This window comes from Solanum dulcamara, chromosome 6, assembly GCF_947179165.1.
Source record: "Solanum dulcamara chromosome 6, daSolDulc1.2, whole genome shotgun sequence".
NCBI lineage: Eukaryota > Viridiplantae > Streptophyta > Magnoliopsida > Solanales > Solanaceae > Solanum > Solanum dulcamara.
This window is the reverse complement of record NC_077242.1, coordinates 31,611,573-31,683,661: the sequence shown is the minus strand read 5'-3', so window position 1 is coordinate 31,683,661 and position 72,089 is coordinate 31,611,573. Positions and strand designations below refer to the sequence as shown.

Below are 72,089 nucleotides of genomic sequence, written 5' to 3'. Positions count from 1 at the left end.
ACCCTTTTGGAAAGATCTCCAAAATAGAGATGTGAACTGAGTACCTCGATCAGAAATAATAGACAATGGAACACCATGAAGCTTCACCAATTCTAGAATATACAATCTAGCATAGTCCTCAGCTGGGTATGAAGTCTTAACATGGAGAAAATGATTCGACTTAGTCATTCGGTCAAAAATCACCCAAATAGAATTGTGTTGCCTATGAGTACGAGGAAAACCAGTAACAAAGTCCATATTCAAGGCTTCCCACTTCCAAGTAGGAATATCAATGTTCTGAGCCAAATCTCCCAATTTTTGATGCTCAACTTTCACTTGTTGATAATTGGGACACTTAGCCACAAATTCTACTATGTCCCTTTTCATGCCATTCCACAAATATATTTTTCTCAAATTTCGATACATCTTTGTAGAAACAGGATGGATAGAATACTATAAACTATGAACTTTGGACAATATCCTATCTTTCAAACCATTTATATTCGGCACACACAATCGGTCTTGATATCTTAAAACACCATACCCTTAGGAAAAAGCCTCAAAGGTTTTTTTGGCAACTGCCTTCTTCAATTCTACCACAGCAGGATCATTGTTTTATTTTCCTTTACATCTACTACAAGGGAAAATTAAGAACCATTTTGCATAATAACTCCACCAGTTTCCAAATCAACCAATCGACACCCAAAAGGGCTAAACTGTGCAGATCCCGAACTAAATCTTTTTTTTATCACCCACATAGAAAATATTATTCATAGACAACCTACAAAGAGTGTCGGCGACCACATTCATCTTATATGGATGGTATAGAACACTCATGTCATAGTCCTTCAACAGTTCAAGTCATCTTCTTTGTCAAAGGTTCAACTCCTTCTGAGTAAATACATATTGCAAACTCTTTTGATCTGTGAAAACATATATATGGACACCATAGAGATAGTGTCTTCATAATTTCAAAGAAAATACCCTAGCAGCCAATTCCAAATCATGAGTTGGGTAGTTCTTCTCATGCACCTTGCGTTGCCTTGAGGCATAAGCTATCACTTTGCCATTTTGAATTAAGAAACAACCAAGACCAACTCGTAAAGCATCACAATATATAACAAAACCATTGGAACCTTTCGATAAAGTCAACACTGCAGCAGATACAAGTCTATACTTCAACTCTTGGAAGCTTTTCTCACATGCCTCGGACTATTGGAATTTTACCTTCTTTTTAGTCAAAGTAGTCAAAGACGATGCAATGGAAGAAAAACATTCCACAAACCGTCTATTATAACCGGCTAAGCCTAAAAAACTCCGAATATCAAAAGGACTTAATGGTCTAGGCCAATTTTTGACAGCTTCAATCTTTTTTGAATCAACCATAATTTCTTCACCAAAAATAATATGACCAAGGAAAGCAATCGATCTTAGCCAAAAATCACATTTGCTAAACTTTGCATTTAACTGATGGTCCTTGAGAATTTACAACATAATCCTCAAATTATTGGCATGTTGTTCCTCACTCCACGACTAAATCAAAATATCATCAATAAAGACGATCACAAACATATCCAAATATTGCCCAGATACCCTGTTTATCAAATTCATAAAAGATGCAGGGGCATTCGTTAGTTCAAAAGAAATAACCAAAAATTCAAAATGATCATACTGAGTTCTAAAAGCTATTTTTGGAATGTCACAATCCCTTACTCGGAGTTGATAATAACCCGATCAAAGGTCAACCTTTGAAAAGTAGCTTGCTCCTTAAAGTTGATTGAACAAGTCATTGATCCTTGGGATAGAACACTTATTTTTTCTTGTGACCTTGTTCAATTATTGATAATCCACACACATTCAGAGTGACCCATATTTCTTCCTTCGAACAACACGGGGAGCACCCAAAGGTGAAATGCTTGGCCTTATAAAACCCATATCCAACAAATCCTTCAACTATTTTTTCAAATCCTTAAGTTCCATCGGAGCCATACAATTAGAAGGAATAGATATAGGTTGTGTATCATCTAGGATATCAATACCGAAGTCTATTTCCCTTTCGAGAGGAATACCCAGCAGATCTTCAAGAAAAACTTCTGAAAATTCATTTACAATAGAAACTGACTAAAGAGTAGAAGTTTCGAAATCAACATCCTTAACTCGCACTAAGTGATAGATGCACCCCTTGGAAATCATTTTTCGGCACTTAAGACATGAAATGAATTGACCCTTAGCCACTGAATCATTGCCCTTCTACTCAAGAGTAGGCTCATTAGGAAACTGAAATTTGACCACCTAGGTTCTTCAACATATAGATGCATAGAAGCATGTAACTAATACATAGAAAGAACAATATCAAAATCAGCCATGTCAAGTTAAATACAATCACAAGGGATAACTTTATGCAAAACTGACACGGAAAACTTCCTATAGACTATTTTGGCCATAATTGACTTAATTACGAGAGTATAAATGGAAAAAGGCTCCATCAATACTTTAGGGCTAACATCAAACCTCATATCCACATAAGGAGTAACAAAGGGCAAATTTGCACTTGGATCAAGCAAGTCATAAACATCAAAGTAAAAGACCCGTAACATATCGATAACAACATTGGAAGTCTCCTCCACTTCTTGCCTACCATGAAGAGTATAGAACCGGTTGTTGCGTTGTCCACCCTTAGATTGGGCTTGGGAACCTTATGGATCTTGGCTATCTTAGGAAACTTGGACCTAAGGAAGACCTTTCTTACCCTTATTGGTAGCATGAGGGAACTCAAACTACCTATGTCCCATTTTTCCACATCAAAAGCAAGCATTCATTCCTATCAAACATCGCCTTCCATCATTCTTTCCATACCTTGCATATTTAGGAAATGAAGGGCAAGTAGCATTTGCACTTTCTACTTGAGCCTTAGGGTATGGCACCCTATTATTCACAAATTTCTTTCTCAAACCTTGGCATTGTTGATACCGTCCACTACCACCACCGGACTTAGCATGTGAGAACGTACCTTGATACCGGGCTCTCTTAGACTCCTCATTCTTATCTCCTTGAATTTCTCTCTCTTAATTTGTTCGGCAAAATTCAAGCCAAGATATATCTATTTCCTTGATAATCATGGTGGTACAACACTCCTTAGCAACCAAATCGGATACTCCTGATATGAATTGACTCATTCGGGCATGTGGGTCGGCAACCAATGAAGGAGCATACTTGGAGAGCTTGGTGAACTTGAGGACATAATCCCTCGTCCCTATATTTCCTTGTTGAAGATTAATGAACTCCAACACCTTAGCTTCCCTTAGCTCAAGAGAGAAAAATCAATCAACAAAAGCAAGTTTGAAGGCTTCCTATTCAATAGGTCCATCATCCACCCTCTCCATCTTCCATTTAGCATATTATACATGAGCCACACCTTTGAGTTGGTAATCCGCAAACTCTGCCTTCTCCTCTAATGACACCCTATTATGCTCACTATTTTGTAGACCTTGTCAATAAATTCTTAAAGATCCTCATCAACATTTGAGCCATGAAACTCTGGAGGGTTTATTCTTGACAAATCCCTTACCCTCGAAGCCAGAGTGGGAACATTAAGAGGAATCGTAACCCTTTGATTAGCCACAACTTGAGCTAGCATATTAATAGCGATCCAGAACTCCACATTGGTCACTTAGTCGCATAAGGGACCATTGTCTTGAAGAGCTGGGGGAGCTAGGGCCTCATTAGAATTGTTCCACCTTGGCAACAGTGGTCTTCTTGGAGGCATTCTTCTGAAAATCACAAAGGGAGATCGTTAGGGAAAGGAAATACAAGGGTAAACTCTATAGTACCACATAGATCATGAAAGAAATAAGAATTTCCTAAAATGCCTTATAGCCTCTTATCCATAGTTGTGGCATTCTTCACAATCATGAATAAGACTCTACTTGATGCGGCATGTTTGACACCTAGTACATCTTAAACCTTGTGCTCCGATATCAATCTTATCATGACCCGACCTAGGGCGTAATCATAATACGGCGATCAAAACCCCGAGAGAACCCCAACTAATCCTCTTGAAATATCATAAAACATTTAGAAGGTATAGTAAGTACAGAAAATAACATAATAAGAGTCTAAGAATGATCATAGAAATAAGAGTGACTTGACTACATAGACTCCATGACATAGGTCCAATAATGTCTCTATGACATGAGCATGGGTGAGGGCTAAGACACGTCCCTAGCTAACCCTCAAACATAGAAGAATTAAATTTCTTTGGAATAAGGAAAACAAAAACTCATAACTAGTCCCCGATGGATAAGGACTCACCAAACCTTTCCGAAATGAGCTCTACTAGCCATGCGTGGGAAAGTGATCCTCAACTTCAACCCCTATATTATGAGAAAAATTTAGGCAACAATATGCATTAGTACTTTGAATGTACTAAGTATAAGGGCATGACATGCAACCTAAATAATGAGATGCAATGATCAAGTAAAGTACATGATAAATTGAGATAAGTAAAGCCATGAAGAAATCATAATGATCAAAGCATTTGAAAACCATAGTTGAAATTAGAAAAGTACATAAGAGATCATGCATATGTGGTATAGGAACTATAACCGATATTAAGACCATGCAAGCTATAACATAGAATCTCGATGTTACCCCTACATCAAAAAAAAGGAATCTACTTGCCAAGGTAAACTCTACCATGCTCAACAGGTCATAACGTATGTTATATATGGATCCACTCGCTGGGCCATAAGGCAACCTATGGTGGCATGTAGTTATAGGACATGGGTAATCGCCACTAGTCAACTCGGTGCTAAGTCAAATTCCATGGAGTACATAACATAGTAACGTATTTAGCTTATATCATAATTTTTTCATAAACTTCATAATTCATAGAATAACTCATTACATAACATACTTGTAATGTGAGAATTGTCCTTTCATCATTACAATCATACTTGCATAATTCATATAATTAGGCCATAGGCCACCACATAGGGACCTAAATCATCTTATTTCATAACTTGCATGAAATTCATACTTTGAACATACTTTTGATTCATGATAAAAATTCATACTTAAATTTAGGACAAAATAAATAAACATAGTCAATTTGAATGAAAATCATGATAATACCTTGAAATCATTGGATTCATAATCGTACTTCATAATATCATCATAGAAAATAGGTTGCATGTATGGGCAATCATAATTCGACTTAAAATTATGTTATTTATGAAAAAACATACTTATAATGATCAAATATAATGATTAAAAACATAATTTGAACAGCCCAATGCAATTTATAAAAACTAGGGTTATAAACCCTATTGGCATTCATGAGTTTTTGAGTAGAAACCTTGGGGATCCATGGGTGAAAAGGTTCCATGGATCAATTCCTACATACCTTAAAGTTGAAAAAGAAGACTTGTTCTTGAAGAAACCCTAGCCAAAATCTTGATGAAGAAGATGAACTTTGAAAGAGCCTTGAGAGAGAAGTCTCAAAGTTGATTAGGAATTCATGAGGGAAACGAATAGATTAAAAGGTATTTAGGATATTTTTGTAATGAATCTAGTCCTAAAAGGGTCCACATACATTGACAAAAGAATAGGGAATCACTAAAATACCCTTTATTTAACTGGGACTGGGACTCACCACGAAGGACTTATCATGACCCGTGATGCTCATCAAGGTCGTGGTGATGTTCGTGATGTTTGACTTAAACTTGTATTTTTGAGGGTTGTAGGAAAAGTTTTAGAAATTTCTTCATGGGACCCTTTACAGTCCATAAAGTGGACCACATTCCATGAACCATGGGCATGGTGAAGGCCCTGCAAGTGGGTCTGCAGGAGTGATCACCATGGAACTCGACATGGTTCGTGAAGAGCTACACGGCCCATAGTGGCCAATTGTGGTCCTTGCCTTGGGTTCATACTTTTGAGGCTTCAGGGAGGGGTCACCATGAAAGGTTTCACTACCCGTGGTGCTCACCACAACCCGTGATGGCCTCTATGGTCATCAGCTGGTGCTAAAATTCCAGCTTTTCTAAATTTTCATGTTTTGATCCTCCTTTTCAGACTTTCCAAATTTTGGAGTCTTACAGATATTGACTAAGTACCGAGAGGACTCTTACGTATTTAGTCCCTCCAATGTCATTCATTTGTGCATGTTCATGAAAGTTGATTTTCAAGTCATGATTTATATTAAGTTTAAATTATTCATGTTCTATGCATCAAAACTATCATTATATTCATGTTGGATTTCTAGTCCTCTTTCTGTGTCTTTCCCATGATAAGTTAATCTAATTCGAGGAAGAATGTTCTCGGGGGGAGATATTATAAGATCCCAAAAGTCAGAAAGTTAGAACCAAGGAGAAAATTCACAAAATTTCTCAACAGAATCATATTTATGAGTCACTTTACAACTCGTAGAGCATTTTACGACTTGTAAGAGTGAGTCATAGAGTGACCCCTTGAGCATTATACAATGTTTCCCTCAAGAGAAGTTCTATGACTCAATAGGATGAGTCGACATCCTATTGACGAGTTGTAAGAACCACTCGTTCCCAAATGTTAGAGCCCATGTTTCAGATTCCTCAGTATTGAGTCCAAGACTTAACAGGATGATTTGCAAGAGTTTTTACAATTCATAGGCACCACTCATAACCAAAGTTCAGAGATCCTTAAATTTGCAGGTTCTAGAACCTACAAGATGAGCCCAAACGATGATTCATCGTCCTGAAGATGAGCTGTAGAATTAAATCATTTGCAAACTTCAAAGGCTCGATTTTTAGATCTTTTCTTAGACTTGCACGATGAGTCATCTTGAGAAATCATTAACTCTTCTACGACTCGTAGAGTCATCCCGTAGGTCAAAATTCCAGTTTTTAGTGAAGGGTATTTAGGTCATTTCTCAAGTTTGATTCAATAAAACTAGACACAATTATGGATAAGTTCAACCCTATATCTACTCAATCCTTTAAAATTTCCCTCATTCAAAATCACTCTCTCAAATTCTCTAAGGCATGACCTACATTCTCCTAAGCATTTCTCTTCAAACTTCAAGCTAGGATTTCAGATTTCTTCAAGGTTTCTTCTTCAATTTTGAGTAATTTAAACATAGGTATCTAGAGATTTATCCATGGGTTCTTTTCAACCATGGAGTCCTAGAATTTTCTCAAGTTCCTTTTAAATTTTCAATCGATTTATGAACCCTAGTTTTGATTAATTTCATTGGGTTGTTTCAATTCAGTTTTGATTTGTTATCAATGATTATTCTAAGTATGTTTCTACATGAATTTCATGATTTTAAGTTGAATTATGAATTCCCATGCATAAATCTATTTCCAAGTTATGATTATGAAGTTAAAGATGATTTTCATGAGTTGACTATGAGTTCAATGATTTTCAAGAAAAGTTTCATGATTTAAAGTTGAGATTATGATTTTAATGATGAAGTTATGATGATAATTAGGCTACAATCAAATATAGTTATTATGGTGTGATAAATACAATTCTCACACAATCATGTTTAAACATAGTGATAAGGACAATTCTCACGAAGTTATGGATTCCTACGAATCACAAAGTTAATGAGCTACTCATAATATATTTTATAGAGATGGATTCATTGGTAGTAACTATCTTTCCCTATTATGTTATGATCATATTTTTATGATTTTCTATTGGGATATTGACTAAGCATCAAGACTTTTAGGTGAGGTTTGGTCCGATAACGCAATTAGTTATCCAAGAAAACCCTAGTACTTACCTAAAGTCCCAAACTACGTTGCCTATGTAGATTGCCTTAATGGCCTAGCTAGTGGATCCACATATAGCACAGTTGAGTTGAGTTGAGTTGAGTACCATGACAGAGTATACCCTGGCAAGGTAGCCTCTCCCTTTCTCGATGAGGGAGGGTTCCATCAGATTTTATTTTATAGCTCGCATGGTCTTAAGATGTTAGTTAAAGGTCCTATCCGACACAATTTAAATGTTAAGCTATGAGTTTATGATGAAGTTTTATGATATGCATTGACCAAGAGTTTTCATATGTTTTCAAATTCTTTATGCCTTACTCATGTTCATTATGATTAGTCATGCATCTTATGGCATATTATTCACGTACCTTTACTTATTCATGCATATCTCATATACTTATTACCTTCTATGTACTAACGCATAGTTTACCTACATTGTCTCATAATGTAGGGACGGACAATACTCACGACCATCCTTTTCTTGGCTAGAGTTGCTTTAGATATTTGAAATTGGTGAGTCCTTATTCTATCGAGGACATGACTTTCATTCTCATTGTTTACTTGAATTTTCTTTCTTTGATTCAGGTGAGCTAGGAGTTTGTCCTAAGACTCCATTAAATATTAAAATAGCGGTATGTTTAGATGCTATATGATGTAGTACGGTTGGACATTGATTGAGTTTTCTATCTCTTAGACCCATTCCCTTGAGTTGTTACTTTCGCTTATTTTACTATGTTTCTTAACCTTATGTATGCGATGTATGCTAAGATGGCTTGGTTGGGGTCTCTTGCATCTTGATCGCAGTATCGTGGCTTGTCCCTACTTTAGATCGTGACAAAAGTATAGGATTTTCAAGAAACGAATACAAGAATTTCAAGAAAAGATTTCTTAATCGTTCTTCATCAAGTTAGGGTTCTTCTTCAAGATTTGTGGAGAGTTTAATATGTATAAGACTATCATAGTGAGGAATTTAGTTCTTCCTCACGCTCTACCCTAAAATTTTAGTTAGTAAGATCAAAGTTAGGATTTTTAGCCCCAAAGCTTATGCTTTCAAATTCTCTCTATTTTCCTATTGTTGATTCTTGATTTCATTATCAAAGTTATGGTACTTAACATCATTAATTATCTTTAATTTATGGTTCTTGATTATTATACCATATGGTCCCTTTTTAGCTAAATATTTTTTGAAAACCTTGTTATAATAATTCATATGCATTGTTTTCATAATTAAAGTAAGTTTCAACATTTTAAAGAACTCTTTCAAGAAATAGTTCAAGAAAGTATATTTAATTTCAAGTGCTTTATTTAATAAGAGTTTTAAGAAAGTATATTTTGCTTTAAGTGCGTTATTTTAGAACAGTTTCAAGAAAGTATATTTTGCATTAAGTGCATTATTTTAGAAGAGTTTTGAGAAAATAAATTTTTGCCTCAAGATGCGTATTTTTAGAAAGAAAGTATAAACGGATTCTAAAGAAATTTTTTCAACTTTAAAGAAAGCATATCTCAAATTTAAAAAAACACAATAAAAGTTTCAGAAAAAGCATAGTCAGATTTTTAAAATTCAGTTCAATTTTAAAGAATTATTATTGAGGATAGACTCAAAGTCCCCTAAAGTGGGACATCTTTACAATTATTGAGCATAGTGCATTTCTTGGGATTACTATTGACCATCGATTTGGGTGAGGGTTAAAATAATCCAAGCCCCAGAATCATGCCACCAGCGTAGGATAGGATTGTGTTGTTGATTCAGGCAATTAGTTCAGTTTTTGCTTTACCCTAGCAAGGTATTGGATGGCTTTGCAATATGGATAAGGCGTTGTATCATCACAATGCTCAAAGTGATGCTTGTCAATTAGAGAAACTCCACAAGAAAACTAAAGTCATATTATTTTCATTAGTTGTTATTATTGCATATATTCAATTTTAAAGTTTTATTATTAAAGCACACATGCATGTTTAACTATTCAGTTGACCTTGTTTCAATCTATATCCAGAGTTACTCATTTTAGCTCAATATGTTTAGTTTTAGCCAATTGTTTCACTTGGCTATTTTACATATCGTACATTTCATGTATTGATATCATTCGGCACTACATCATTTTATGATGTAAATTTAGATACTTACGAAGCAAACACATCATTAGGATCACTTTTATCCAGCTTTGGTGAAACCTCTTTGCTTTTGCAGCGCTTCAATTTGTCTTGAGTATTAATAGTTGGTACAAGTTGTTAGTATAATATTCAGGTATCTTGGGTTCTTGTCCGAGTAACCTATCTTCAGTATATTAGAGGCTTCATAGATGAGTCAGTGGAGTTATAACTTTCAGCATTATTTTACAAACACATATATATTATTCAGATTTTCAGATCTTTAAATAAAGTATTTGAGTTTATTTTTAAAGTTACTGCATACTCATCTTTTAAAAGTTTTCACATATGTGCTATAGCCTTCAGTATAGTAGTAAGTTAGACTAAGAATTCGCTTGGGACCAACAATGATTCGAAGTGTCGGCCATGCTTAGGGTGTAGGCTCAGGATATGACACTTCAAAATTGTTAATGTATCATGTGTGGTGAGCATTTGTGTATTCATTCTATTAAAATATCTAGAACTTACTTGTGTGTGTGAAAAATTGAACTATCTGTTTGAACTTATTTGATGTGATCAAGGCATTTCTTGTTGAAACCCTATAATTGTTTTACTATACTTATGACACCTACCTATACATTCTTCCTAGTTAACACTTTTTGAGATTATAAGCTTCTTTCTATGAAAGCTATATTATGTAGCCTAATTCCCCTTTGTAGATTGGCCTCAAATGTTGATCCACAAGTTCTTAATGCACTTTGAGTTGAACGACTTAGAAATAGTAAGAGAGATGAGAAAGAGATGAATAAATTTAAAGAAGTAAGGTTATATGGTAAAAAAGAGATAGAAAATAATGCCCAATTTATGAAAATATCGATGCTAGGTGGAAACAAAGGATGAGAGAAGAATAATCTCTCTATATAACTTGACTACAAAAAGTTAAGTGTAAGAAAAAGGAAACAAAGTGAAAAGCAACCTTGTAAAAACTGAGTAGTAATGAAAAAGGGGAAATATCCTAAGGAGAATGAAAGAATAAAGAAAAGTGTCATAGAAAGTTGAAAGTGAGGTGGAATAAGAAAAGAAGAGCTTAATGATCTTGTCAATGTCTCAAAGTGCATAGGAAGAGTAATCACTATTTGTAACTAAATAATTTCTACTCATCCTTTAGCCAACATTTAAACCTGAAAAATTTCTTGTGATCTTACATTTCTATACTTTGATTGACTTAGTAAAACACTATTGACAAATTATGGTATGTCTTGAATTTCTTTGTGAGAGTGAGAGTCTTGATATGATCATGCCCTGTTGATATTATATATGATGAGTGAAAAAGATTGGCAATTCTTTGATTGTGAGGCCACTTAATAGTTAGAACTAGTTACTTCATAATTTTAGTAGTTGCATCTTAGCATGTCAGTCATATATATATAATTAAGAATCATTCTAGAAGTTATGATTTTTGCATGAGGAGTCTTGAATTTGAAAGTCGTGCTTGAATGAGTAAACTTCATATTATGATTAAACTTTCTATGTGAATCAAAGTTTATGAGTAATCTTGTGTAACTAGTACTGATATGATATTGGGTCTATAAAGGATAGGATGAGTTGTTCATTGATGAACAAAATCTCTAAGTATGGGGTAGTGATCTGGGTGTTTTTACACATTCAAACACTATATTTTATCCTATCACGACCCAAATTTGAACAGTGATGGCGCCTACTATAACCCCTGAGCAGGCAATCCAAACTCAACTCAAAAGAGGAAGTCAAAAATCAATTTAAATAAATAGGAACATAAAAGGGTGTAAGCAAGAATAATATAACAAAAGAGGTTGGGCCAAGGTTTAGATATGTAAAATATACAAAAAGGCCCGAAAGTGATAAAAAATGAAGAATTGACGCTAGACCAATTCCGGACTTGGTTTCATCTATATAGGAGCTACTAAATATAAAAAATGACAATATCTATATACAATAGCGAACTGACTGTCCAAAAATATAAAAAAACAAGCTAGTACTAAAGAATGAAGGTAGCAAGTCTCTGAATGTCGGGAGCTCACCACAATTCAGATCTGACACCACTATGAATGATCAGGCATGCACTGGGATTGGCTCTAACTGGAGCTGCATCAAAAATATGTAAAAGTGCAGCATGAATACCAAAACACGGGTTACCAGTAGGCATCTAGGCCGACCGAGCTCAAAAAGAAAAATAAATAAGCAAATATATATATAAAAATATATATATATATATATATATATATATATAAATGAGTCATAACTACAACTACGGTACACCCGGGAATGGGGAAAACATACAAGGCCAAATAACCCAACAACAACAAATAACCACAATAATTGCCTCAACTCACAGAATAATAGAAGAGCATATATAACAAGGCACAAATGTAATAATAATCCCAAAAATATTATAGAGCACTCAAAATAATCCTGAAAAAATAAATAAATAAATAAATGTGTGTGTGTGTGTATAAAAAGAGCACGATGATACCAATAACAACATAAATGAGTCATAACTACAACTATGGTACACCCGGGAAGGGGAAAACATACAAGGCCAAATAACCCAACAACAACAGAAAACCACAATAATTGCCTCAACTCACAGAATAATAGAAGAGCATATATAACAAGGCACAAATGTAATAATAATCTCAAAAATATTATGGAGCACCCGAAATAATCCTCAATCTCATCAATTTCAAGGTAATAACTCAAAATATGTATCGACGGGGCACCCGAAATTCACACCTCGAGCTTATCAACAATGAATATAACAGTGTAGCCCAAAGTCAATAAAAGGGACGCCCAGAATTATACTTCAAGTTCATCAAAGGCATGAAGTGCCATTAACCATGACATTACTAGTATTTTCAAATCCATGGGATATCACGGATTCAAGCCTTGGAAACAGCCTCTGACAGAAATGCAAGGTAAGACTGCGTACAATAGACCCTTATGGTTGGCCCTTCCCCAGACCCTGCACATAGCGGGAGCTTTAATGCACCGAGATGCCCTTTTTATATATATTCATCCATAACAAAATGATGTTTAAACATTGGTGAAGCAATCGTAGAATATAAAAAAACTCATGAATTACTCAAGTCGAGGAGAAATTTCCGCCAGAGGCATCAAATTACGAACCTAACACTCCAACGTACCAAAAGTAAGGACTAGGGCCCAATATTCAATAACATAAGCAAGGCAAAGCACATTTATAACCCAAAAGCACACCAAAAGGGAAAATGTAACCAACGGGTCAAACAAATGGCATCCAAAGTTTCAAGTCACCTAGGACAAATTTGTAAGGATACTACACGGTACAAACTAGACAAGAAAGTGCCTAAACTAAAGCTTCAATGGCTAAGATCCAAGCTACTTTCCAATGAATGCCATCAATTTCTATTTTTCTTAAAAGGATATCAACACCTAAAATTTACAAACCTAAACATATGCTACTACTCAAAATATACAAATTCTAACTCAGCCAAGTCTAAAATGAAGAAATCATATCCAACCTCAATGTTGAAATCGCACACAAACTACTAAAATGGAGTTTTTCCCTTTCGGACCGCCTCTGAATGATGTCACTATATCAAATTATCAAAAAACACATCAAAAAAGGAAATGATATCCATATTACCATAGTTAAAAACGGAACCAAAATTGGGTCAAAATTCGACATTGGGACTCACACACGAAATCAAAAAACCAACACCATCACAAGATCCCAAATAGCTTAAGGAACTTGTGCCCCAAAAATGAGCACAATCCGATCACCGAAAGGGCTCAAATCAAACTCCACCAAATTTAAGATCTAGAATGGTCAAAACTGCAAGAAAACAATACGCGAGACTTACGAGGGTTTTAGGATGAGGAAAGGTCCCAGAACGTCCCCGCAAGATTTTCTAGAATAATTCAATAAGAATGAATGAAAATCACCAAGAATTGCTCTCAAACTCCCAAATTTTCTAATTCCCGAAATAGGACTTAGGTTGTTGGATAGGGCATTAAATTTCACTGAAGCCAGTGAAATTACTCTTTGCGATCGCGAAACCCAAGTTCATAAGTGCGAGGCCTAACAAAGATGTCCTTTATTATTGCGGCACTCATCCCTATGATGCGATGACCAATGACCTTGTTGTTGATGATTATGGCCCCTTGCTCACAAATGCCAAGAGAAAAATGACCTGCACCTGCAGCTCAACTAGTGCTGAACTTTGAAAAATTAGAATTTCCTCCGACGGGGGGTTTGAAATTTATTTGAAACCTCATCAACTCAAACGGACGATGCTAACAAACTAAAAATAGCATTACGGACTCAACGAAATTGACGGAATGTCCAAAAGAGGTTATCTCATTGAAATATTGACCGAAGTCAACACTTCCAAACAAAAATATATGAAATGCTTAAAGGGCCAAAATCTCATTTTGATCACCTTGGAAACCGAATCAAAGGTCGTTCTAGACTAAACTCGAAGTTTCGAAGCTAACTACGCTAACAAAATTTTCATCCGAGCATGTTTACTCAAAATGTTGACTAAAGTCACACTTGGCCAAAACTTTAAAATTGAAACAGTAAATCACACAAACTCAAAATGAAGACTCCAAAATCCAAATCAACCTTCCTTCTAGAACAAAATAGACCTTTTAGAGCTGATGGAATCCTCAAAATTCTGATACGATGACCAAATCTCTAAATGTTGACTAAAGTCAACTCTTTTCACTTTAAACCTCTAAAAGGAAAAAACTCACACCAAACTCACCCAACCACATCGAGGAGCGTGCCACTTATCCCAATACCACACAAGGGATATAAATAATCTAAGGGGAAAGGAAAATGATAAACACTCAAAAGTATGAAAATGACCTTAGAGGTCATTACATATTCGTATTTTAGATAAGTTCTAAGTATAATGTAATGAATCTCCTTGTCTTTATTGATGGTAGACTATGATGGGCTAATAGACATGATTAGAAACTAAACTTCAGAGACTCAATAAAAGGAGGACAAGTGTGCCCCACACCGTGAGACAACGCTTCTCATACTGTAATTTGCTTGTTTGTCAGATTGGCTTTGACCAGTCAAAGCAAAGTCTAATCAGGATTAGAATTTCGTCCCTATTATTTTTTATATATATGTGTGTGTCTCTGTGTGTTTTTCTTTTGATGATGTTTTGAAGTAAAAATGAATTAGAAGAGCTATTAGAACCTAGAATTAGATTAGAATTTATTGTACTTAGTTTCTGGGATTTACTTTATAGTTTAAGGAGATTACTATTTTCTGGACACGTGTATCCCATGTATTTGTTTTATAGATTTGTTAGAACAATTTACATTTTATGAAAACATGCATGTAATGAGTAATAAAATGCAACAATTACAATTAAATCTTTACAAATGTGACAAAAACACCAACGAGGGGCATATATAAATGTTTAAAAGTTATTCCTGGTAATCTCCCAACTTTAAATTTTGGAATTTTGTCAGTAGTTAGCAAATTTTTCAATAAAGCCACAAAAACTTAGTTGATAAATATACGGACTTACGAAAATCAGAAATTTCTAGAAAATTAAATTAAAGAAGTTTAATAGAGAGAAAATGCAAAAAATAAACAAAGAAGAAAATAAAAATATACACAATATACATCATTCTTAAGACTTTAATAATAATAGTATTACATGATATACATAATCAGTGCATAATTTTTCAAGTATTGTCGACACATTCTCCCATAACAATCAAAATTCAAGAGTCTTCTTCATCAAGTCAAATTAAACATGAATCGGATAGCACAACAATAATATAAGGCTTCACTACTTTAAGTAAAGAATGAAAAGGATAACCTTGGGTAGGAGTGAAACAAAAAAGAATAATTTATAGTTTTATAATGGAGGAATACCAAAAGATATCTTATAGATTTAAATTAAATAATTAGAGGTTTTGAATATGAAAAGTATGAGAGTTATAAATATTAATAATATCAATTAAATATGTAATTGATATGAGTTATGAAGGTGATCAATATTTAAAACAAATAAAGAGAAAAAATAATGTATATTAAAATTTTGCGATATTTTAAATTCTTGACATGATAAAATAGGATTGGTACGTTTGTTTGACTCTTGTATGTAACATAAGAAAACTAAAAGTTTTTAGTATTGATTTCCTTACTAAAAGCCAATAATCTTATATTTATATTCATTTAATTTTAATATTGAATTAATTAAATATTTTATTATATTTTTATTTAGTATAGGGGTAAAATAGTAATCCAACTTTGTATTTGAGAGCTTTCCACTTTTAATATAATATGATTATGGAGAGAACAAGAATCACTTGCAAATGCTACATTTCATCAAAATATTTCAATTATTTTCTCTTATATTCATGTTTTTAGTAGTTTAAATTAATATATTTATTGTTTTACATTAGTTATGAGCAGCTAAATTCATGACTAGGGTTATGGGACTTAGATTAGGAATGATGATAATGAACGTTTTACAATAAATATCTACTCAAAAAGGGGCAATCATGGTGTATTAAATTCCTTTCATACTAGATGTTTTCTTTAGATGATTGACAATCATTATAAAAGAAACTCGCCCATATTCTAACATGCTTGACCATAGAGGTACAGATTCACAAAAAAGGCTAATTAAAAAGGATTTGGTGCTATCAATTACAATTTAATAACTTGAGCTCAAGAGAGGATAATTTACCTGAGAATTTTGATGGATGAACAGATTAATTCGACACCCAAGTATCTCAGAAGGATTTAGGGTGATATTCTTTTAATTGGTCTGAGAGGCTTTAGGAGACTTATAGATTCGTCAGTTTTGTACAGTGAATACACAAAATGAATGAATAGTAAAGTATTTGTTGAGTTCCGACATCTAAGAATTTCAATTTTAATTCCTATCTTCGCAATCGCTCATGACTTCCGTCTACGATATCGGTCATTGGAATCAAAGAAAAAGAACTTCAGAGTGGGTCTTCTTTATTGATAAATCCCCAAGTAGTTAAAATAGTTAGTAGATTATAATAGAAACCCTCAATTTCCTAATAATAGTTACTTTTGTGAATCTCAATATCACATTATATGTCACGCCCCAAAATTGGGGGAGGGCACGACTAGCCTCAATATTGACTGAATTGAGAAGTCGTCTATATGTCACGACCCAAGCCTAGGGCCTAGACATGACATGGAAAATGAAAAACCCGAAAGTACCTCAAACAAGCCTCTTAGAATTCTTTTAGCCTTTCATAAGTAATGACAATAAATAAATAAGCAAAAATCATAATAGTAAATCTTCAACTTACATATATCCAACAACACCTCTAACTTTTAGATTTCATAGGGCTAATACAAGTCACTAGCTCACCTTCAATCATAATAGAAAGAAATGTCATAGTAAATTTTTAAAGATCTCAACATATCATAAGCTAGAAAAATAAAGGAGTATTGTTCCCGGAATATGGGAACTCAATAAAAGTAGTCTTCAAACGAAATCTCAACTAGCCACGTGGAGGAGAACGAGGAGGAGCACCGGTCCCTACTAGTGATATCATGTAGGCAAAAGAGTATGTGTTAGTACTTTGAATGTACTAAGTATGTAAACATGCATGAACATTGAGGAAATATTAAAATATTTATGTAATATGAAACATAATACAATGCATTCATAATCAATCATATAGATATCCTTTAAAACATTCATTTTTGTGGGAAAATAACCATAACCAACATATAACACCATGCGAGCTATTACATGGAATCCAACATAACCCCCTACATTGGCCGAGGAGACTATTTACCAGGTAAAACTCCGTCAACTTCATTCATTTCTTTAAATTAACTTTAAGGGTTATTTGTGAATCCATTAGCCTAAGCCTACAAGGGCTCCTATGTTAGCACATAGTTAATGAGACAAAGGGTTTCTAGTAGGATTTTCTTATCAAATCCCACCTCAATGACCCATTCGGTGCTAAGTCAATCCCATGGAATAATTTAATACTTCAAAATAGTCACAGTATATAGCTTGAGAATTCAAAACATCATATTCGGTAGAATAACTCATTAAAACCTTTGGTAATTCAAATATGCAAGAATTGTCCGTATTGCATAAAGAATCCATCATTCATATCATTTCATCATTCTTTCATTTCATAAGACTCCATTTTGATCATAGACATTGCTTTCATAAACATTCATTTGGAGTCAAAGCTTTTAAGTCAAACTTCATATAAAACATAGTAAAACTAGGTGGCTTCAAATCACTTTAACTTTCAAACATGAATGTAAATAAAATTACGCATAAATACTTTGAAATCCATCAATTAAAAATCATGCTTTAAACAACCCACCATTAATTTTAAGAACATTTAAAGAGATAAATAGAGAAATTACTTGTAAACCATTAATTTATACATATAAAATCATGTTGCATCAAAATAGACCAATAATCATTAGTTTAACCATGATTCATACTATTAAGTAAAAATAAGAATTAGCCATAAAAAATATTACTTGAAATCAAGAAATTTAGTTGAAAGAGTTTTTGACTACATGGGTGGAAGAACTCATGGATAAACACCCACATAACTTAGAGTAAAGCTTAAAGAAAATAAACATAATTTACCATATAATCAAAATACTTTAGGCATGAGAGTGGAAGGAATACTCTCATTAAATTCTTACATACGCTAATATAAGAAAAGTAATTAAACTTCAAATACTTAATAATCTATACATTTGGAATCATGATATGAAAACCCATATAGTTTCATACTTGAATTAAATAGAAGACTTTGATATTTCATTTGAGCTTCATGGATGAAAGGATCCATGAATCAATACCCACATACCTTAGAATAAAGTTTGAAAAGAATTGGGTAACTACACATAATTTATCATATAATCAAAATAATTTAGGCATAAGAGTGGAAAGAATACTATCATTGAAGCCTTACATACCTTGAATTCGAAGCGTTACTCAGAATCAACAGACTTAATATACACTCTTGAATTCTACCATTTTCTCCTCGCCAGAGCGTTTTGTGTACTACCCAAAGTATATGAATCACCAGAATAGTATTTCTACACTACTAACAACTAAAACTATATTTTGAAAATGAGTAAAGGAGTGTATAGAGAGAAAATTTGCTTGAAAAAGTTTGATGAACAAAATGATGAAATAAGGTAGGTATTTATAGGTGTGAAGGAGGTACCTAATAATAATTAAAATAATTATAAAGAAAAATCTTAAAATTTAATAGAAGATTGTGATGTCACAGATGATGTCAAATGGAGGACTATTGATGTCATGGGTGATATCAAATGGATCTAGATCTTTCCATCGTTGGTGAGATGAACCTTCTTTTAACAGAATACCCTTTTTTGGAGTTATATTTGAATAAGCTACTTCCTCATTAGGATTTGGTGTCTCATATGAATTGTTGCTCTAGAAGTCTACTTTCATGTCGTTTAAGAATCAACCGATTTGGAGCATCCTACAGTGAGACATGATTTTTCTTCTACAAATACCCCATTTCGTCACAACACTATATCTTGCAACAATTAATTTATTTAACCTACTTACCTCTAAAAGTTAAAATATGGTCTTCACAAAAGTTGTAGGTAATAATGTTGGGGTTATTCAGAAATTTGAATCACCTAATTTGGACCAACCTATAAAACGTTATACCCCAAATACAGAAGTTTAACCATTTTCATCGAGAATTAGAACATCATATACAATATTTTTATGGGGTGTTACACCATATAACATCTAAAACTGTAACACTTAGGCCAATCAGGTCACTTGTCAAAACAACATGGACCGACAAGGTTGCAACTACATAAAATTTGAAAAATAACTTAATGCCCACTAGGATATAATACAACTGAAGTGAGCAATAAAATATAACAAGATCATAAAACCAACGTGAACTAAACTGTACATACACCTCCACAAAAATCTCTAAAGAGTAACAAACATAATGCACAGAACAGGGCCATGGCCTACCAATATAAAATATCAAAAGATAATATTGTCAAATTAGAACATAGCACCTGAAAGAAAGGAGCATACCAACTGTTAGCTAAAGTCCTACTTCTACTGCAAGTGTCGACCAGGGCCTCTAACTACACATGCAGCACGAATGCAACATCCCCAAGCATAGGACGTCATTACGAATAACATGTACCAGAATGTATGGTTGAAAGTTGTAAACATAAATATATCAAAAATACTGAGAGTTACGGATAGAAACAACCTGCGACTCCAGGAGATGAAACTTAACTTTTCTAGGTGAATACAACTAAGTAAGCACATATACAAATCATATTTCCCTAATGGTGAACTATATGCTAATCCTGTCATGACAGTGACCCTGCCCAGTCTAGTGGCCATCTCAGTGATGTAGTAACTGAATACACATCTGCCCACCAGACATGCCCGTCGTAGTGGTGTAATAAATCGGTAAACATCTGCCCATCAAACATGCACGTCATGGTAATGTAGTGAACTAAAGCTACAGCTATTATTGTATCTTCCTACCGATATTACCCCATTGATAGTGTAATATAAATTCATAACCATAATCACCTACTGAGTCGGTTGTGCACATATCAAGTATATTTAATAAATATAGCACTTATACAAGTTGACTCTAAGATTACAGTCTCAATAGGCCTCTTCAAGACTCGTAAATTACAACTATGTACATGTAAGATATAAAGCTTTGAAATATTTCATATAAGTATGCACACTCAATACTTAAATGACCTTAAAAAGGTTTACATGTTATAAAGAATCTAGTAGACTTATGAATGACTTACTGAAGATGTTTCTATCGCCTTGGCGTGTAGGTTTAACAAGAGCACGTATATTTATATTTCTATATAATACACTAATATTTAGGATCTGCATATACGCATATATATCCTACTCATAGGTGTTTCTTTTACATATGTCGACAATTATACAATTCGAATTTTATTATTAACTTATCGTGTCGATGATCACAAATAGTTCTTGATTCTTTGTCCTTACTCACATGGAAATATGGAACTCATAAATACGACCACTTCTGAATAAAAACGCATATAGGACCAAGTCACAGTGCCCATGATAAGGGGTCTTGAAACTCAATTTTCAACTATGACAACAATGGTGTATATATATTGTCATTTGCATCGCATTCATATATCATAAACATTTAAACAACCATAGATCATCACCACATCTTTCCAGCCTTTTAATTGAACTATACCATACCTTGATATGAGTTTTAAACATAGGAGAATTAGTCTTATTAATGACGTAGACTCGTGCTTGAAAATGAAGGTAAGGGGAGCCTTTACATAACTTGATTTTGGTCCTTTAATGTACTATACCGGTTGAATTATCCTTTGATCCTTCAATATAAACCAAAATTCAATGACAAGCTGACTTTAAACAATTACACAACACATGCAAGTCATTTCATCAATTCAACAAACACTTGATGGGTATAAACTCAAAAGCATTCAAATTAATTGGTGGTGTTGGTATTCAATCCTCCTCATTACAAACAGCAATACAACATAGACAATCACCATATATATATATATATATATTGTCATTTGCGTCGCATTCATATATCATAAACATTTAAACAACTATAGACCATCACCATGTCTTTTCAACCTTTTAATAGAACCATACCACTTGATAGGAGTTGTAAACATAGGAGTACTAGTCCTATCAACGACGTAGATTGTGCTTGAAAATGAAGGAAAGGGACGCCTTTACATACATTGATTTTGGTCCTTTAATGTAATACAACGGTTGAACTCAAAAACATTCAAACAAATCAGTGTTATTAATATTCAATCCTCCTCATTACAAACAATAATAAACTACACTTTAATGACTCTAACACAATAACCAATAGGTACCAAATAACTCCACACACTCACTCCTCACCAAATACATCAATAAAAATGGGTAAAACTTAGACTCATGGCTTTCTATCATCGTCCTGTGATTCTTACCCATAGAATATAGCTAAAACATCAAGAACATCACATATATGAGAGTAGGAAACTTGGCCAGACCTTAATTGGAGAAAATAAAGTCCCTTAAGCTTACACTAACCAAGGAGAAAGGTTGCCCCTTCAATTCAATGAAAGACTGAGTAAATTCGAAACTTGGTTGAGAACAAGACTTGATTCTTGGTTGATTTCTCAACTAGGGCTTTTGAAGAGGAGAAGGCTTGAAAAACTAGCAATCAAGGGATTCGAAAATCAGTTAGGATCAGTCTATAATGAATTAAACTCATTCATATCAGTTTTAAAATATTAAGACCAACTTAACATGTGCCGGTCACGTGCCCAGCGTGACCAATGTTGGCCTCTGCGCAATTTGTAGTAAAACAAACATATCATTTTACTTCAAAATTATAATGATAAGCGGTTTTTTTCATTAGAAACTAGACTTAAATATATTTAATTTGACCTATAGAAGGCCTTCTAACTCCTTATATACAGGGATATGCCTGTCTAAAGTCAGACTATATATGAGATCATATGAAATAATCTGTCATGACGTGACCTTAAACTTGTAATATTGTTAAAATATTTCCCTGGTGTCATGACCCAAATCTCATAGGCCGTGACTAGAGCCCAAACTGGAAAATTGTGTACATACCTGTTATCTATAATCAATAAGCAACTAAACATGATGTAGAATTTATACGAATAGAACATTGTTTCAAAACTGTCATATATATATATATATATATATATATATATATATATATATATATATATATATATATATATATATATATATCAAAGCCACCTGTCTCTTGAGGAGTCACAATCATCAAAAGACACAGTACGTAAGCCGATGAGGCAGTCATATCATATGGAAACATCCCAACTATAAATAAGCAAGCCGACAAGGCTGCCACTATGAATGGAAACATCCCAAAATATAAGTCATATAGATACAACTAAACATATATACGCACAACCCATACGTATGTCTATAGACCTCTAAGAGTACAAATAGTATCATATGATGGGAAAAGACCCCGACATACCCCTGGACAAACATATATATACATCAAAAAGGATATGTACTAAAAGTCTAGGCTCCGAGACAATGGAGCACTCCAAGACAGCTGAATAGAAGTCCTAAGCTGGTGGATCACCAAAGTGAGTATCTGCACCTGCGGACATGAACTGCAACCCCCCAAAGAAAGGGAGTCAATACGAGATAAGTACTGAGTATATAAAGTATGAAATACAATAAGAAAGATCATAACTGAAGTAGAGAGTCCACGAGACAAGTATGATAATCAAGAACTCACGGTACCTATGCCTTACGAAATAAATCATGCATATTATTATCATATACCATAGCTGGCCCATTATGGGACTCGGTTCCATAATCGTATCATCATATTATCATATCATCATATATATATATACCATATCTGACCCTCTAGTAAGGGATATGGTGAATAAAGTCATGTGCACGTATACCGTACCCGGCCTATCATGGGACTCGATAAATGATGTAATAAAATTATGAATGCTAACATACCCGCCCTAGGACTCGGTGAATAATATAATAATGGTATGCACAAATAGAAATTCATGAGCAACCATATATAATTAGATCATCATCTGAGACTCAATAGAATCACTAAAATAATTAACACTTGAGTACCAAAGGAGATAGTCATATTGAGTACCCTCTAAATATCACAATGGATTATAGCAAAAGAGCCTCAGGAATCATAAACATATATTAGATAATATGAAATAATTTATGGAAGTCAAGGACATTAATCGTCGTAGAATCTCTCAGAACAGTAGCTTTTACATACTGACTACTTTCCAACGTATAGAAGACTTGAGAGGCAATAGCTCAATTATTGTAAAAGTTCTAACATCAAGAAGTGAATAAGAATCATGAATTGCTCTCAAAGCTTATGAATAGAATTACCCCAAATTTCATATACATATCATTCATTACTTATATCTAAGACATGCCAAAAAAAAGGATAACTTTACATACCTACAATGCTTATCCGTAACATAATACTATACGCTGCCCGTAGTTTCTTAACCTATATTAAGACGTTAAGCACTATGGTTAAGCTATGGAAAGGCATAAAACATACTTTATCGTTAGTATGTTATTTTTGATAATTGGATAGCACCTCCCCTATATCGCTCACTCTTCTCACATCCAAGATTTCCATACATCAACCAAGTAGCATCAACAATGACAGGTTCAAATTCCATGTTAAGACTAGCCAAGACGAAATTCAAGAATACTCCAAACAATCCATATAACATTTGACTTTCGTTAATCATCGACATAACGACTACAATTCTATCGAATTACTCCTAATAGGTCACAGCCACCACACACCATCAAAACAATTTATAACAGCCCAATAATTATAACCATACAATGCATAATTATAACTACACTTAATCCTTCAATTCAACACAAACAACCACATGTTATAATCAGCCCTTAAAATAATTACAACTCCAACTTGAAATATCAAACTCTTCTATTTCTAAATAAAAATAGCCCCTACACGGCTTCAACATCAACGTACATAATTCCACATATCCAATTCACATTTACCAAATTGTAACAAGTTCAAATCCTCTAAAATATATAGAAAAAGATTAGATCTTACCTTAACAACTTGACTCCTTAATTTGCTGAAATTTGTGGATTAAAATGGTAAGTATTCTTGCTTCTCCAATGATCAAAGTCATGTTGCAAATCCCTCCAAATGGTTGGAACACCTTAGAAACTTAATTTTTGGTATCAAATTTGTAAGCTCAAACTTGCTCAGCCATGGTCGTGAGTTGCCATGGTGTTGGTAATACCTATTCTCTTGGCTCTAATTGGATTGTAATTTACCAATTAATTATGTAGAAGGTGGGGGAATGAGGAAGCTGGTCGTGCTTTCTAGGTGGCTGCCATAGCTCTCTCTTTCTCTATTTGGTGAAGATGAGAGCTTCTCTCTCTTGTTAAATTTTCTAGAGTTGGGAAATGAATTGTGGCTAATGAATTAGTTAACAAAGTAGGCTATATATGCTGCCCAAGGTGATTACATGTCCTCCCCTCCCCCCACTAAGGAATGGGCTAATCAGATTTAGCCATGTGGCAGTGGGGGCCACTCAGCCCACTAATAGCTTAATTAATCTTAATTAATCCTAAATTCTCACTTAATAATCCAATCATGGTTAATTAATTCCTAATATCAACTAATATTTCTACACTGATTGAAATTTACAAATAAGTCATGCCATTTTTAAAATTCAAAATTAAAAGTCCTTGAATTTATATCTATTATCTCACGAATAGTCCAATGTACAAAAATTAGGAATAGAACATTCTTCCCCCCTTTAGAACATTCCTCCTCGAATGTTAAACTTGCCTCATAAAGTCTTATAAGTAATTTAGGGGAATCTCTTTTATTTCTACAACATATAGTTTCATCAATTAATCAATATAATCAATTTAAAAGTTTAGATTACCTGTAGGCATAGGGAACAAGTGAGGATAATTATTCTTCATCTCATCTTCGGCTTCCTAGGTTATCTCTTCTCTATTTTTGTTTCACCATAATACTTTGACGGAAGCCACATCCTTAGTACGTAACCTTCTGACTTGGCGATCAAGTATAGCAATAGGATTTTCCTCGTAAGAAAGCTCCTCAATCACCTAGTCATCATCCACGGGGAACAGTTTAGAAGGATCACCAATACATTTGTGAAGTATTGACATATGAAAAACTAGGTGCACTTCTTCCAAATCAGATAGTAGGTCCAACTCAGAGGCAACTTTGCCCACTCTACGATCAATCTGATATGGCCGAATGTACCTCGGGCTAAGTTTCCCTTTCTTGCCGAATCTCATTATACCCTTCATCGGTAACACCTTCAAGAACACCTAATCCCAAACTTCAAACTCTAAGTGTCGACGTCGATTACTTGTGTTCGATTTCTGTTGACTCTAAGTTGCTAATAACCTTTCCCGAATAAGCCTCACCTTATCAGCAGCTTGCTGAATCATATCGGGGCCGATTAACTTAGCCTCACCAATATCAAACTAGCCAATAGGTGACCTCCAATTCCTGCCATATAAAGCTCAGATGGTGCCATCTGGATGTTAGAATGATAGTTATTATTATAGGCAAACTGGATAAGTGACAAATGATCGTCCCAGCTACCCCTGAAGTCAATAACACAGGCTTACAACATATCTCCTAGCGTCTGAATAGTACGCTCGGCTTGTCTGTCAATCGGAGGGTGAAATATTGTGCTAAGACTCATATGTGTTCCCAATCCTTCCTTGAATGATCTCCATAAGCTAGCTGTAAACTGAGCTCCTCTGTCCGATATAATAGATGTGGGGACCCCGTGAAGTTTTACTATCTCCTTGATATATAACTTTGCATAGTCCTTGGCTGAATAAGTAGTCTTGACTGAAAGAAAATGGGCTAATTTTGTTAGCCTATCTACAATAACCCATATAGAATCATACTTCCATGGAGTGCGAGGTAGGCCTATAATAAAATCCATATTAATTATTTCCCATTTCTAAGTCGGGATCTCCATCTCCTGTAATAATCCATCAGGCTTTCGATGCTCAATCTTAACTTATTGTCAATTCAGTCACTGGTGGGCTACGAACTCTGCTATGTCCTTCTTCATGTCATACCACCAATATAAATATCTGAGGTCATGATATATCTTTGTTGACCTTAGATGAATAGTATGCCTCTCCCATAACCTATTGTCGTAGCCCTTCAATCTCAAGTACACATAATTTTCTCTTATATCTTAGCACTCTGTCAAGTGTGATCTCGGATGGGGTCTTTTTCTTTTGAAGGTTTGTATCCCTATATTGTGCCAGAATAGGGTCCTCGTATTAGCGTCGCTTTACCTCTCCCATGATAGAGGATTGTGCAACTCCTCAAATAGAAACTCCATCATCATCAGAATTAGCCAAAAGGACTCTAAGGTTAGCTAACTGGCAAATCTCATGGACTATCTTCTTCCATTCTGGTTGTACCTCTGTCAAGCTACCCATAGATTTTTGGATGAGTGCATTTGCTATAATATTTACTTTCCCTGGGTGATATAAAATATCGACATCATAATCTTTCAGCAACTCTAGCCATCTTCTCTACCACAAATTCAGCTTCTTCTGCCTAAAGATGTATTGGAGACTTTTGTGATCCATGTAGATATTAACATGTACGCCATATAGATAATGCCTCCATATTTTCAAAGCATGAATTAGTGTTGCTAACTCTAGATCATAAGTTGGATAATTTCTTTCGTGCTTTCTGAGCTGCCGGGAGGCATAGGCTATGACTTTACTATGTTGCATTAATACACAACCTAGCCCAACACTAGAAGCATCAAAATAAATAACATAGCCATCTGTTCCTTCAGGAAGAGTTAGAACTGGGTCGTAGTCAACTTATCTTTCAGCAACTGAAAGCTTCGTTCATAAGCATCGGTCAACTAGAACTTAGCTGCCTTCTGAGTTAACTTTGTTAAAGGCGCTGAAATCGAAGAAACATTCACTATGCATCTCTTGTAATATCCTGCTAGCCCTAGAAAACTACGTACCTCAGTAGGTGTTGTAGGTCTAGGCCAAGTCTTTACGGCCTCAATTTTTTGTGTATCTACTCGAATACCATTAGCTCTAATAATATGCCCCAAGAATTCTACTAAAGTCAATCAGAATTCACATTTAGAGAACTTAGCATACAACTTCTGGTGCTGGAGCACCCCAAGTACCGTCCTTAAATGATCTACATACTTCTCTTCCAATCGTGAATAGACAAGAATATCATCAATAAATATAATCATGAACAGATCTAGGAATGGCTTGAACACTCGGTTCATTAGATCCATAAACACTTCTGGAGCATTGGTCAGCCCAAAAGACATCACTCTAAACTCATAATGCCCGTATCGGGTCCTGAACACAGTTTTTGAAATATCTACTTCCTTTACCCATATGATAGCCTAACCGCAGATCTATCTTCGAGAAACACTTAGCACCCTACAACTGGTCAAATAAATCATTAATCCTGAGGAAGGGATATCTATTCTTTATTATCACCTTGTTCAGCTGCCTATAGTCAATACATATTCGCAGAAACCCATCTTTCTTTCTCACGAACAATACCGGTGCTCCCCAAGGTGATGTGCTGGGCCTAATAAAGCCCTTTTCTAACAAGTATCTCAGCTGCTCCCTTAATTCCTTAAATTCTGCAGGTGTCATTCTATAAGGAGGAATAGATATGGGTTGAGTATCTGGCAATATATCTATAGTGAACTCTATCTCCCGCTCAGGAGGAAGACTTGGAAGTTCATCCGGGAATATATTTGGAAATTCATTAACTATCGAAACTGACTGAAGGATTGGTATTTCTATAACTAGATGATAATATAACCCTTTCTAACCATTTTCCTTGCCTTGAGGTATAAAATAAACTTACCCCTCGGCGATGTTGTATTGCCCATCCATTCTATGATTGGCTCTCTTGGGAACTGAAATCAAACTACTTTTTCTCTACAATCAACATTAGCATAACAAGAAGCTAACCAATCCATGCCCATAATAATATCAAATTCTATTATATCTAACTATATTAAATCAGCCTTGGTGTGACGACTATATATAATCACTGAACAATCTCTATATACTTGCTTGGCTATAACAGAATCTCCTACCGGTGTAGCTACCTCAAATGGTTCTATCAATTCAGGTTTTATCCCGATTCTATTAGCAATAAAGATATATATAAAAAATAAGGTGGAGCCTGGGTCTATCAATGCATATACATCCTGAGAGAAAATTGATAATATAACTATAACCATGTTTGGTGACGCCTCCTGGTCCTGTCTACTAGCCAAGACATATATATAGTTCGAAGGACTGCTAGAACTGGAAGCTCTATCATGGCCTGTTGTTGTCTGAATACCTACCCCATAGGGTGCATAGCCACAAAAGAAGATAAACCAGCAACTGACCTAGTAGGCTGAGCTGCACCACCTAGACTACCCTCGAATGGACAGTCCCTCATAATATGGCCTTGACAACTGCAAGTAAAGCAAGCACCTGTAGCAAAATGGCATTCCCCAAAATGGGGCCTACCATAACGAAAACACTGAGGCAAAGGTGGCCTCGATTGGTGCGAGCCCTTGTTCATCTATGAACCTGAAACCCTAGAGCTCTAACCGATTACTAAATACCATATGCTATCGAATCTCCTACTTGTGAATTATGGGGGTGCACTCTGGGCTGACTGAGAAAGATATCTATTATACTGCTAAGGCTGCCCACCTCGAAACACACCCGAATAACCAGCCGATCTAGCTCTCTTGTGCTGGCATCTTTCATGATCTCTATCGGGCTGACGCCCTTTGTGTCGATCATCTACCCCATGTTCATATGCATGTACCTGAGCAATATCCATACCTAGCTGAGATGTTATTGTCATACAATTATCAATCAAATAACGATCCAGCCCCATCATATAATAATGCACTCTATCAGCCATATCAGTTACAATAGTGGGCACATGTCTCACCAATGAATCAAACTCAAAACTATAATCTCGAACACTCCTGCCATCCTGCCTCAAATGTAAGAATCTATCGACTCTAGCTCGTCTCATCTTTGGAGGTGGAAAGTGGCCAAAGAAGACCTCCACAAACTCAGCCCATACTACTAGAGGAGCACCCTCGCCCCTAGACAACTCCTAGAATTCATACCAATTAATGGCTACGTCATGCATCCGATATGAAGACAACTCAACAGACTCAGTCTCAAAAGCCCTAATTATCATCAACGTACGATGCACCTGTCAGATAAACTTCTACGGTTCATCCGCAGGCCTCGACCCATAGAACTCTGGGGTTACAAGTAAAGAAATCAAAAATCCTTAAACTATCATGTCTATCTGCATAATCTACTCCTAGCCCATGCCTGCGAGCCTGCCCTGCTATTAATATAGTCAGTAACTACACTTTATCTCTCATGGCCCTATCCTCCGCCCCTGGCTGGGGAGCTAGAGGCACAGGTGCAGGGGCCTCAGGAGTTGGCAGTGGAGCCGCCCCTTGATCCATAGCTGCTGCTAGTCTAAGCTCCTCTAGAGGTGGTGGTGTAGCAGAGCTCGCTGAATGAAGTATAATCTCGAGCATGGATTGGGCATGGGTCCTAGTAACTCTCTAAGTTTGACTAGTCTCTCCTACTACTGATTTGCCCTTCTAGGCAGCTGCCGCTTTCTTTGGAGGCATAGTTGTAAACATAATAATCTGTTATGTGGAGATTATCCTGATAATATAGCTCTATCGCACGATCTAGAATAAGAAGGAAAGATAACATCTTAAATGTCCTGTAGCTTCCTGTTTATAGATGTGGTGCACAATACACCAATAAATAAGACTCTATTAGATACGGTCTATAGACACTCCAAGAATGAACTGCTGTAATACCACTTTTGTCACGACCCAACCCCATAGGCCATGACTAGAGCCCGAACTGGACACTCGTGTACACACCTGTTATCTATAATCAATTAGCAACTAAACATAATGTGGAATTTATACGGATGGAATGTTATCTCAAAACTGTCACACACATATATTTATCAAAGCCACCTGTCTCCTGAGGAGTCACAATCATCAAAAGATTACACAGTACATAAGCCGACAAGGCTTTCATATCGTGTAGGAACATCCCTACTATACATATGCAAGCCGACAAGGCTGCCACTACGAATGGGAATGTCCCAAAATATAAGTCATATAGACACAACTGAACACATATACACACAACCCATACATATGTCTACAGACCTCTAAGAGTATCAACAGTATCATATGAAGGGACAAGGACCCGTCGTACCCCTAGATAAACATATATATATATATATATGTATATATATCAAAAAGGATATGTACCAAAAGTCTAGGCTTTGGGACAATGGAGTACTCCAAAACAGCTGAATAGAAGTCCTAAGCTGGCGGATCACCAAAGCGAGTATCTGTACCTGCGGACATGAAACGCAACCTCCCGAATAAAGGGAGTCAGTACGAGATATGTACTGAGTATATAAAGCATGAAATACAATAAGAAAGATCATAACTGAAGTAGAGAGTCCAGGAGATAAGTATGATAATCAAGAACTCACTGTACTTGTGCCTTACAAAATAAATTATGCATATCATTATCATATACCATACCTGGCCCATTATGGGACTCGGTGCCATAATCGTATCATTATATTACCATATCATCATATATATATACCTCACTCGAACCTCTAGTAAGGGACTTGGTGAATAAAGTCATGTGCACGTTTACCATACCTGACCCATCATAGGACTCGATGAATGATGTAGTAAAATTGTGCATGATAACATACCCACCCTGGGACTCGGTGAATAATATAATAACGGTATGCACGAATAGAAATTCATGAACAACCATATATAATTAGACCATCATCTGAGACTCAATAGAATTAGTAAAATAATTAAGACTTGAGTACCAAAGGCGATAGTCATATTGAGTACCCTCTAAATGTCACAATGGACTATAGCAAATAGAGCCTCAGGAATCATAAATATATATTAGATAATATGAAATAATTTATAGAATCCAAGGACATTAATCGTCGTAGAATCTCTAAGAACAATAGCTTTTACATACTGACTACTTTCCAACATATAGAAGACTTGAAAGGCAATAGCTCAATTATTGTAAGAGTTCTAACATCAAGAAGTGAATAAAAAATCATGAATTACTCTCGAAGCTTATGAATAGAATTACCCCAAATTTCATATACATATCATTCATTACTTATATCTAAGACATGCCAAAAAAAGAAGGGATAACTTTACATACCTTCAATGCTTATCCGTAACATAATACTATACGCTGCCCGTAGTTTCTTAACCTATATTAAGACGTTAAGCACTATGGTTAAGCTATGGAAAGGCATAAAACATACTTTATCGTTAGTATGTTATTTTTAGATAATTGGATAGCACCTCCCCTATATCACTCACTCTCCTCACATCCAAGACTTCCATACATCAACCAAGTAGCATTAACAATGACACGTTCAAATGCCATGTTAAGACTAGCCAAGACGAAATTCAAGAATACTCCGAACAATCCATATAACATTGACTTTCGTTAATCATCAACATAACGACTACGATTCTATCAAATTACTCCTAATAGGTCTCGGCCACCACACACCATCGAAGTGATTTATAACAGTCCAATAATTATAACCATACAATACATAATCGTAACTACACTTAATCCTTCAATTCAACACAAACAGGCACACGTTACAACCAGCCCTTAAAACAATTACAACTCCAACTTAAAATATCAAATTCTTCTATTTCTAAATAAAAGCAGCCCCTACACGGCTTCAACAACACTTCAACATCAACGTACATAATTCTATATATCCAATTCACATTTATCAAATTATAACAAGTTCAAATCCTCTAAAACATGTAGAAAAAGATTAGATCTTACCTTAACAACTTGACTCCTTAATTTGTTAAAATTTGTGGATTAAAATGGTAAGTATTCTTGCTGCCCCAATGATCAAAGTCACGTTGCTAATCACCCCGAAATAGTTAGAACACCTTAGAAACTTAATTTTTAGTATCAAATTGTGAGCTCAAACTTGCTCAACCATGACCGTGAGTTGCCATGGTTGTGGTAATATCTATTCTCTTTTCTCTAATTGGATTGTAATTCACCAGTTAATTATGTAGAAGGTGGGAGAAGGAGGAAGATGGTCGTGCTTTCTAGGTTGATGCCATAGCTCTCTCTTTCTCTATTTGATGAAGATGAGAGCTTCTCTCTCTTGTTAAATTTTCTGGAGTTGAGAAATGAACTGTGTCTAATGAATTAGTCAACAAAGTAGGCTATATATGCTGCCCAAGGTGATTACATATCAATAAAGTAGGCTATATGTGCTGCCCAAGGTGATTACATACCCTCCCCCCACTAAAGCATGGGCCAATCAGATTTGACCATGTGGTAGTTAGGGCCACTCAACCCACTAATAGCTTAATTAATCTTAATTAATCCTAAATCCCCACTTAATAATTCAATCATAGTTAATTAATCCCTAATCTCAACTAATATTTCTATACTGATTGAAATTTACAAATAAGTCATGCCATTTTTAAAATTTGAAATTAAAAGTCCTTGAATTTATGTCTATTAGCTCACGAATATTTCAATGTGCAAAAATTCGGAATATAACACTTGGGCCTCTAACTTTGGTATAACATTTATTATGAAATACTATAAGTAATACTCAATATGACCACCCATTTAAAAACATAATATCCCAACAACTTGTCAACCAACTACGTAAGGTAAAACATATTCAATTTTTGGCGCGTACATCTTTAGCTTAATGAGATAGTTGCCTTAAACTATACGAGATATTACATCCTCCCCTCCTTAAAAATACTTGTCCTTGAATAAGGGTTAAATTTTCTTTAACACTTTTATGAAATTCATAGCATTAATTTAAGATAATGATTCATCAAGTACATACCTCGATATCATATTGGTGTTGAAACAGGTGAGGATACTTCTGCCTTATTTCTTCCCCTGCTTCCCAAGTCACCATTTCAATATTATTACTTCGCCATAATACTTTAACTCAGGTGAATTCTCTAGTCCTAAGCTTTCTAACATGACAATCAAGAATAGCAACCGGACCTCTATATAGGTCATTTTCTCTAAAATGTTAAACTATTCAAGCGGCATAATATGTGCCGAATATCCTACGCACTTATATAACATCGATACATGAAACACTGGATGAACTGTTGCTAAATTTGTGGGTAACTCCAACTTATAGGCCACCTTGCCTACTTGCGAATAACTTTGTAGGATCCAACATATCTAGGGATTAATTTGCCTTTCCTGCCAAAATGCATAATTCCCTTCATAGGAAACACTTTTATAAAGGCTCAATCACCAACCGCAAACTCTAGAGCTCGATGGTGCACATTGACATAAGACTTTTATCGGCTTTGTGTTATATGAAGCCTATCTCTAATAAGCTTTACTTTATCAATATCTTGTTCACTAAATATAGCCCCAATAACTTTGCCTTACTAAGTTTAAACCAACCTCCTGGTGATCTAGAGTTCCACTTATATAAAGCTTTATAAGGAGCCATTTGAATACTCGTGTGGTAGCTATTATTATATTCAAAGTCAATCAACGGTATATGATTATCCTAACTTCCTTTGAAGTCTAGAACACAGGCACATAACATATCTACAAGTGTCTGAATAGTGCATTCAGCCTGTCCACCGGTCTGAGGATGGAATATATGGTATTTAGGCATACTTGGGTACCTAGACCTTCCTAGAAGGATTTCCAAAAGTTTGCTATAAATTGTGCACCTCTATCTTAAATAATGGATAATGGAATTCCATGTAGGCAAACTATCTCACGTATATAAATTTTGGCATAATCTTCTGCAACATAGGTAGTACTAACGAGCAAAAAGTGAGCGAATTTTGTCAACCTTTCTACATTCACCCAGATAGAATCATACTTTCTATTTGATCGATATAAACTTATAATGAAATCCGTGTTAATTACCTCCCACTTCCATGATGGAATTTATATATTTTGAGTTAGGCCTCCAGGCCTTTAGTGCACGACCTTTACCTTCTGACAATTAGGACATTGAGTTACAAAATTTATAATATCTCTTTTCATGCCATTCCACTAGTATAACTTCCTTAGGTCACGGTACATCTTTATAGAACCTAAATGTACTGAATATCAGAAGTAATGAGCTTCACTCATAATTTGATCCCGTAGCTTGCTCACATTAGGCACACATAGACGACTATGATATCTCAGAACTCCATCGGGTCCACAATTAAATAGGTTTTGCTTTTGCTGCACTATGTTGTCCCTTAGCAATACCAGCTCCGCATCCTCATACTGTTGCTTCTTAACTTTTGCTATCAAGGATAAATCTGTTGTATTTTAAACAACTACACCTCCATCTTTGGTGTCAAGCAATCGAATTTGTAAATTAGTCAATTGGTGCGAGGATATTACCATTTCAATTTTGTTAGCCTCTACATAGGCCAAAATTCTCATAGATTTGCGGCTTAAAGCATCTGCTACAACTTTTGCTTTAACTGAATGGTATAGAATGCTCATATTATAATCTTTTAGCAATTCTAACCATATTCGCTGCCTTAAGTTTAACTCTTTTTACTGAAAACTGTGAAGATATCAGCATGTACCTCATACAAGTAGTGACGCCATATCTTTAATGCAAACACTACCATTACTAATTCTAGATCATGGATAGGGTAATTCTGCTCGTGCTTCCTCAAATATGAAGAAGTATAGGAGATAATCTTATCGTGTTGCATCAGAACACAACCTAACCCAACCCAACTCTGGAAGCATCACAATAAATAATATAACCATTTGTACCTTCAAAAAAAGATCAAGACAGGTGCTGAAGTTAAATTATCCTTTAAATTCTAGAAACTTTGCTCATATTCCTCTAATCACTGGAACAGAACTGCTAATTGTTTTATGAGTCAACTTTGTCAACGGCATGGAGATGATGGAGAAACCATCCACAAATCTGTAATAAATCCCACTAAACTAAGGAAGTTACGAATCTCTGTAGGATTTAGAGGTCTTGGCCAACTCTTTACAACTTCTATTTTTTGGTTATCAACCATTATACCTTCATCCGTAATTACATGACCAATAAAAGCTACAGATGTTAGCCAAAATTCATATTTAGAGAACTTAGCGTGCAACCTGTTCTCTTGGAGAGTTTGTATCATAACTCTTAGGTAATCTGCATACTCAACCTCTGATCGCGAATAAATCAAGATGTCATCAATGAAGACGATAACAAACATATCAACAAAGGGCTTGAATATTCTATTCATTAGATTGATAAAGGTTGTTGGTGCATTAGTAAGCCCAAATGACATCACTAGAAACTCATAATGGTCATATCGAGTCAAGAAGGCATTCTTAGGGACATCACCTCCCTAACTCGCAACTAGTAGTATCCTGACCTCAAATCAATTTTGAAAAAGCACCGAGCTCCCTACAACTAGTAAAATAAATCATCAATCCTGGGAAGTGTATAGTTATTCCTAATTCTTACTTTGTTGAGTTGTCTGTAGTTGATACACAGTCAAAAAGATCCAACTTTTTCCTGCATATATTGGTGCACCCCACACTGATATGCTAGGCCATATGAAACCTTTCTCGAGCAAATCTTTCAACTGCTTCTTCAACTCTCTTAGCTCTGCTAGAGCCATTCTATATGGAGTTAATGATATAGTCTGAGTACCTGGAAGTAGATCGATGGCAAAATCTATTTTCCTTTTAGGAGGGACTCTGGGTAAATCTTAAAGCTCCTAGAAACTTATTTACCACCAGAATTTATTGAAGAGGAACAGGTTCACTTTCGAGGTCTCTAACCTAAACCAAATTAGAAATACAAACTTTGGATAACAAATTCTACGCCTTAAGGTATGAAAGCATTGCCTTTCCATTCCAGGACTAACTCATCAGGAATGTGAAATCTAACAATTTTGGCTCGATAATCAACATTAGCATAACATGATTCAAGCCAATTCATGCCTATAATAACATAAAAATCAACCATAGCAAGCTCTACTAGATCATCCAGGGTAGATCTACCATATACCAACAATGCACAATTTCGGTAAACCCTTCTAGCTAACACAAACTCGCCAATTAGAGTAGAAATAACAAATGGTTCAAATAATAATTTAGTAACTATTTCAAACTAACTTGCAACGAATGGTGTAACATAAAAGATGGTAGAACCAGGATCAAGAAAAGCATATATTGTATGAGAATGAATAATTAGTGTACCTATGACAATATCAGGTAATGCCTCCTAGTCGTGGCGACCACCTAATGTAAAAAATCAATTTTGCATGTCCCCTGAACCGGATGCCTCTCCCCTCTCCTCCTAACATGACCTGAAGTTGATTAAGAACCTAGTCTTGGAGGGCAAACTAAAGGTGATGAAGCCGCTGATGATTTTGCTTGCTAAATCATACGACCTCTCTCTCTACTCAGACAATATCGCTTAACATACCTCAGATAACCACACTCATAACATATATTCAACCTCTGATGACATGGTCTAGAATGTGCTTTTTTGCACTAAGCACAATGTGGAAATGATTGTCTTCACTACTCTGAATACTCCTGGCATTGTGAAAGGACTGAATTCTGATCCTTCCACTAACCTTGTATGTGGGATAGAGCACACTCTCAAAGTCTAGCCAACTGCTTGGATGACTAAACCTTAAGGTCCCTTCAAGATTCTCTGCAGAAGCCCATAGTCTTAGAGTTTCTCTTGTGTTCCTGCTCTATGTGAGTATCCTGTACTTGATGAAATAAATCCTCTGCCCTTTGAGCAAAAGCCTGCATCCGTGCAATATTTATATTTGCCTAAGTAGATAGTCCAAGCATTCACTAGCCACATGAGACCCTCAACCTAACACAAACTGATACACTCTGTCCTTTATCGTCTGCACTATATGGGGAGCATATCTGGCCAAGGAATTAAACTTAAGGCTATACTCATACATACTCATACTGGCTTGCTACAAATATAAGAACTGTTTAGCTCAGGCCTATCAAAGGTCTCGTGGTAAATACTGATCTATAAAGGCCTGGGAGAACTCTTTCCATTTAACTGGAGGTGTATTAGTTCTCCTAGATTTAGCCCATGCCTTATACCATAATATAGCTACATCATGTAGCCTAAATATTTCTAACTCTACTCCCTCTATAAATGTATCCTACATCACCTTCAATACTCTATAAGTTTGATCAATAAAATCGTGGGGCCCCTTGTTTGGATCATATCCTGTGAAAACTAGAGGACTTTGGCTTAGAAACTTACGAGTTCTAGAACTTTCAGCCACATGTCCTCTAGGCCCTTTCACTACTCCTGTCTAGAAGCTATACGAGCTATCGACTGAATATCTCCCTCAATACCCTATCCATCTAGGCTTCTAGTAGTACGATAGGTGTCGAAGGGTCAGTAACTCTGTCACCGTCATGAATCACTGGAGCTGGTGGAGTTGGATGTCTGTCTGAGTTATCTCTAGCTTGAGCTGGAGGAGTTGTAACACCTGGATGAGGAGACTTACTCTAAGCCTCTAATCTATCTCCCTGTTCATTTGGAGGCGACTAGTACCCTCTCTTGAAGCCATACCGATCAATCATGTATCCATTTGACTTGTCACCAGCATATTCTAAAATAATAACATGAATTAGATATCATATAACCTGATGACTATGCTCTATAGCACAAAATGTCAATGAAAAATGTGAAACAACTTCTAAATATCATGTAGCCTCATGATTATAAGTATGTTTCACTACATACCCGAAAGCAAGACTATACTAGACACAATTTTGTGGACTCCCTAGGACACAACCTCACTCTAATATCAAGTTTTTCATGCCCCAAAACTGGGGAAGGGCACGACTAGCCTAGTTATTGACTGAATTAAGAAACCGGCTATATAACATCCAAAACTTTAATATATAGACATATCAGACCACCTGTCATAACAACCTGGACTGACAAGGTCGCAACTACATAAAATTTGAAAAATAACATAAGGTCAGCTAGGACATAATATAACTGAACTGAGCAACGAAAGCCGACAAGACCATAAAACCAACCTTAACTAAACTATACATACACGTCCATAAAATCCTCTAAAGAGTAACAAACGTAGTGTCTAAGACAGCGCCTAGCATACCAATACAAAATATCAAAACATAATGTTGTCAAACTAGAACATACCTCCCGAAAGAAAGGAGCATACCAACTCTCAGCTAAAGTCGTACTCCTACTACAACTGACAAACATGGCCTCTACCTATACGTGCAACACAAATGTAGTATCCCCAAGCAAAGGGACATCAGTACGAATAACATGTACTAGTATGTAAGGTTGAAAGTTGTAAACATAAGTATATCAAAAATACTGAGAGTTAGGGATAGAAATAACCTACAACTCCGAGAGCTGAAATTTGATAACAACATAACCTTTCTAGGTGAATACAACTAAGTAAGCGCATATACAAATTATATTATCCTAATGTGAACTATATACTAATCCTGTCATAATGGTGACCCTGCCCAATCGAGTGGCCATCTCGGCGGTGTAGTAACTGAATAAACATCTTTCCACTAGACATGCCTATCGTGGTGGTGTAATAACTAGGTAAACATCTGCCCACCAGACAAGCCTGTCGTGGTGGTGTAGTGAACTATAGCTACACCTATTACTATATCTGTCTACCGATATTACCCCATTGGTAGTGTAATATAAAGTCATAATTATTATTACCTACTGAGTCGACCATACTCATATTACGTATATTTAATAAATATAGCACATATGCAAGTTGACTCTAAGACTACGACCTCAATAGGACTCTTCAAGACTCGTGAATTACAACTATGTACATGTAACATATAAACCTTTCAAACATCATATAAGTACACATACTCAATACTTAAATGGCCTTAAAAAGATTTAGATGTTATAAGGAATCTAGTAGGCTTATGAATGATGTACTGAAGATGTTTCTGTCGCCTTGGAGTATAGATTTAACAAGAGTACGTATATTTATATTTCTATATAATCCACTAATATTTAGGACCTGCATATACACATATATATCCTACTCATAAGGTGCTTGCTTTACATATGTCAACAATTATACAATTGGAATTTTATTATTAACTTATCGTGTCGATAATCAGAAATAGTTCTTAATTATTTGTCCTTACTCACAACGCATATAGGACCAACTTACAGTGCCCACGATAAGGGGTTTGCAAACTCAATTTTAAACTACGACAACAATGGTGTATATATATTGTCATTTGCATCGCATTCATATATCATAAACATTTAAATAATCATAGACCATCACCATGTCTTTCCAACCTTTTAATAGAACCATACCATACCTTGGTATGAGTTTTAAACATAGGAGTACTAGTCCTATCAATGACGTAGATTCGTGCTTGAAAATGAAGGTAAGAGGCGCCTTTACATAACTTGATTTTGGTCCTTTAATGTACTGTACCGGTTGAATTATCCTTTGATCCTTCAATATAAACCAAAATTCAATGACAATCTGACTTTAAACAATTACACAACACATACAAGTTATTTCCTCAATTCAACAAACACTTGATGGGCATAAACTCAAAAACATTCAAATTAATCGGTGTTGTTGGTATTCAATCCTCCTCATTACAAACAACAATACACTACACTATAACCAGCAGCTACCAAATAACTCCACACACTCCCTCCTCACCAAATACATCAATAAAAATAGGTGAAACTTGGGCTCACGACTTCCTATCGCCGTCCCGTGAGTCCTACTAGTAGAATATAGCTAAAACATCAAGAATATCACATATATGAGAGTAGGAAACTTGGCCATACCTTAATTTGAGAAAATATAGTCCTTTTAGCTTATACTAACCTAGGAGAAAGATTGTCCCTTCAATCTAAAGAAAGACTTGAGTAAATTCGAAACTTGGTTGAGAACAAGACTTGATTCTTGGTTGATTTCTCAACTATGGCTTTTGGAGAGGAGAAGGCTTGAAGAAACAACAAGGAGGGCCTTTATAAAATCAGTTAGGATTAGTCTTTAATGAATTAAACTCATTCATATAAGTTTTAAAACATTTAGACCGACCTAACATGTGTCGTTCACGTGCCTTGCGACCAATTTTGGCCTTTGTGCAGTTCGTAGTAAAAGACACATATATTTTTACTCCAAATTCGTATTTATGATCGATTTTATTTGTTGGAAACTAGACTCACATATCTTTAATTGATATGTAGTAGGCCTTCTAACTCCTTATATATAGGAGATATGTTTGTTCCATGTTAGACTATATATGAGATCATATGAAATAATCCGTCATGACGTGATCTTCAACTTGTACTATTCTTCCAAGATTTTCTTGGGCCTTTAACTTTGGTATAACACTTATTGTGAACTATATGACATACTCAATATTACTATCCATTTAAGATCATAATATTCCAACAATTCGTCAACCAACTACGTAAGGCAAAAAAATATAATTTTTGGTGCGTACGTCTTAGTTTAGTGAGATAGTTATCTTAAAATATACGAGATGTTACATTATAATTGAATTGTAGTACACTCTCCTAAGATTCGACCTTAACCTAGTTGAGTTACTGTATTTTGCATCGATAATTTTAATCTTGTAATTAGGGTGTAAGTTTGGACGACATCAATAGTATACCCACAATGTCAGTGATAGATCATCCTAGAGTTCTTCTCTGTGATTTCAAAACTGATAGTAGCGCTTTTACTCATGGTTCTATGAGATTTGCAAACATGATCACTGGAAGCGTACTATTTGGGCCTAAGAATGCATATTTCAGATGTGCAGGAAGAGGCTTAAGCTCCACAATTGGTGATTCCTCAATCGATAGCTTTGCTAGAGGGGATTCTCTGTTTTTTGCTTGTATATTCACTTTTTCTAGTAGATTTGTAAAATTTTAGTTCTTTCAATTTTCAGCATATGAATTGATATTTATACACAATTTGTCAATCATTACAACTTCACATAATCTTGAATGTAGATCTACAGAACATTGTGCTTCAACAATTTTCATTTACATTCACATTATCAAATGATTAACAAGATTTGGGTTAACTATGTTGTCTGTTTGCTCAAGTTCAATAATTTGATTGATCGACCTAATATATGAAATTTAGGCTAAATAATTATTATAAAGAAATCAAAATTAAAAAAAAGCAAACACAAATATTACAAACTAAAAGTTATACCTACAAAATCAAATGTGGAAGAAAGTGCCTAATGTTTACCCTTAAATCGGTACATTTGAGTTTGTATATGTGGTTTAAGGACACGTGAACTAAAATAGTCAAATAATTAGATTGTGATGAATTAACTTGTTTAGTAATGTATAATACAAAAAAATATGAGCAATAAACAAAGAATTGAACAACAATAATAGAGTAAAATAATAAAATAAACCCGAATTCCGATATGGCTGGCTGACAATGTCATCGGGAAGAAGAATTGGAACTTTTATATTTCAGAACTTGGAAACTTGAGAACACAAAGTGCGAGTGTATTGTTAGTAAATGAGTGAAAATTAGGTGCCTTACAAATGAAGGAGAAGAGGACCAAATATTTATAACTAAATTCTAGGAAGCATCATCCGTGAATTTCATCCTTATAAAGTCAATTATCTACACATTTCCTCCAGTTATGTAAGGGTTGGCAGAAATTTCAGACTCTTTCGTAACGACTAAATTCTTGACCTTTCCTTAATCGGTCACAGTCTGATATTTGGTTCTGCACCTTCGAAGTTAGATGGATTCTGATTATGATACCGGTCTCTGACAACAACATTCCAAACCTTCAGCGAATAAAATTGTATCCCACCAATTACACTTAAAGGATTAAATTTAGCTTTACCTCTGCTAATTCACGTCTGACCTAATTCTTTTGCTATTTCACCCACCGAATTTGAATTTTAGCCCCTACATACAAAGAAATTCTACTTTGTTCCCCCTCCCTCCCCTCTCGCCCTTCCTTTTTTTTCTTCCTTTCTTTCCTCCTCCAACGGTTTTGTTTGCTTTGGGATCACGTAAAATAGAATAGAAGCGGCTCAAACAGATTAGTGGCCTAAAGCCAAAATCAAACGGAGGCCTTAAACCTAAACAGATAATAACTTTTATATAATTGATTTTTTCTAATATATTTTTTTAATTGATAATATAACTATTTTTATTTTGAAATATCTTTAATGAGACATAGTACTCCAAATATGTCAAGTGTCTTCTAATAATTCTTTCATTTTATATGAAAAATTTACCTTTTTTACAAATAATATTCAATATTTATTAAAAATAATAATTTATAACCTATTATTGTTAAAAAAAAAGGAACCCCACAAGTTTCAGGCCCAAGGCATATAGCTTTCTTTTAATACTGTTGAGCCACCCGCGAAACAGAATGTGGAGATTTGGCGTGTGGAAACAGCTGACGGAAATGAGAAGAAGCGAATATGCAGGAGGAGTTTTTTGTACTTTCACTCTTCTCCCGGGGCCCGGGGCCCGGGGCCCGAGGCATTGCTTTTTCTCTCATGGATTCGAGGACGGTTAGTTAACTTCAATCTGTTGCCACTCAGCAATCCCTTTTCCTTTTCTTCACTTACAAAATTATATCCTTCTCTCTCTAAAACCCTCATCAGAGTTTTCTCTCTCCAACAAAATGCAAATGCGATTGCGAGTGCTCTTCGTTCTCCTCATTCTCTCTTTCTCCTTACAATGCCTCCTCTCTGATGCTGATGCTGATGTGAAGCCTGAAGATGTAAACGATGTCCTAAATGCTTCTGAGTTCAACTCGTCTAGATCTACATTCGCTAACATGATCGATCAAGCTCTCGAAAAGGAGTTTAACGAGACTGACGACAAGGCAGATGGTTAGTTCAATATGACTTCGTTTTTCTTGAATCGAACAAAATATGCAATGCCGGGCTAAAATTGCATGTTTTTAGAGTAGCTAATTCCCACTACTCATCAAGTAAATCTTGATAATAGGTTCTCTTTAGGAAACAATTTGAGTAGAATTACTTCCTGGACTGACAGTCTTGCTACTTGTACCGGTTGTTACATATATGCTGCAAGATTTTCTGTTTCTTGATTTGCTTGCTTATTATCTGATATGCTAATAGTAACTTGATATACTTACTTACCTCTAATGCTAGTGATGAAGAAGGTTCTGATTGTATTTATTTTTCATTTCAGTAACTGATCACAGAAGCTTCAACAATAGTGTGGCGGAGCAAGAGGTTTGTCCCTAGTTCCTTGAGTTCTCTGAAATAGACAAACAGTGAAAATAATGTGGCGAATTACTTGTAAACTTCAAGATACTACTGAAGTCTTAGTTAGCAGAAAGTATTGCGATAGTTCTTCACTTCTTCTATTATCTGTTCCTTGAAATTGCACTTGGATAGGATATTTATAGTCTGATTGCTGATCTGTAGCTTTATTGGCTTGTTCGAGGGTTTTATTTATATGTTCATTCACTAGAGTTTAGCTATATAAGGGAACTATTTAAAGAACTATTATTCAAGAATGAGTTTTCGGCTCTGCCATTTGGAACATCTTCTAGTACTGATGGTTGTTCTTTTCCTGCAAGTCTTGTTTTGCTCTCTTGGGTCAATTAGCTACTGTTATGAGTCGAAGAATCTTTTATTAACAACTGGTTGAGCTTCTCTTACTCGAAGGAGATAAAAGGTTGGTGCTACGATGTGATGTCCAGTGGCTGTTCTGCTCATATTTGGACTGAAACTTAATCCCTGTACTCCGATAAACCAAGTTGTGATGCGTGATAGCAGTGATACTTGTAGTTCAAGTTAGCACAGCACAATTTTGATGACAATGAAGTAGCTTGCTTTTCTGAGCTAAATGGTATTGTGATATTTACTGTCTGGTTATGTGAAAGTCCTGATGATAAGATATAGCTTGTTTCTCTTTTGATATTAATATTTCCATTTTCAATAACAGATGACAAGGAGAGAGATGCAAATCTGCAATTGACAAGAATAGCTAATAAAACATTGACTGTCTTTGGAAAGTAAATAGAATGAAGTGCTATTATGTTGTTTATCAATTTATGAAATAAGAATTTTGATATTGGAGTTTATTGGTTGTTCTTATTCCTGAGGGGTAGATACAAATTAACATGAGTGCTATGGTAACAAAAGATTCTCAAAATTAGTAACTTGGATGTTTTATTGAGTTATTGAGCTAGTAGATTGTTTTAAATGATGATTATTCCTTAGATTAAGGCTCTATTTTTTGCTTACCATGGAGCTTGCAATTTAAATAACAAATGTCGGAGAAGAATCTTAGGATGCGTCTTCCCATTGTCACTCTGTTTGACTCTGCGCCACTGATTCTACTATTATTAGTGAGGAATTATGGAACAATTCCTTTATATTTATTGAGATAGGGGACATAATTCATATGGATATAGTAAGTCTTGCTTGGGCTGCTTTAATGGCGGTCTTTCTTTTTCCTTTCACTCGTAGTGTGGGAAGGAGTGGACTCTAGGGGTCCTACTAATTGAGTTAAGGAAGCAAACTGTATTAATATCAATTGCTTTCTAGATGGTTCTGCAACACGTTTGGAAATAATTGTGACCTGATTCCAAATCCGATGTACTGCCTCCGTTCACTGTTACTTGTCCACCTTGAATTTTGCACGCCCCTTAAGGAACCATGATTAATATGAGCATTTTACCACAATACCCATATTACACATATTAATTGATATTAGGTTCTGGAAATGATTTGGGGAATACATAATTAATGTTGAGGGTAAAATAGGAAAAATAATAATTGTCTTTTCTTGATACGTTAAAAGTGACAAGTAAAAGTGAAAATGTATTTTTAGAATAGTGGACAAGTAAAAGTGAACGGAAGAAATATTTAGTGCAAATAAACATTTCATGAAATGTTTCATTTCTCAGGCAGTTTTGGAAACTGTTGCAAGGGTCAAGCCCAAGAAGAATGAGACAAAGGAGGAAAAGTAAGTTTAATCTAATATTTGGTACATGCTATGCTACTTTCAATGGTCTCCATGTTATTGAAACTGAAAAGACTGAAAATTGTTGGGATTACTGGTTTATATTAGGTCATTCCAGTTGCATGATGTTTTCCACTTGGAGAATGACAATGGAGCTGAAGATACACCTACCTTGATAGATCGAAAGGTATCTATTGCATCTAGAATGAATTGGGTCTTGTAATAGGCTGCACAGGAGCATTGGTAGTATTGAGAGATGATTATGGATTCCTGACCACGATTTACTAACTGGTAGCTTCCCTCCTGCTCCTCCATCAGGATAATGTCTTTATCATGTCTAATCGCAAGTCGAAGTTTCCAGTGCTGCAGCTAGACTTAAGGTTAGCTATAACTTTGTCCTTTTCTGGTCATTTTGAACTAAGTGAAAAAGGAAGACTATTATGTTAAGAGGAGCTATATTATTAAGTGATCTGATTTTATCCTAAATCAATGGGCAGATTAATATCAGATCTCGTTGTTGTCATTGTTTCTGCAACTTGCGGTGGGATTGCCTTTGCTTGTGCTGGACAACCGGTGTGATAACTCATCCTTTGCATGTTTCTACTGCTAATTAGACAGCCTCTTTCCTTTTCTTCTGCACTTGTGCTAACTTAGATGCTGAAAATATTTACTTGGCTGCTTTTACACATTTTAATTTATGCATTACCTGCCAGAAACAAGTAAGTCCTATCCTGTTAATATCTTTCAGGTTTTCACAGGATATTTGCTAGCAGGATCTGTTATTGGACCTGGGGGTTTTAACTTTGTCAGCGAAATGGTGCAGGTATGTTGTTTTTCTGATTCATTAAAGTAACTTACATAGATAGTGTTATCATGTAAAATACTTTTTATTCATTAAGTAACCAAGATGTTATCAATCAACAAAAACTAGTACTACTATAATCAGCAAATGCCAGCACTTCCCATTGGCATGATCAAGTGTTTTCATAGACATTGAAGAAACACCCATTTGCAATCTTTCTTGCATTAATATTCTGCCTCCTTGTGTAACTTTTAGCTGTGTGGTTGTTGTCTGCTTGCCCATGACCATAGTGAGCAACTGAACAACAATATAGTAGAAACTTCCACGTAGCTTATGTGCCTTCTCTAGAGATGCAGGCAATGCCTGAGGCATTGAAGATTTTTCTATGCTTTCAAATTGATGGAGGTTTAACAACTCCCCAACACCTTCGATATAAGGTCATGGATAACCCATTAGAGTCAACCCCATATGCTTTATGTTTGAACTATTTTAAGAGACACCAACTCTTTCCCTTGCGAAGGACCTCCATGACTAGTGAATGTATATTTAAATTGTCTAGTTCATTTATTCTTCAAATATTAGGGATGGCATCACCTTAGAAGTTGGCCTCCCTTCTCAACTTCTCAAATTCCTTCCTGATTGCCTGTACCTGTCACGAACAAACGTCTATATTCAACTCCTTAATTTAGTCATTTGAGTAATCACATCATAAAAGTGAGATATGTCATTAGTGTATAAAGAACGAGCCTTTTTCCCAGATGAATCACATGTCTGGGACGAAACACACACATTCACTAGGATTCTATAGTCTGCCACATGATATTACATAATTGAATGCAAGCCTTCTCCCAACTTGCTCGAGCCTTTTTAGTTAAGTGATCGCGGATACCTTGACCTTTGCACTGCAACTCAACCAAGGATGCTTGAGCTAAATAGTATGAACTTCCCATTAATGGTTATGAAGTAGTCATGTGACTTGATTTTTTTTTTGAACAAAAAGCATGGGAATTAGAAATATAAGCTTTATGCCTGCCCAAAAACATCAAATCTAGCTCCCATAGGTGTGGCCTAGTGCTCAATGAAGTGGTTGAGAACTCTGAGGTCTCAGATTCAAAACTCAGTGGAGACAAAAACACTAAGTGATTCTTCCGATCTGTCCTAGCCTTGGTGGACAGAGATACATAGTACTGTGGCTGGTAGGAGGTGACAGTTATCTTGTGGAATTAGTTGAGCTGCGCGAAAGCTGCTTCGGATACCACGGTCGTAAAAAAAAATCAAATCTAAAAGACATGGTTAGATTGAAGAGAGATTCTGCAAAAAAGGTCGACTAGTAACACACAAGACAAGGAAATGGACGAAACGGTGAAGAAAGGTAGAGAAGTCAACTGTAACACCGATAAAACACTGTTCCACCGATTGCTATCCTACAAAATCCCTATGGGTAGAGTTGGAAGAGACAAGCAACCACCTCAGAAGAGCCTGCCATGGAGATGCTGTAAAGTACCTCATGCGCCAACGCGTCAAGTTACTGGCTAGCCAGAATCCTAGCTTCTGACGGTGCACATGGTGTCTACTTCTAGAGAATCTGATTGGGGTTAGGTCATTAGATAATTACATATCTTGTGGTAGTGCTAGTTTTCTCACAACTAGGGAAGGAAAAGTAGGTAATGCAAAACAATCCTACAAAGTCGCTAGAATTTGAGACATGGTGACTGTCTGATTCTACTTAGGTTTTCTATGTTCCTGTTTCCTAATTTCCAGTGGTTACATCATTCAGGTGGAAACAGTTGCTCAGTTTGGCGTTATTTTTCTTCTATTTGCATTGGGTTTGGAGTTCTCCACGGCGAAGGTTTGCTTTTGATTTTCTAAATTAAGACAATTGTGTACTTTATCTCGAGTGAAAGTAGAAATGCATTTTTAATTTGTAACTGCAGCTTCGCATTGTTCGAGCTGTTGCTGTGCTAGGAGGGTTACTCCAAATATTTCTCTTCATGTGTTTGTCTGGTATAACAGCCTCGGTATGCAATTTCTATTATCACCTTTTTTTGGAACTACTGTTTCGTCATGTGGTTCAGCTCTCTGAGAATTTGCATTTATGAAATATTGGTCTAAATGTTTGCAACTCCAAGTTTGCAAAATTGCGCATCTCTATTATATAGTTCATTCAACTCACTCATAAGCATGAACCAATTATACTTGCAGTTATGCGGTGGGGAAGCATGTGAAGGTGTTTTTGTCGGCGTTTTCTTATCAATGTCTTCGACAGCAGTGGCAAGTTGATGTCGTTTTTGAATTTATCTTTCCAATTTAATTCATTGTACCATCAAGTATTTTGTCATGAGCTTTTATTCAATTTCATGTCAGGGGTGAGAACTGAGAATAGCTCTCCCAAATAATGGAAGTTTCCTGTTCCTAGAGGAAATGGAAAAAAATTCAGTTGATATTTAAATTTACAAAGGTATAAGTAAGGAAAGGAGAATAAAAATGTCTACCAAGCATGCATGAATCACTTTCTATTTGGGTTCAATACCCTATATCAGTTACTTTTACAAAATGTTAGGACCTTTATTGAGTGCTGGAAGACAGGAAGTAACCTCGCCATTATAGGAAAGGTTTTCTGAATAATCTGAAAAGTGGTGTATTGTAGATAGAGGTACTGATAGAAGAAAGTATATTATACTAAAATGCCGAGTGGTTTTCACTTCAATTTGCATATTATCATAAAATGCATGATGCATAGACATTTTGTTTCTGCCTGTATCAGTTTTGTGCTGAACTTAGCTGCTAAGAGATATGATTTGATGTTGTAAAGAACCAAGAAATTTGATAGAGTAACTGCAAAATTGTTTCGGGATTCGCTGAACTGCTACAGATTTTCTCTCACGACACATTTGCTGTCATAACTTGCTAATTACTACAGGGAAAATTGGAAAACAGAGGAAGGGAATGCATTTTGAATGTTGAATCTCCCCTAATTGGATGTTATGGACTGAAATGTTGTAAATGCACATTATGCTTTAATTAGCAAAGCTTCTTATAAATGTATTGAAGATCTTTTTATGAATAACAGGTGTTGAAATTTTTGATGGAAAGAAATAGTGTTAACACCCTCTATGGGCAAGTCACCATTGGAACTCTTATTCTGCAGGTCTGTCCCAGCTGTCCTTCTCTTTTGTGAATATAGCTATGTCTTTGACAAAATATTGGTTCTGCGCTATCTTTCACATGGATATGTTATACCAAAAAAGAAATTCTATTCATCAGAATTATCTTATCTTCTTCTCAAGAGTCCTTCCCCGATTATACTTTTGAGTTGTCTGTGGCTTCCAGGATTGCACGGTTGGTTTGCTATTTGCTCTGCTTCCTATTCTAGGCGGTACTTCTGGTGCACTTCAAGGAATGTTTTCCATGGCGAAATTGTAAGCAGTGATTATTGAATGATTTTTGAATTTGGAATATAGACTCAAATCTATGTGAAACAACTATGTTGTTACAATGCATTAAATATTTTTTTTGTGTCTCCATAATGCCAAATGCTGTTTGAATTTTGTCTTTTCTTGGGGGTGAGATTATGATATAGAGGGTGGTTTATCTGGAAATTATGATGCCAAGCAAATTGCTTTCAAGTTGATCTTAAACTTTTACCTTTTTTGACACTTTCTTTTTTATCAGTAAAAGGTAGATTTATTTATTTCCAGCAACAAATATGCTGGGAGGTCTGTATCATATATCTGCATTGCAACTTGTATAATATGTTAAAAAATCATAGTCTTTCAGTATAGCTGAATCACAGGTTGTATAATAAGCTCAAAAAATCATAGTTTCCACATCTTTAACTAAATCCATGTTGCACCAAAAAGAAATAAAGAGATGCATATTTACTTCATTGTAATTATAGATTCTTTTTGCTCAAACAAATTCTTGCATTTCCTTCCTTCCAATTAGACTGCCAAATTGCAGCTGAGGCTAAGTTCCAGACCTTAACTGAAGCTTTTCCCAAACCATTTCTGAGCCTTCATTGAAGTAGTTCCAATGTAGACTTTGGCATTGACCAGTTAAGTCCCTAGATGTTTAAAAAGACGGTCCAAAGCTGAGAGGTGCACTGCACTGCTTCGTATTAGTTTGACATCTTAAGTGTGAAAACACACTAGCTTAGACCAACTACTACTTTACTGACCTTTTGGATTTGTGCGAAACCATACTACTTTACTGACCTTTTGGATTTGTGCGAAACCAATTGAAATCAGCTGATGTGTCATGCTGGTTCAGTGTGGCATCTCTCTCTAAGCACTTAGGACATATATCTCATACACACAACATATGTATTACAGGGCACATTCCGTCTTTCCTTTCCATAAATCTAAAGTTCAGTTCTGTTTATTAGTTTCACTGTAAGTGTGAAAACACACTAGCTTAGACCAACTACTTTACTGACCTTATGGATTTGTGCAAAACCAATAGAAATCAACTGGTGAGTCATTCTGGTTCAGGGTGGCATGTCTCTCCAAGTAGTTGGGACATATATCTCATACACACAAATATGCATTACAGGGCACATTCCGTCTTTCCTTTCCATAAATCTAAAGTCCAGTTCTGTTTATTAGTTTCACTGCAGCACAACAAACTCCAACTTCACTTTAACCTCTATCCCCCCTCCCCCAAATAAATAAATACATAAATAAATTAAGAAAAGGGGGGCACATTTCCTGATCTTCTTTTTATTCTTGTATGCTATTGACTGGATTAAGCAGTTTAAATGTCAATCTTGTCCCTGACTGCTACTATTCCTTTCATTACAGATTGGTTGTTCTGGTCACATTCTTGACCATTTTGTCAGTATTATGTCGCACCTGTGTACCTTGGTTTCTTAGGCTAATGATAGGCCTATCTTCACAGGTAACTCTGAATCTATTGGATAAAAACATCCTTTATGTCACAGCTGTTTCTATTTGACTGTGATTTACTGAACTTTTTGCAGAATAATGAAATGTATCAACTTGCATCTGTGGCTTTCTGCTTGCTTGTTGCTTGGGTTCGTCTCCTTTTCATATCTCTTAATAGAAATGGATGTTTCTCTCAACTTTTTAACCTCTTACTATCTCTTAGAAATGGCCTACTTGTGGATTAAATGTACTATTGCATCTCAGTGTAGTGATAAACTGGGATTGAGTCTTGAGCTGGGTTCTTTTGCTGCCGGAGTGATGATATCAACAACCGATCTGGCTCAACATACACTTGAACAGGTTTGTCATCTTGTACATTTTATCAACATTTTGTTTTTCCTCGTTTCTCTCCTTGCTATTGTTATCTATGTACACAATACTGAGCTATCTTTCAAGGTGAAGATTCTCAATGATCCCTAGCCTATCGTAATTTAAGGATTATCTAGATGGAACAAATATAAAAAATTGATGACATTTTAATTTTTCAGATAAGATAAGCTTAACAGATTCAAAGATTAGAAAATTTAATAATCATCTAGACTTTAATAGGTAGAAGAGAATTCATTCGGCGTGCCCCTACTAAATTGGGATTAGGGATGTTTTTTGAGAAATGGCAAATGTCAACAAGGAGGTGCTGACAAAATATTTACAACATACCAACAGAATACCCCTACCGTTATCTTATGGTTCAAGTATAGTAGTATACCCCTGAACAATAAAAAGGGTGCAAATATGTCCCACGCACTAACGCCGGAAGCGACATTCAGGGTGTGTTTGGACCTTTTTAATTGCCTAGGGGTATATTTAGACCATTTAAATTGTTAAGTGGCATGCTTGGAGCTAATGTTAGAGTTAGGTCAAAGTTGTTACATATGAAGCTAATAACTTGGACTATGCTTAGCTTTTCTCTAAATTAATTTTCCCAATTATAGTGTTCTTATTTATTGCTTCCTTCGTTAATATTATTCTTTAGATTCTAATTGTTAGAGTTAGGTCAAATTAATCCTGAGAGAGGACAACTAATGCGTTCCACAGGGTTCTATGGTCAGTCCGTGACCCCTGCATGCTGAAGTTGTCCTTTGGGGGGTGATCTCATAGTTCCTATGGGGTTGTGATCACGGGATTGGTCCATGGATTTTCCTTGCTTTTCTTTTGTTGCATTTTGCTCATTGGGTTGAAGGATTTATAACATATATGCACGCGGTTGTGATAAAAAGTTACAATTTATTAAAACCATTTAGTCTTATGATTTTATCGTAAGTTGCTCAGACTCTTCACTTTTGGTGTTGCACTCGTGACGACACCACGTGAGTGCGGGATACATTTTGGATCAGGTAAAATGATTTTGGGTACTTTGACCAAAATCAGTTGAGAAATTTGAGATAGATACAATGATTTCTGAAATCAAAACCAAAGGTAGGTTGAAATATACTTTAGGCATATGTTTTTTTTATCATTAAAAGATATTTGTACTAAGAAGTCAGCAACTAGAAAGCGCTTTAATGATATTTACCGGTCAACATCACTGTTGAATGTGTAATGACTCATGAAGTCTATCATGGCCTCTATATTGTTTGCAATAGTCATGTTATACCCAAAAAAGAAAAGAATATGCATCAGTACTTAATAATAATTACAGTTTCAAACTTGCTCTAAAAATTCGTGCATTCTTTCCTTCCAAATAGTCCACCATAATTTAGGCATACTTTTTACAGCTCTATTATTAGATATCTGAATTATTTTTAGCTGAATCTCTGCACCCATATCCATACATGTACCCATACCCCCGAATCTTTAAATTTTGATCATGAAGGATCCGACCTCTAGATCCACACCCGTATCGGACGCCCACTCCCGAGTCTGTGAAACTTAGATTTTATCCGGATCTGTAGGAAGATTCGTCTATTTCTTTCTACCGTACTACCTTTTTAATTGTTTAGGGGTTTGAACCATCAGAGTATGGTAGGGGTTTTAAACCAAATCCAGTAGAGCAGGGGCAGTTACTGTGTTTACACCAAAAATGAAACAAAAGTAAACAGTTCATCTTGATTTTCTGAATAGAGTCTCCTTGATCTTCAAAACACTTATCGTTTCATTCCCACACTGTCCGCCATAAGCCGGAGTAGTTTTCCACCATTTCCTTTAATTGGAATTGTTGCCTCTGATGCTCCAACATTCAGTAGCTCATAAGTACACCCTGACATGCTCCATTTTAGTCTCACCATATTCAGAAAGAATTGCCCTAGGTGGTCCGTAAACAAAGCAAAAAATAAATGATTGATACTCTCCGTCTTGTCTCCACATCGATAACAATCTAGGGCACAAGGGGAATCCTACTTTTTGGAGGTTTTCTTGGATTAAACAAACCTCTCGCACTGCCAACCAAGTGAAAGAAGCCACTTTGTGAGGTGCATTTGTTTTTCAGGTTTGCTTCCATGGACAAAGATCCCTTTGCTGCCCACCAGAATTGAACTGGAACTAACATGGCTTTGCTGTGAAGTTCCCCTTATTATGATTCTTCCAAATTAGCTTGTGACGGTTGTTATTGTCCAGACCTTGAAAAAGTTCTAGTGTAGCCAAATATTCATCAAGCCTTCCCCATTGAAATTCCAACCTTCATTCTCTGTTGGTGGCCAAACAGTACCTAGGCAGCAAATTTAGTCTATAAATGTCTGGAAATGCAACAACACGTATCCAGTGTAATCTCACAAGTGGAGTTTAGGGAGGGTGGTGTATACACAAACCTTACCCCTACCTCGTAAAGATAGAAAGGCCGACTCTCAAAGACCCTCGGCTTGAGTAAAGCAGTTTGAAGAAAAAAAGGGAATACGAAAACGAAAGCAGTAACAATAACTTGTGAATGCGAAATAGCAAGCAGTATACACCATTCAAAAAATGGAACAATAACAACAACAAAATAATGTGATAAATGAACTACCAGAAACACCGGTGGTAATAGAAAACTAAGAACACAAAACTACGAGAATAGTGCTAATACTACCGGTAAGAAAGCAGGTACAGACAAGATCACCCAGCCTATCTAGCAAGAAAACAAATGCTCGTTCAACTACCATTTAACCTTCTACCCGAATTTGCAACCTCCCAACCCTTCTAAGGTCACCTTATCGGTAAGGTTAAAGATATGTCATATGTTGTGCAATCACCTCCCCAATACCTCTTCAACTTACCTCTACCTGTATTTACACCCATCATTGCCAACTTCTCACACTTCCTATCTGGGACATCTACACTTCTCTTCCTCACATGTCCAAATCATTTCAGCTCCGCTTCCTTCATCTTATCCACCACTGAGACCACTCTCACTTTGTCTAGAATATCTTCATTCAAAATCTTATTCCTCCTAGTATGCTCATATCCATCTCAACATCCTCATTTCTATAACTAGCTTCTGGACATGAGGTTTTAAGTTTTGGTGGTACCTTCTTGTCCCACAAGACTCTGGAGGCAAGACTCAACCCGCTTATTTGCCACCCCTAATCTAGATCATGTACTAAGACCAGGTTGCATTAAAAATCTGACAAAAAGATCTTAATTTAAGGCTAAGAATATTTCTAGATATGCCTTCAAAAATATTTCCAATTATCCAATGTATACGATTCAACCTTAATGGAAATCAATGTGGAGTACTAGAGCACTAAACGAGCATTTCTTGTGCAATGAGCAGTGTGGGATGCTATCTTGACAGCAAGATAATTTGAGAAGGCTGAGATCTGTAATAATAAGCTATTGTTGCTTATATAAAAGGTGGGGGAGGATGTTGATCACTCTCTGCTGCACTGTGATCTGGGTTCCTAAAACCGAGGGAAAAAATGATAAGTTGGCAGTCACACAGATTGATGCTGGAATGCCTTTTATTTTCTACTTTCAGGTTAATATGAACTAAGAGAGAAAGAAATAGAAGAATTTTTGAAGGGACCATTTGTATTGATATCTATTAGGCTCTACCAAGACTTTATATATACACACACACACCAGGTCCTTACAGGTACACTATAGGGTTTTCTCAATCCCGTTAGCACATTATCAGAATGAAGGTCATGAATGTTGTAGATTTATTCTACAGATATGAGAGCTTCAGAAAAAACTACTCTATATATATTGTCCTAATTCCTATGCAACCAGGGACAGTAATGTTAAAGAATTTCAGTTAGACTCATTGGAGGCTGTCACAAGATTTTTTTAAAAGTCTTGACAGAGATATTCAAGTTGGTAGTAAACAAGCTGGTGGATAGTTCACAGATGGCTTTCATAAAAACAGACAAATTCCAGTAATACCTACAATCAAAAAATCAAGAACACAGACAAATTACAGATGCAATGCTCATTGCTGATGAATGTGTGGATACTAGGAAGAAGGGAAGTAAGCCGGGGATTTTATGCAAACTGGACATTGAGAAGCCCTACGATCATATAAATTGGAACGTCCTACTTAAAATTCTAAGTCAGAGGTGGTTTGGTAGGAAGTGGAAATACTGGATTTATTGCTGGGTTAGTTCTGTTAGAGACTCTGTTTTAGTCAGTGGGTCTCCCGTGGGTTTCTTTTTCCTTCCCAAGGAGGATTTAGGCAAGGTGATTCAATGTCTCCCATCAACATTAAAGAAAAAAGAAATTAGAGGGTGTTTGGATTGGATTTTTAAAATAGCTTATAAGCTAAAAGCTAAAAGCCATAAGTTGTCAGCCAACTTTTAGCTTTAGCTCTTTTTTTTTTACTTATTTGGCCTAAAAGTAAGTGCTTAAAAGCATTTTTTATCTTTCCCAAATACCACAAAAAATAGAACAAGAGCTTAAAAGCCAAAAACCGTTAAAATAAGCCAATCCAAACACCCTCTAAATAGAATATAGAAAATCATTGAATTTGTTTGCTCCGATACAAGAGATCGGCCCTGAAGAAGATGCCACTCTTGTGTTGTGTAACGCTACAGGTGAGCAACTTAAAACTTTTAAGACATTCTGACTGATTTCGAGGCAGTGTTTTGCCTTCATGATAAAATTGGAATAAGAGTTGTGTCTTCCCAGAGAATGAAGTCAAAATATGGAAGCTCTAGCTGGTGTGTTGGGTTGCTAGGTGGGAACTCTTCCTACTATTTACTTGGTGCTACTACTGGGAGCAAAAATAAGTCTAGATATATATCTGGCAATGGGTGGTTGAAAGAAGTGAGAGGAAGTTGGCAAGATGGAAAAGCCAATATCTATCCTTGGGGGATAGACTAGTACTGATTAATAGTGTTCTAGATTCACTTTCTACATATGTGATGTCTCTGTTTTCTCTTCCTGTTAAAGTGGAGAAGAGGTTGGATAAATTAAAAGAGATTTTATTTGGCAGGGCAACCACAACATATGTAGAGAGTATTGTTGCCAATCAGTCTCTTGGGAAGTGTCTATAAAATTATTGCTAAGCTGTTGCCAGAAAGACTATCCAGTGATAGGAAAACTAATTTCTGATAATCAGAATGCATTTATAGGAGGAAGACAAATTGTTGATGCTTATGGTTGTGAATGAATGTGTGGAATACTTGGTGAGGAATAACAGGCTAGGGGACTTTGCTAGCTGGACCTTAAAAAAGTGTATGATGGTGTAAACTGGCCTTGCCTCATAGACACCATGAGGCGGATGAAATTTGGTGAAAAATGGCTGAAATGGATGAAATTTTGCATACCCGCAGTGAGATTTTATGTGCTTATAAATGGTTTCATTAAATCTTTAAGAGGGTTATGGTAGGGGGATCCTCTTTCCCATACTTGTTTGTCTTGGTTATGAGAATTTTAGTAGAATGTTGACGAAAGCTGAACGTTTCGGGTGGATCAAGGGATTGCATATGGGCAGAAGGGGTGGTATAAATTGGAAGTTCAATTTTAGATGATGATGAGATATGCTTGACTGGTAATGAGAGTTAAAATCTGTTTAATGTTGTTCCTCTAGAAACTATTCTTTAGGTTCGAGTGACTAAATGATCTTGTTTATCTTTTAATAGCACTAAAAGGCTTTCTCTAGGAATTCATTTCAGATTGCATGTGGTTAACTGCACCCATGGTTTACTACTTCTGTTTAATTCTGTTTCTTTTGTTTAAAGAATATCTGTGAACTTATGAATGAATTTGTGCTTTTGAAAAAAAGTATTATAAAAGCATGATCTATTAGTTTATTTGACTCTGGCTTTAATGATTAATGACGAACGGGTGTTCATAACATTATCTTACTTTATCCATCTTAAATGGCTTACAGCTCATTAATCATTTAGTTTTTTGTAAATGGAATTATTTTAGTTCAGGCGTATTTAAAATTTTATAAAGTTCTTAATTTTGTACTCAAATATGTTTGGGGTAGTCCAATTTTTATTCCTCTGTGTTCTTTTTTTTCTCCTCTTATTTTGCATTTATCCTACTCTCTTATTTAAGCTATAACTATAACTTTAGTTAGGTTAACCTATCTTAATCATAAGTGTAATGTAAATATAGATGCACGTTGCTCCAATAACTAGCTCAAGTGCTTAACATGGAAGAATCATGGATTGAATTCAAATAATTTTAATACTTAACTAATGATCACCGGAACAAACATACAACTAGCAGTAAAATGCTCTCAGGGACTCTTCCCAAGATTTTCTCTCTCCTACGTAGGGGTGCAGAACACCTTTTCCTGTGGTTCCAGCCGGAAATTAAATCCTTTCGTTGTTAACCCACCCTCAGTTACCACCTTCTGTGATAGCTACCAACCTTTCTTCCTTTCAGATCCGATTAGACCTGCACAAAAGTGGGGGAGAATAGGATTTATTTCAATGCTGGTTTTAAGTCTTTTGACATCACTAGGTGGACATCTTATAGTGCTATCTGGTATGAATGGGTGGAAAGAAGTCGTACCATGATGAGAAGATCATCCATAAGCAACAAGATCATGGAATGGATTTGTTTTGTGCTGAGAGAGGCCTCCAAAGATCAACAGAAAGTAGTTAGGAGATGGAAAACCACAGACCATGATACAGAGCACTTTTGCACGAGGAAATTTAATGATTATGGTAGATACATGAGCATATGATCATTGAATGGAGGTAGGAGAACAGTCATTATTATCCCAGAAACAGCTTTGAATGTTGGTTGGTGTGATATTGTTTTTTAGATGGAGCGCTTCATTAAAATGTTTTATCAAAGTTGGACTTGACAGCTCTTCTCAGAGCAACTAAAACCAACTACCCATATGTTAAGTCAGTACAAAGAAAGTAAATGGCAGTCCAAGAATCTTAGAGAAGCTGAGGTGAGGATACCCAAGGGAAACATCGATATTAAAGAGGATGGTTTGCTCAAAAGATGCTTTAGTTGGGTATGTCGGAAAGGAAATTGAAGAGAAACCCACCCTAGCTGACATTAGGAGATGGTCAACAACCAACTGGAAATCTGTTTTTGGGGTGAATATATATGAGATGTATGCAAACTTATTTCTTTTTGAGTTTCCAAATAGATTCATGGCTGAGAAGATTCTCGAAGGTCATTGGAGTTGGAAGAAATCAAAGTTCAACCTCGAATGGTGGAATCCCATAGCTGGTTGTATTTCAAATTCGGTTCCAGTTAAGGTTACTTGGATCAAAGTTGTTGGTGTTCCTCTTCATCTTTGGTCCAAGAAAGCTTTTCAAGAAATTGGGGAGCTTGTGGGGGATGGGTCGCCACAGAGGAAGAGATGGAGCTAAAAAATCATTTGAAGTGGGCAAGGATCTTGGTTTCTATTGATGGTAGGAATGTACCAAGAGAAGTGGTAATAGTCCGAGAAGGGATCATTTATCATATTCCGATATGGACAGAGTGTATCACGAGATTCCAAGTGCAATCGGAATCCACCAGGGAACTTGCCGGCGAAGAAGGAGAGGTGGCTGCTGAGGTTTCTGATGGAGCTATGGACTGCTGGATAAAAAAGGGATCATTTAGTAGCCAAGTACAAGAATCCCTTGATACCAGGGATTTAATGGACAGTAAACATGTGAGCTGTACTTGGCTAACAGCTGGCATTTTTAAAATTGGAGGGGCACATGACCAGCATATAGGACTTTTAAGTGAACTTTCAGAGCTGGGCCTAGCAAAAGAGCGCATTCCTACAGCCTCTATTAAAAAGAAATTTGGGCCTGATTTAGCTGGTCAAGTCATATTAAATGTTTTCCAAGGCAGCTACTGGATGGAAGATAGAAAGGACAGAACACTTGAAGTCTTAGATCTTTCTATATCAGAACAACTATATCTGCATGCAAATGCGCAGATCAACACCCAGCCTATTGATGATAACTTCCATGAGGTAATTCAAGACGAAACAATGGCAGTCTATTCTTCGAACCAGCTCATGCAGCAGGATATCACAACTACAGTAGAAAATCTGGCGATCACTGGAGACCCATTGCGAATTGAAGAATCTAAAGGGGGAAAGGAGACAGAATCTTTTTGCTTAACAAACACTAAAGAATCTGAAAGAGGAGCAGGGAGAGATAATACTAGATAAATCTTGGAATCAGCATTCACAGTTGGGGATGCCCAACAATGGGGAACTCTGGGATGTTCAAGAAGTCGAACCTCTTCTTGTTCATCACCAAGAATCTCTACTTGATAAGGAGATGAAGGAAACAACGTGGGTTCAACAAAATTTACTCAAACTACACAAGATGTTTGGAGTAGATTTTCAGGGTCATGGAGCAAAGAAAAAGTTGTCGCACCAGTTGGTTGATTCGTATTTATGTCCGGAATCTTGCATCAGATATTGGTCTAGAAATTGCTGCCAGGTTTAATGGCACACAAGAGTTAAAGAATCTGATCACCTTTGATGTTAAATTCGAAAGTAATGGTGATAGATCTAAGGAGAAGGGGAGTCTTTAATCTGTCCCATGAAGCTCAAATTAATATCGTGGAATGTTAGGGGGTAAATGACTTGGGGAAGAAGAGAATTGTGCAAAGTTTGGTTTAAGATTGGAAGGCAGACATAGATTGCCTCCAAGAAACAAAATTAGAGGGGACTGTGCAGGATATCATCAAGCAGATTTGGGCAGGGAGATGGATCAGAAATGCATGTCTTGAAGCTAGTGAAACCAGAGGTGGAGTTATTTTACTTTGGGACTTTAGAGTATGGAAAGGGAAGATCTTACAAGTTGGAGCTTACACATTATCTTGTAATTTCAAGGCCCAGTTAAGTGATTTTGACTGCCATATACTGGTGTTTATGCTCCTAACAGAAAATTGGAAAGAACACTGGTATGGGAGGTCTCATGGAGGGACCTTGGGCTATTTGTGGTGACTTTAATGTGTAGATTCCCCTCTGAAAAAGGGGGCTGCACTAGAGAAATTCAGCTATGGGGGAATTTTCAGACTGTATAGAGGATATGGAGCTCATTGATTTACAGTTAGATGGTAGTACTAACACTTGGTTTAAAGGAGACAATCATACCACTACCTCTAGAATAGATAGGATATTGGTTTCCAAAGAATGGAATAACCAATTCAGCAATATGAAGCAATCTACTTTATAGAGAGTGATTTCAGATCATGTTCCAATTGCTCTCTTCTGTGGACATTGGGAACAATCTAAGTCATATTTTAAGTTTGAAAATTGGAGGTTAAACTCAAAAGGTTTTGTTGATAGAGTTAGTAACTTGGTGGAATGACTTTTCCTTTACTGGGAGGAACCAGATTACATTCTAGCTTGTAAACTCAAAGCTCTCAAAGGAAAGCTAGAAGAATGGAGCAGGAATTAGCAGGGTATCCTTTATCCCCTTTTCTGTTTATCATAGCAATGGAGGGTCTAAACAAACAACAACATACCCAGTGAAATCCCACAGGTGGGGTATGGGGAGGGTAGAGTGTATGTAGACCTTACCACTACCTCATGGAGATAGAGAGACTGTTTTCGAAAGATCCTCGGCTCAAAAGTACCTGTCTCGAGAAAGAGCGCTGCAAATTCTACAAAACAAGAACAAAACCAATATCAAAAAAAATGACAGTCCGAGGGAAACAACAACACAACTAAACTGGCATGTCTAGGCCTAAGACCAACCCTAAATTGTCATAGCGCAATACAATATTTTCCCCTGCTAGCCTTCTATCGTAATACGCAACCTCCACTGCTTTCTATTTAAGGTCATGTCCTCGGTGATATGAAGTTGCGCTATATCATGTCTAATCACCTCTGCCCAGTACTTTTTCGGTCTACCCCTACCCCTCGCACCTCCTAATTGGAATGTCGACACACCTCCTCTGCGCATGCCCAAACCATCTCATCTCGCTTCTCTCATCTTGTCTGCCACAGTGGCCACTCTCACCTTCTCTCGAATAATCTCGTTCTTAATATTATCCCTTCTAGTAAGTCCACACATCCATCTCAAAGATAGTAATGAGTTTTTTTTTTATGTAAATAGGTATAGGCACTTACTCAAGAGTTGGAGTGCTTGGTTATTTGTTACTTCCTCTGTCCTAATTAATATGACCAACTTTCCTTTTTGGTCAGTCCAAAAAAGAATGACACATTTCTGTATTTATATCTCTCATAAAAAATAGAGAATAAAAAGAAAAAAAAGAATCGAGTAGAAGAGAGAGGCATACAAAAAGGATAAGCGAGAAAGAAATAGAGAAGATAAGAAACTACTTGTGATGAAAGCTTGTTCCACTGCAGTTGTCCCAGGATTAGTTGATTTTGTCCTTTTCTTATATTTCCATCCATCTTCTCTTTTTTATATTTTGGGGAGTTCTAATTTTCTCTCTTAATTTTTCATATTTCTTTGGCTATTTGCTATAAATATGGTCTAGAAAAGTGTGAAGACTAACTTATAATTTTAAAAAAGGAATTGTAAATGGCCCTCTGACACATGCACCTTGCTTGAGGTCACACCGAGCAGCAAAGTGCTTATGGGCCTCGCTTTTGCGCTTAGGCACACTTTTGATTTCATTGGTCTCCACCTCCCCAAGTTTTCGATGCTACTAAGATCTTGTAAAAGATACTCTTGTACTAAGTTGCTCAGACTCTTTACTTTCGGTGTCGCACTTGTGTCGACATGACGTGCATGTGAGTGTGGGATCCGTACCCGATCTAATGAACTGGGTTTGGATATTTGACCAAATTCGAGGGAGAAATTTTGGATAGATTCAATGATATTGATGTAATCAAAACAAAAACTAAGGTGAAATTGAAGAAAATGAAATACCTTGTATATATTAATGTCTATTTCACTTCCTTTCCTCTTATTTCCTTCTAGGATTCTCCTCTTAATCAATATTAATTCCTCAAGTTTTCCACATATCTCATAATTTAGGTTTTGTAACTCTATTTTTAGATATTTGAATTATTTTTGGCCAAATCCACGTACCCGCATCCATACATGGATCCGTATCCCCGAATCTTAAAATTTAGATCACAGAGGATCCGACCTCTAGATCCGCACTCGTATCGGACACCTGCACCTGAGTCTGAGCAACTTAGCTCTTGCCATAGGCTCATTAGCAATAAAAAGAAGAGGGACATCAGGTGGTTTCATTCCATATTGATACATGTGTGTATATGTGCACACATATTTGTATGTGTTTATATTTAGATATTTTTGTGTGTACAGTACATATATATGTGTATAATTGGTACGTGTGTATGTATTCATATATATATATATTTTTCTCCCAGGGCTTTATTCCAATACAAAAGCTACCCTTCATACAATATTATGGGGAAGTAATAGCATTTTCTGGTATAAAAGCCTGCCTGGAAGTGTGAATATGGGGTATTCTGTCACTGGTTGATGTACCTAAACAATCTTTTTTTTGTTTGTTTGGGGGTGGGGGTGGGTAAGTATTTTAACTCAAGTCGGGATGCTACATGAATGAAACTATTGAACCTCGTCATAATGTGATTTCTTGATTTGAATGAATTTTTTAAAATTTCTGACAATAGTAGTATGAACAGGATCAAAGAAATTGTCGTGCATGGGCTGCTTGTGCTTGTGTGTATATTTGATGGGTAAATGTACAGAGACAGTACACCGACTATATCACTGTAAAAAGAGGATATAGGAAACCTGTTTGCATCAAAGCTCTAAGAATACTGGGAGATATATACCTATTGTATTGCTGTTACACGCCTAAATGAAACATAGCCCACACGACTTTGGTTTGGATTTGTTCATAGTGATCAAATTATATCTGGTTTTGTTTCCACCTTTCCAGTCATTCTCGGTACTATTTTCTTCTGATTTTCTGTTATTTAAATTGCCTGTCCCATCACTCATAGTTATTTATCATTCAATGAATGATTGATTAAGGATCCATTGATATTAATCTATCCAATTAGAATGCTTGGTACTTCGTAGTTGTACATAAGCAAAGTATTGAAAATCATATTTTTTCGTCTATTTCTAACCATTGGGGAGATTCATTTTGCAAAAATAACCCACATGGGCTTTTGCTACAACAGTAGAGTTAGTACAATGTGGTATGTGTGGTAGGTGCACGTTACAAGTCCGAATCCTGATTAGTTAACCTAATCTGGTATTTAAATGTAGAAGGGTAGAGGAGTGAGACACAGAATACATTGTGTTTCTTAGTTGCAAACAATGGATTTCTTCTGTTACCCAAAAAGAAAAAAAAAACAAATCGAGCAAAAATAAAGGAATCCGACAAGAGCCAACCTTTTGCACAATGCCTTTCCTTAATCTAAGTTATCCTTTAACATTTCCCTAATCATGATTAGATTTGCATTCCAAATGTTCAAACTCCCATTCTTAAGAAATTGATCGATTACATTGCGGGATTGCCATCCATATACAAGAGGAATAGAGGATATAGAAGGCCTGTATGCATCAAGGTTGTAAGTGTACCTGGAGATTTTGTCTCTACTGCTGCAATAGACCATACAACTCCGGCTAAAACAAAGGCCCTAGTTGAGGTCCAATCTGTTGCTCAATTCCTTTCCTTGGTATGAGCTATCTTCCTGCTGTTCTTTAATATCCCTGTTATCATGGTTAGATTTCCATCCTGGATCTTTCAACTACCATTCTTTGAAGTAATTTGATTGAGAGAGTATAGGGTTATTGCCCATATGGGCTGTTGTGTGCATCAAGGCTATAGAAGTACCTGGAGATCTAGGCCTCTTCTACTACAACAGACCTAAACAATTAGTAAAAATAATTGAAACCCTGAAAGAGACCCAATCATCCACACAGTAACAGTCCTTGGCCTAAAGTATTATCCCTACCATTCTTGTTTTCTTTACCGTCCTTTAACAACTCTTGTCAATCTGCAGCATCAAATTCTGAAAACTCTCATCATCTAATTCCATGAAGGTCTTTTCTGCCAGTGAATCTCCTCGAGCTTTTGCTAGCTAGATTCAGTCCTACAACTTTGTTTCCCCTTATCAATATTCCTTTGTGGATGGACTATTTTCTGTAATGTTATTAATGCCTGATTAGAACAGACTAAGTCCTCTTCTTCAGTTGTAACTGACCAGCTTCAATTCTCTCAGTTTTGCATATGACATCATCTTTACCATTTTTATAATAAGATTGTAGAAACATCTCTTTCTAGGAGAACTGCCATATTTTTGCTCTGAGTCCTTCCTCCCCCCTCTTCGGCCATTTTATGGAACCAAACATTTCGCTTTTCTTTTTTGAGAAGAAAACACTTCCTCTCTTAACTCTCCGTCCTCATTTGGTTCCCTAATCTGTTTCAACAACACAGAACTTTGGTGAATGCTCCACCTTTTCCATCTTAAAAGTGGGCTCAATTTTCATTTTCCTCAATGATTCTCCTACCCTGTCTATTTTCTCATTCCCAGCCTAATCAACCTGACAGCCCTGGTCAGGCTCAGTGAGAAAAAGTAAAGATCCTCCTGAAGACATAAATTTCCTTATCTATAAGACTTTTTCCACTCTATTTGGGCACTTATTCTCCAGAATTATATAATATTCCATCTTTAGGAATTGGGATGGGTTGTCCAGATTGCTACCAGACCCATTTTTTATTGAGGCTTTGAGATTATATATTTTTTCCTTTTCTGAGGAAATGATTTTCTCTAACAGTTTCATAGAGCGGCAGGCATGTTGGAAGATGTGGGTTTCACCTACTCTTGGTTATGGTTAGATCGTTACATCATCTGTAGTACATGCATTTTTCTTAGCTGGGTTTTCATGTTGTTTCAGGTTGAACCTATACGGAACTTCTTTGCTGCTCTTTTTCTAGCAAGCATTGGAATGCTTATCCATGTTCATTTTCTTTGGAATCACATTGATATCTTAGTAGCAGCTGTTATATTGGTCATTGTTATAAAAACTATAGTAGTTGCTGCAGTTGTCAAGGGTTTTGGTTACACCAATAAGGCTGCAATTCTTGTAAGTTTCACAATCATATGAGGTCATAATTTTTGAACTCCTTTTGGTATATAAAGCATTCATTTGTCTCTGTTCTCCATAATTTTGCATTACTGACTCTATTTTGTATGATATGTCCAGGTTGGAATGTCTCTGGCTCAAATAGGAGAGTTTGCTTTTGTTCTTCTTAGCCGTGCTTCAAATCTTCATCTAATTGAGGTGCTGAATTGTTTAGCCCCTTCAATTACCATTTTGTAGGAATTTTGTGTGACTTGATGGAATCGAAATTGAATTACTAATAAGTGCTAGTATTTTTTCCTTGTTGCAACTCTCGATTATGTATAATCAATCATTGTTGAGTTATCCGACTGCTGATTTGAGATAAATAATGAAGTTCGGTCATGCTGCAGGGTAAAGTGTATATGCTGCTTCTGGGCACAACTGCACTTAGCTTGGTATGTTTACTGTTTATTCTCTTTTCTAGCAACAGTTGCTGTAGCTTAGATACTTCTGAGAGAGTTGTACTCAGTGTTTTGAGAAGCGAGAAGCAGAAAAAAGCGATGGGGGCTCGCTTCACAGAAGCGAGAAGCGTGAAGTGAAGCGTATGCTTGTTTTTAGAAAAAGCGCTATTTAGTATAAAAATAAAAAATAAAAAATATGCATAGATAAATAATCAAGAACTCAAAAGACTTGGATTAAAAAGTAAATAGATAGTCAATAATCCTCATAAGTAACAACATATAAAGCAAATGCATAACCAAATCACAAAGAGAGTAACATCCTATTCTTCAACAAGATCCTCAAACTCTTGAAGTGCCATCAACAAGGGTTCTACTTGGTCCTCATCTTCTTCCTCATCGGAGGACTCATCAACAAGAGTTCTACTTCTATTTGAACTTGAACTTGAATCTGTAGCTACTCTTTTTTCCTTGCCCCTTAAGTACTCCCCTTAAAACCACAAGATTAAAAAATATTTAAATACAGTTAATATATCTTTAGTTTAAGATCACAAGGTTCAGAAGTTTTTTTTAATACTCTGTATCAAGTCAAAACCAAACAATCAAATTGAAACGGAAGGAGTACCAAATCGAACCTTTAGAAACTGTGAGTGTAAACATATCATAGTATTTGTGTAGAAATAAAAGCTTTTAATTAAGAAATTATAAAAATGTTAATATTATATCTGGACGGAAGAATAAGAAAAATAGTGTCAAATAAAAATGAAATGGAAAAAGTAATATAAAGTGAGCAGATCAGTAGTATTCTTATAAGTAATTTTGATTAGCTTTCTAATTAAATATTAATATTATATCTGGATTGAATAATAAAAAATAGTTTCAAACAAAAATGAAATGGAAGTGAGCAGAGTAATAAATTAATCTATACATAATTATCAATCCTCTAAGTGTAACCTTTTGGACTTTGTGGCAGACAAGTGATTCATGTTTTCGCTTTTAGACCTTCCTGGCAGTAGCACTAAGTTAACTTTATAATTTTTCTTAATATACAATTATGAGAAAAATATGAATGATTTTCTCTATAAATTTTTCAATACTGAGATTATTTTTTTCAGTACCCGCTTTTTCCAAATAAGCGAGCTTTTTTCTCGCTTCTACATGAAGTGCACGCTTTTCTGAAATCGATTCGCTTCACGGTATTGAAGCGCTAGGGCCTCGCCTCGCTTCGCTTCATGCTTAAAGCGAGCACTTCGGCACTTTTTCACAACACTGGTTGTACTTTTTGCTTGCCTTCTTGCTTTGATACTTGTTTACCTTTCTATGAGTGATAAATTGACGAGAATCTGGACATGTGACAATGCATGTTCTCTTTGGGAGGTAAAGAGTTGCTGCTTCACAAAATATGGAAGACTTGTGAGCACTACATTAAGTGGTATGGGTGGGTGTCAGTGGTTAGGCATAAAGACGCATATCGAGACTCTTCCTGAACTAAGCGTGTTTGAGTGCTAAACAACTTTTGCAGTTATCCTGGTGAAAATTCTTGAACACCAACAATTTGGATTGCAAATAAAAATATTTCTGCAGAATTTACCTTGATAGCTTTACTGGTTTTGTGTGGATTTTTATGTGCTTGTGATGGGTTAAAATAAATTGTACTTTTAGAGTTATTGAATAAACAGGTGAGCCGACTTTACAGAAAAACTAATTCAGAGAAAGAAGAGTTGCATGAGCTTATGCACAGGCATTTGGAAAACGTTCATGAACTTCATGATCTATATTTTGGATGCTAGAGGAATGAAAAATAGGATTCCTACGTAAGGTTTTTGACTCTCAGATAGAAGAAAAACAAGAACAGAAATGGAATGTGGAAGGGGATGTGACCTAGTTGATCAATGAAGGGTTAATGAAGTAGGAGTAGAATCCCTAGTCTCAGGTTTAAATCACAATGGAGGCTAAAACTCTAGGTAATTTCCCTAATCCTTGATGGTGGTATAGTTGCTTGTACTTGTGCTGGTGGGAGGTAGTGTGAAATAGTCGATGTTTGCTCAAGCTGGCCCGGACACCACCGTCTTAAATAAAAGTTGGCATGTGAAAGGGTAGTCCATTGAATAGTGTGTTTAACAAGGGTTATAAAAGCTCAGTTCCATTATTGCCAGATCACTCATCATTTCTTAGTATGTGTAGTTTGGCAGTCCTTTCTATGGGAGTCTGAATTTTGAATGTTTTATCCGTAGTCAAGATATTGTCGGAAATTATATTTGCAATGCTTTGGTGAGAGTTAGCAGCCAAACTTGGAATAAGTATTGTTGCGATGCTTCTTTGATAACTTAACTAATAATTTGGTGATGAAGATGACTTATGAGATTTTGCATAAGTACTGTCGGATTTTCAGCACTAATAAATGGATCTCCGAAAGGCTTTTTCCCCTCTAACAGAGGACTCAGACTCCCTCTCACCTTTTCTGTTCATTCTTGTGATGGAAGGCTTATATAACATGCTAAAGACAGCTCACAGTAATGGATGGATTAGGGGTTTTAATGTTGCAAATGATGAAAATGCAAGAGTGGAAGTCACACATTTACAATATGCAGATGATACTGTTATCTTTTGCGATGCAGAGGAGAAACAACTCAAGATTCTGAGAATAATCCTCATTCTTTTCGAAGCAACCTGTCTCCATGTTAAATGGAGGAAAAGTCACATTTTTCCTATCAATGAAGTGAACAGAATCCAACATCTAATAGAATCCTGGGAGAAGAGATAGGGCAGCTGCCAACTGTCTATTTGGGGAAAAAGCAAATCGAAAGAGATTTGGAATGGAGTGGTGGAGAGATGTGAGAAGAGACTGTCCAGATGGAAAGCACAATATTTGTCCAAGGGGGGAGATTAGTCTTGATCAACTCAGTTTTAGATGCCTTGCCAACTTATTTGATGTCAATTTTTCCCCTTCCAGCCAAAGTGGAAGAAAGAATTGATGCCTTGAGGAGGAATTTTTTCGTGGAATGGAGATAAGGATAACAAAGGATTCCATTTAGTTAAATGGACGACTGTAATCCTGTCTAAGAAGCATGGGGGGCTAGGCATCAAAAATCTGAGAAAACAAAACAAAAGCTTGCTTATGAAATGGTTGTGGAGATACCCTAAAGAAGAGCAAACACTGTGGGTTAGGGTGATTCAAGCAAAATATAAAAAGGAAGATTTTTGGAAGACTATAGAAGTTACTTCTGCTTATGGTATCAGTTTGTAGAGGTCAATCAGAAACTTCGGGCAAGCTTTCTTTGAAAGAACAAGCTTCAATGTAAATAGTGGAAGGAAGATCATGTTCTGAGAAGATGATTGGATAGGAAGTGGCAATCTTAATCAACTTTTTTTAGATATTTATCTACTGAATCAACAGCAGAGGTCTTTTTTGAAAGAAGTATGGGCTCCTCAAGGGTGGAACCTGACATATAGAAGACTGATGCAAGATTGGGAGGTGGATAGAATGGCTGAATTTTATGGTACTTTAGATCAGTATACTGGACCAAAGGAATGAGAAGATACTCTCAAATGGAAATGCCGTAGCAAAGGCTTTTTCACAGTCAGCTCTGCTTATAAAAACTTGAATCAGACGGGATCTCAAATCAGTTTCTTACCATGGAAGCTTATATGGAAAGTAAAAATTCCTTACAAAGTGGCAGTCTTCACTTGGCTTGTAGTGCAAGAGGCTGCTCTAACTCAAGAAAATCTCATGAGGAGGGGCATACAAATGTGTCCAAGATGTTTTTTTTTGTAAGCAAAAGGCAGAGACAATCAACCATCTGTTTTTACATTGTAAAGTGGTTAGCCAGCTATAAAACCTATTTATTAGTTTTAGAGGCATAAGGTGGACTATGCCTAAAAGGGCAGGTCAGGCTCTAGTAAGCTGGAACAAGGAAGGGAGTGGTAGCGCAGACAAAAACAGATGGAGAATTATCCCAGCAGTTATATGGTGGACCATTTGGAAGGAGATAAATTCCAGATGTTATGAAAGTATCAGTAGACCTTTACATAAGATTAAGATGGACTGCATTATCACTTTTTATTATTGGTGTAGTTCTGAATATAGAGATGATCCTGTAGCAATTGTAGACATTCTAGGATCCTTGTAAGATGAAATAGGACCTGAGATAGGATTTCTTTTTTGGGGGGGTTTGTTGAGCCTACTCAGATGTATGTAGTTCCGTGATGTAAATTTTTGGGATACCAGCCTTGCTGAAGATTTATATACAAACCTGTTACCTTTATCCAAAAAAAAAAAAGGGGGGGGGGGGGGGATATGGAGATTTAGGAGAAGGTTTCAACATTAATAAATTTTATCTTTTATTTAATCTTTCATTTTTTGTTTCTATGCTAATATGTGAGTGCTCAAAATCAATGCTGCAGGTGACCACGCCTTTGCTTTTCAAGCTAATTCCTGCCATTGTGCATCTTGGAGTACTACTGCGGTGGTTCTCGCCTGAAATTCCCAATGAGGTAACTTTTCCCGTGTGAAAAATGACTGGTCTTTTTGTAGTTCTATCATCTCTCTTGGTTACATTTTCTCTTGAGTTACTTGCATGTGTTGAGAGTTGAGATGTTGGAAATGATTTTTCATCCCAGATAGGACCCAAAGGAGAGATCCTACGTGCAGACAGTTCTAAGCGTATCAGTGTACTGATCCAAGGATCCCGTGATTCATGATAGTTGCATAAAAAAATATGAAGCAGCAAAAGAAAATCTCAATGTTACCTGATGGCATTCTGATGCTAGAAGACAGGAGAGCAAAGGAGGTTGACTGGACAGTTCATAATCATGAAGCTCATATGCACCGACATCAGGTAGTTTTCTTTGATACATCGGAGAGGTTGCACAATGTAGAGCCCTTGACCTATCTGCCAACATTTTATGGCATTTATTTTTTGATATTACTTCCCAATTAGGTGCTACATAGGATCATGTCCATTTGTAATGCAATTGTTTATATTCTCTAGTTTGATGTTAGTTTTGTTTTCCTGGGGTAACAGCCCTCTCAATATCACTCTGTAAATAGATGATCAACATATTAATGTAAGAATTATAGTTGGGTATGCAGCTGATCCTGAAATTCTCAGGTGGAGTAACCAGTGCATAAAATTCCATGTAATCCAATTCCCTGTCTGTCCCTGCCACGACAACATCCCTACCCTAACTAAGCACCAGAACTCCAGATCTTATATGGCATTACCTCGTTTGCAAAGTTTGCACTTCAGTTGGAATATTTTAACTGGCAAAGTTAAAGAGAGAATACAGATGAATTTGCCAAGTCTACTTTTACAGTCTGCAAACAAATTAAGAGTTTTTTCTTGCTGTATTATTTTCTCGTGATTGCTGCAGCTAGGGGTGTCAAATGGATGGGTTGAGTTGAAATTAAGAATGTAAAAATTAGTTGAAATAAAAATCGGGTTGGGTCATGATCCGCTCAAATTTACTTTGGGCTTAATTTGGCATTAAATTCAGGTTGAGTAATGATCCGTCCAATTTGACCTGTTTAATCTCAATAATTTTAACATATTATTATTTGAATTTCAACTCAAGAAAATAAAAATAAAAATTTACAAATTGATAGATTAATCCTAAAAGATATAAAATAGATAATAATTCATACCTTTAATATGAGAACATATATTACACTAATTCAAATAAAGAGCCTTAAAATGGGTTGAAATTAGAGATTAAATTAGGCTTAATTGAAGATTTTTTTAAAATGGGTTAAGGCTTGAATAGGTTGAAATGGATCCCAATATAAATTATCTTGAACCCAACCTATAAAAGTTTGGACAAATTTGACGAATTACCTATTTTTGAGCTCATTTTGAGACCCCTAGCTGCACCAATAACTACATAACTTTGGAGGTGTGTTAGATTC

At 35.9% G+C, this 72,089-nt stretch overlaps 1 protein-coding gene across 2 annotated transcripts; it reads left to right on the top strand.

Annotated features, from left to right (window-relative positions):
- The first annotated feature begins 43,199 nt into the window (after positions 1-43,199).
- LOC129893417 (K(+) efflux antiporter 4-like) lies at positions 43,200-71,271 on the top strand. 2 transcript variants are annotated; one of them, XM_055968944.1, is made up of 20 exons: positions 43,200-43,541; positions 43,867-43,910; positions 45,596-45,654; positions 45,760-45,838; positions 45,970-46,031; positions 46,149-46,224; positions 46,400-46,474; positions 48,231-48,302; positions 48,388-48,471; positions 48,656-48,724; positions 49,524-49,601; positions 49,784-49,872; positions 51,253-51,349; positions 51,432-51,485; positions 51,601-51,696; positions 65,559-65,747; positions 65,868-65,945; positions 66,137-66,181; positions 70,589-70,678; positions 70,809-71,271. In XM_055968944.1, the coding sequence occupies exons 1-20, from the start codon at positions 43,331-43,333 to the stop codon at positions 70,860-70,862; spliced, it is 1,701 nt and encodes a 566-aa protein (XP_055824919.1). In that variant the 5' UTR covers positions 43,200-43,330; the 3' UTR covers positions 70,863-71,271. The 2 variants fall into 2 exon arrangements, with proteins under 2 accessions (XP_055824919.1, XP_055824918.1); XM_055968943.1 differs by having other exon boundaries at positions 43,209-43,541; positions 70,805-71,271.
- Positions 71,272-72,089: the final 818 nt, after the last annotated feature.

Coding starts and splice junctions, on each gene's coding strand:
- LOC129893417 (XM_055968943.1), top strand. CDS start 43,331: ATGCAAATGCGATTGCGAGTGCTCTTCGTTCTCCTCATTCTCTCTTTC. Junction 45,839..45,969: donor CTACCTTGATAGATCGAAAG/GTATCTATTGCA, acceptor CTCCTCCATCAG/GATAATGTCTTTATCATGTC. Junction 49,873..51,252: donor ATGTTTTCCATGGCGAAATT/GTAAGCAGTGAT, acceptor CTTTCATTACAG/ATTGGTTGTTCTGGTCACAT.